General features: G+C 43.2%; 4 protein-coding genes and 1 long non-coding RNA gene across 7 annotated transcripts; 3 read left to right on the top strand and 2 right to left on the bottom strand.

Moving 5' to 3' along the window:
- Positions 1 to 3,179: 3,179 nt before the first annotated feature.
- LOC109737945 (uncharacterized) lies at positions 3,180 to 8,650 on the top strand. Of its 3 annotated transcripts, none has more exons than XR_012203286.1 (3): positions 4,327 to 4,698; positions 5,114 to 5,894; positions 5,943 to 8,650. It is a non-coding gene; the product is annotated as an uncharacterized lncRNA (long non-coding RNA). The 3 variants fall into 3 exon arrangements; XR_012203287.1 differs by having other exon boundaries at positions 4,328 to 4,698; positions 5,114 to 8,153; positions 8,239 to 8,650; XR_012203285.1 differs by having other exon boundaries at positions 3,180 to 4,698; positions 5,114 to 8,650.
- A 5,318-nt stretch (positions 8,651 to 13,968) lies between these two features.
- LOC109749820 (putative lipid-transfer protein DIR1) lies at positions 13,969 to 14,571 on the top strand. Its single transcript, XM_020308759.3, has one exon. It carries the CDS (start codon positions 14,059 to 14,061, stop codon positions 14,374 to 14,376), a length of 318 nt encoding a protein of 105 aa, XP_020164348.1. The 5' UTR covers positions 13,969 to 14,058; the 3' UTR covers positions 14,377 to 14,571.
- A 1,665-nt stretch (positions 14,572 to 16,236) lies between these two features.
- LOC109749817 (uncharacterized) lies at positions 16,237 to 17,924 on the bottom strand. The gene is made up of 3 exons (XM_020308754.4): positions 17,566 to 17,924; positions 16,869 to 16,937; positions 16,237 to 16,749 (listed from the first exon to the last, which is right to left on the bottom strand). The coding sequence occupies exons 1-3, from the start codon at positions 17,737 to 17,739 to the stop codon at positions 16,549 to 16,551; spliced, it is 444 nt and encodes a 147-aa protein (XP_020164343.1). The 5' UTR covers positions 17,740 to 17,924; the 3' UTR covers positions 16,237 to 16,548.
- A 15,574-nt stretch (positions 17,925 to 33,498) lies between these two features.
- On the top strand, positions 33,499 to 35,718 carry LOC109749819 (uncharacterized). The gene is made up of 3 exons (XM_020308758.4): positions 33,499 to 33,660; positions 33,926 to 34,016; positions 35,305 to 35,718. The coding sequence occupies exons 1-3, from the start codon at positions 33,591 to 33,593 to the stop codon at positions 35,441 to 35,443; spliced, it is 300 nt and encodes a 99-aa protein (XP_020164347.1). The 5' UTR covers positions 33,499 to 33,590; the 3' UTR covers positions 35,444 to 35,718.
- Positions 35,719 to 36,544: 826 nt separating this feature from the next.
- Positions 36,545 to 38,141, bottom strand: LOC109749823 (flavonoid O-methyltransferase-like protein Os11g0303600). The gene is made up of 2 exons (XM_020308762.4): positions 37,069 to 38,141; positions 36,545 to 36,870 (listed from the first exon to the last, which is right to left on the bottom strand). The coding sequence occupies exons 1-2, from the start codon at positions 37,873 to 37,875 to the stop codon at positions 36,562 to 36,564; spliced, it is 1,116 nt and encodes a 371-aa protein (XP_020164351.1). The 5' UTR covers positions 37,876 to 38,141; the 3' UTR covers positions 36,545 to 36,561.
- Between the last annotated feature and the right edge of the window lie 25,569 nt (positions 38,142 to 63,710).

Genomic DNA, 63,710 nt, shown 5'->3' with positions numbered 1-63,710 from the left:
TTGTATCTCTGGGGTGCCCCCTGCCCTCGTATATAAAGGAGCAAGGGAGGAGGAGGCCGGCCCTAGGAGGGGGCGCACCAAGTGTGGAGTCCTACTAGGACTCCCTAGTCCTAGTAGGATTCCACCTCCCATATGGAATAGGAAAAGAGGAAGGGAAAAAGAGAAGGAAGGAAGGGGCGCCCCCCCTCCCTAGTCCAATTCGGACCAGACCAAGGGGAGGGGTGCGGCCACCCTTAGGCCCTTTTCCTTCTTTCCCGTATGGCCCAATAAGGCCCAATACGTATTCCCATAACTCTCCGGTACTCCGAAAAATACCCGAATCATTCGGAACCTTTCCGAAGTCCGAATATAGTCGTCCAATATATCGATCTTTACGTCTCGACCATTTCAAGACTCCTCGTCATGTCCCCGATCTCATCCGGAACTCCGAACTCCTTCGGTACATCAACATACATAAACTCATAATAAAATTGTCATCGTAACTTTAAGCGTGCGGACCCTACGGGTTCGAGAACTATGTAGACATGACCGAGACACGTCTCCGGTCAATAACCAATAGCGGGACCTGGATGCCCATATTGGCTCCCACATATTCTACGAAGATCTTTATCGGTCAGACCGCATAACAACATACGTTGTTCCCTTTGTCATCGGTATGTTACTTGCCCGAGATTCGATCGTCGGTATCTCGATACCTAGTTCAATCTCGTTACCGGCAAGTCTCTTTGCTCGTTCCGTAACACATCATCCCACAACTAACTCATTAGTCACAATGCTTGCAAGGCTTATAGTGATGTGCATTACCGAGTGGGCCCAGAGATACCTCTCCGACAATTGGAGTGACAAATCCTAATCTCGAAATACGCCAACCCAACAAGTACCTTTGGAGACACCTGTAGAGCACCTTTATAATCACCCATTTACGTTGTGACGTTTGGTAGCACACAAAGTGTTCCTCCGGTAAACGGGAGTTGCATAATCTCATAGTCATAGGAACATGTATAAGTCATGAAGAAAGCAATAGCAACATACTAAACGATCGAGTGCTAAGCTAACGGAATGGGTCAAGTCAATCACGTCATTCTCCTAATGAGGTGATCTCGTTAATCAAATGACAACTTATGTCTATGGCTAGGAAACATAACCATCTTTGATTAACGAGCTAGTCAAGTAGAGGCATACTAGTGACACTCTGTTTGTCTATATATTCACACATGTATTATGTTTCCGGTTAATACAATTCTAGCATGAATAATAAACATTTATCATGATATAAGGAAATATATAATACTTTATTATTGCCTCTAGGGCATATTTCCTTCAGCCATCAGTGTGTAGGATGAAGCACCGCTCCACCAAAGAATCCATCCTCTGGTCCCTCGATCACGTGTGTACCTCCAAGAATGACGCCCCCAAGGGAGGAACGACACCAGAGCGCCGCCGTCATCCGATCATCCGATCTAGGGTTTCCTCCGGAGGTAGTAGAGAGTGGCCTTGAACTTCTCCACGGCGATGCCTTCAAGAAGGGAACGACGCAGATAGCGCCGCCACCGCCGGCCTTAGCAGAAGCCGAAGGCAAGTTTTCACCTAGATCAGTTTGAAGGGATCCAACTCTCGTGCACGGGCCACCGTCACCACCAGCACCACCAGGCAGACCCTGGAGTACCGGTAGATGAGCGAGCCGCCGGCACCACCGCATCCAGATCGCCGGCCACGCCGGGCCGCCGCCATCCCCCGCGCCATCTGGGTCAGAGACGGAGCCGCCGAGCGCGCACAAGGACCACCGCCGCCTGCACACGCCGGAGCGCCGCCGAGAGCCCAGCGCCCCCCACCGCTTGCCGAAGCCATCTGCCACCCGAGCACTGGCGCCACCATGGAGCCATCAGATCGGGGAGGAAGATGTCGCACGCCACCACCCTCGCGGACCCCGCCGCACGCCCGAGCACCGGCGCCACCGCGGCGCCATCAGATCGGGAGGAGGAGGAGCCCACGCCTCGCCGCCCCGCGCAGATCACGCCGCCGCCAGCGCCGCAGCGCCACCAAGCAGGGGAGCCGAGCGCCGCCGCGAGGGCCGGCCGTCCCGCGCCGCCCAGAAGCCTCGCGAGGGGGGAGGGAGCCCCGCCGCCGCCGACGCACGCGCGGGCTTTGCCCGACGGCGTCCCCTGGCGGCGACGAGGGAGAAGGAAGGCGAGAAAGGGGAGCGGCGGCGGCGAACTAGGGTTCCGCCCGGGCCGCTCGCGGGAGCGGCACGGGGGCACCTCTCAGCGGAACGTGTTGTGGTTGGATCCAGCGTTGTGTGATTGGAAGTGTGATTATCTCATTAAGCTCTTCATAAAAAAGTATGCATGTTATACTGAAAGTGTAAGGATGGCAAGTACTCCCTCCATTTCATATTCTAATGCGTATAGTTTTTTGTCTAGATTCCGAAATGTAGTGCGTACACGCTGCTTTGGACAAAAGTAGCCCTAGGCTGGTTCACAAAACTTGGAAAGCCCCCTCCTCCCGGCCCCCGCGTCGCTCCGTAGGGGCGACTCGGGCGGCGCCCTAATCTCGCGACCGGCAGCTCTCCCTTCCGATCCATTCTCCTCGCCGTCGCCAGAGGGGACCAGCAGCGAAGCCTTCTCGGCCCTCAAGGACGGCGGCGGCGGGGGGGAGGGGGGCGTGCCTCCTTAGCCTCCTCCTCTCCCGCTCCTCCCCTCGTCCCGGGCTCCGTCACCGTCCGCCATCTCCAGCCGCTTCCTGCGGATCTCGCGGGCGGCGCGCCAGATCCGGGCGCCCCAGCGCCTGGCGGCTGTTGGCTTGGGTCTGGGTCACCTCCGGTTGCACACTTTCGCCCTCCCTGTGAAGATTCGGTCTGCTGCTCCGGCGTCCTTCCTGCCGGCGGTGGTCGTCGCGGGGCTGGCTGCGACCGTCCTGGCCCTCCCCCTTTGCGTGACCCTTCGGCTATGGCGCGCTCCTCCATCCCCCAAAGATCTTGTCCGGGTGTGGCGCGGGGAGGATCCCTTGGGCGCCCCGTAGTGTTTGTTGTCACTGCTCCGGCCACTGCAAGGCTGCGGCGATGAGCTGGCCTTATGGCATGTGCGATGCAGGCCGCCGTTGTGATCCTCAAAGGAATGTTGTTGGAGTGGCGGTGGTTAAATTGCAGCTGCTTGGATTGTGGAAAAGCGGCGGCGGTTAAATTGCAGCTGCTTGGATTGTGGAAAAGCGGCGGCGACAACACATGTGTGACTTTGATGGTGGTGCTGCGAGCACCCGGTCTCGAGCTCCGGGGCGAAAGCCTAGGTCAGACCCGAGTGGTCATCCCTGGCAATGGCGATGTTTTTTTTACATCGTGACCTTGTTGGAGGCGTTGTTCGGATACGTTCGGACTGTTTCTTCAGGGTGAAAACTTTGATTCTAGCCTTTTTGGTTGGATCCGGCGACGGCGGCGCTTGAGTGTCGCTTCCTTCTTGAAGGCGTTGTTGTTGAAAATCCTCGTCGTCAATGTGGTGTCAATGGTTTGTGCGGATATGGTCGCAATTCTAGTTTGTCGTTCGCTGATCTGATCGCTTTGGGGCTTTTTTATTTCTTTTTTCCTTTTCACACCTATTCATAGCTTTTGGTCTTATGACTTTGCTAGTCGTTGGTGTGTTTTAGCGTTTGTCTTGGGTTGGCTGTGTGCATCCTAGTTATGCAGAGGCCAGGTGTATGCTCATTATATTGTATCCTCTTAATTCTTCTTTTGAGCCAATAAAATTCACCCTTTGTCGAAAAAAGGCTGGTTCACAGGAACGCAGCAGCAGACACCCACATGCTGTGACAGAGCGAGCAGTCGGAGGGCAATTTCTGTCCAAATGAGAGCGCCACCTCATGCATTGGTATAAACGCTGCATACACAGGCGCATTATAAAGTGGAACGGAGGAAGTACCTAGCATGTTGTCCCATGAATTTAATATCTTATACTGGTATTCTTCGTGTCTAAAAGTTGCATGTTTTCTAGTGAACAAGTAAATGTGGATCACGGCAACTTTTCCGATTGGTCACTCCGTAATTCTGTAATCAACTATCAAGACACTCGTGCGTTTGTGCGGCTAGTTTTCTTTATAGAGTTCGTAATTTCACATCTACTCCCTCCGTCCTATAATATAAGAGCGTTTTTGACACTACTAGTGTCAAAAACGCTGCAATATTATGGGACGGAGAGAGTATGTAGGAGTATGATTAAAGAAACTGTAGTCAATGTTAATTGAACCCATTAACAGTCGAGGAGCGTTCTCTCGCAACAGCCACGTCATCAGGGATACTGTGTGGATGTGAGAAAAAAAAAAGAAGGAAAGTTTGCTCGCCATCCCTTCAATCACGAACCAGACCTCATACCCCTTCCCTTCTGCCTTTCTTGCACGCAGCCTCCGCCGCCTCAGCGTCCGCCCCTCTCTCTCTCGCCGCGTCCGCCTCCAGCACTTCTCCTTCCCTTTCCTCTCTCTAGGCCGAGCTCCGGCCCTGCGTCGCCCCCTCCTCCTTGACCGTCTCGTTCCTTGGAGAAAGAGCACGGGACCGTCGATGAGCCTGAGCCGCCACAAGGATTTCGGGTGGAGGGGATCCGGTGCGGACGCGCACGTCTCGGCCTGTAGCCGGAGCGGCAGGTGTCGGCGGCGGAGATGGTCGACGGGGAGAAGGCCCCACCCCTGATGGGTTGAGGATGATGACTACGACTTCAGGTCAGATGTGAATTACAGGCGTGCCTCGACTTACAATGTCCGGGTAAAAGGGATAACTGTTTGTTACTTTGGTGATTCAAGTATTCGAGAGATCACAATTCCTTTGCAATCTTGAGATTTAGTCTAGCATATACAAGTATTCAGGAAGTGTGGCTAGATGTGTGAGCTAGATTGTGCGGAGTTTGTATATTTTCACAGTGTAGTGCTCTTTTGTGGATAGATGTTTGTCAGAACAGAAAGAAATTGCTCGTCTGATCCTATATTGCCTAAAAAACCACGAACCAGAAGATACAGTGATAGTATTTTTGCTATCTAAATAACATTTATCATTTAATCATGCAAGCATCAGTATGTTGTTATCTCCTGGAATGATATTCTTCTAACACCAGATTTTATTCAACTCTAATGCATACAGGATCTTGACCTTACAAGACCTGCAGCCCCAAGGAATCCTCCAAGACCTCAGTTTGAAACAGCTACAAAGGAGGTTTTAAGGAAAGCCGATTTTAGGGTGAGTAAATCTGCTTGGTAACAAATGTAAACTGGCTACTGTTTTTCTGTAAAATGAAATGGTAGATTTGATAGTACTTTGGCTGCTTGTATACTCTAGAACTGTTAGCCAGTGTAGAGTTCAGGGATACAATGCCTATGGTAAGCCCCAAATGCCCCTTCTTTCGTGATTAAATTGGTGCTAACTTTTCCAAATATCTAGTGAGACTACCCTAAACTTGTGAGGATTCTAGCATTTTCTATTGATGCTTGACCTTGACCAACGCACGACAGAGAACGCGCTGGTATATAGCAAGGGCACTGCCAGCCTAACCCCCGTCGTAGCTGAGGTAAACAATGCCTCCTATCCTTACAGTTGTAGTTTTGATTCGATGAGCACTGGTTTGTGCGGTTCCTGCGGCTAGGGTTTGATTTCAAGATGGAAAGTGTTGATTTCCTGCGAGTGCCATATACATGTATTGTTTATTCGGCATTGAAAGTTAAAGAAAACACTTGTTTGATTGGTTCATTGCAGCTTGACAATTGTTGAGATTTGTTAATTCAGTTAGAAAGCTTTAGTTTGAGTCTGCACCACAATTCCTAACAATTCATTGAAGGTCTTACTTTGTTTTATCCTTTTCGGTTGCTTCATCTTCAGTGAGTTCCAAGATATATTTGATAACTATTAATAGATGTAGATGTTGCAGGTTGCAGATACTAAATTTAGGATTCATTTAGGCCCTGTACAACGGCAGGTGCTTATGCCAGGTGCTTAAGGAAAAAAGACTAGCATTGCATCGCTAATAAACGTGGTCTCGCAATGGGGAGGTGCTAATCAGAGGTGCCTCAGTTGGTTTGACGTAGGCACCGGGTGAAGCACCCGTGACTTTTCGGGAGCGGTTATTTCTTCGAAGCACCGGCTGGCACCGGAAGCAAATGTTTGCTTCTCCCCCCCTTTCTAAGCACCCGTGCAGTCCAATCTTGAAAAAAAAACGGTTTTTTTTCTCTGGCACCTGCCGTTGTACAGGGCCTTAGTATCCAGTGCTTTCATTTCCACACCGGTACTGAATTATTCTATACTAAATTTTGGATTTATTTTTCAGTTACACCATGTATTTGTTTTTTCACTTCCTACCGGTGCTGAACTCTTTTGCTTGGCCATGAGAAGGGCAGTGGGTGAAAATGTTGGCTTAGAAATTTAGAACATCAAAGAAGTGGTCGGGGGTCTGGTCGTGTTAAGTAAACACTGTACAGAGTCAGTCTGGCACTCCTGTACATCAAGAATTAGCTGAACCTTTCAGCAGTAGCACATATCTGTATATGAATTTGTGTTCGCATATGTTGATCCTCTTTTAATATTGTAGGACCTGCCAAATTTAGTTGCAAGTAAAGATGCAGATTTTTCATATATAGATGCTGTTTTTTGTTGCTTGCCACATGTAACAACACATGTTCGTAGCTTCATCATGCTTTTTCTGAGTTTCTTTTCTATCAATTGCTGAACTTATGAAGGAATCCAGTTATATGCTCTGCTCTCAATTGGAAGATAAGATTTCGTATCGAACACACTTAGAGCAATGTCTGATTGCAAGTTTTTTATCAGGAAATTATTAAAGGCTTATCCCAACAACTGGAGATTGTTGGTCCCTTTGCGGTATGCTCTACACAAACACATGCTTTACCTATGTTGGTATCACTTTGGTTGCTATTGAACAACCAATCTTTCAGACTTACCATGCTCGTAGGATTTTTGATTGCGTGACATCAATGAGTATGCTGAGTGGTATGGCCATGCTCATAGGGCACCGAAACTTCAGCTGTTCTTGACTACTATACCCTACAGACTTGTTAATATACCAGCCATTGGTTACACAAATTTTGAAGTTACTCAGTTCTGAAGATCCAGTTTCGGTGTTTGATTACCAACTTGGATTCCTATTGAGATGTTACACTGGAACATCTGCATCTTTACATTACCTTTGGAGCTTGGATTAGATTCCAGTGTAGCCTATGATGTCTTTTACTCCTCTTGTATCATTATGTTTGTTTATTGTGAACTCATAAGAGGCTATATATGGTTTGACGGACGTTCTTGGAGATGAAATAAGAGATGTGCGGCTTGTTGCCAACCCCCGCGTCTATTCAGCACCCTCTTGTTCCTCTAATTAAGGTGAAAATCAATAAAACTTATTAGTCTTCCCAGATCAAAGCAACAAGTGTTTAGACTCAATAGCCCTCACTTGTGAACCATCTGTTTTGTTTTTGTAATATCCTTTTTTTATCCAATAAGAGGTTGTTATTCATGTTATTATTATTTATTCACCTGCATTGGATGGTTATGCAGTAAGACAGTAACATGCTTCTGTGAGCAAACATTGATGTTACCACAGTGCATGTAAATATCATTTCTTTTATTTAAAATTCCACACACCCAATTCATATGAGAGTATCTTGAGAAGATCAGTTCTGCCACTGCTGCTGTTGTAGACAGAATTGGATGAGCTCTTCCTTTAGTTGCTGCTACTTTTAGCCCTCATTTCCTTGAGAACATGTTCAAATAGATAAGAAAATTACGTGGCTATAGAAGGATATATTTCATTCAATAGAACACCAAAGAAAAATAACTTTGAAATCTATATATTTTATTGACTGTGCACCTCTTCCATCTACCAAATAACTTCTGTGAGGTCATCCTGATCAGAAGTTTATACAACTTCCCTTCTTTGAAGCTTCTTTTCATTCCCTTGCTCTCCTCTCTTATATGAATACCTGTTAGGCCGTAATATTACCATGTGCTAAGATTTTTTTCCTCTGTGTTGGATTTGGTTACAAGATCAAGGGATAGAAAAAATGAATATCGGTGTGCTGCACAACAATGGAACCTTTTCTTTTTTTTAGTGTGACTATTCTGTATTTTGTTTGCTTCGTCCAACAACGGCGTTGACTGGACAAGCCAATGAAGGAAGGTAGGTTATCCCTTTGTGTTTACATTCTTATGTCTCTCCAGATGCTCTATTCTCAATCAATTGAATGATTATGTTAGTCCTGCAGTTGTAATCAATCCCCGGGAAAAAAGCAACTAGAGCAATCAATAATGCGGGACTACGTCTGCTTCATGCTCTACAGGGTGTCGGATGGCTGTCCTAAGCAGAGGGTCGGTGTTGTGAACATATAGGCAGGAGGCGCCATGACGCAGGCCTTTAATTTGCACGAGCTGAAGCTGCGAACACCTTCATATCCTGATCATCTGAAAATCTTTCTTAGTTGCTATAGTACTCTATTTCATGAGGTACTTTTAATTTTATCCGAACTTCTATAAATGGTTGGTGGTTGGTTCATTTATCCACCCATTAGGTCCTCTCACATTTTTTTTCTTCTGAATTTTTTTAAAAAGTGTTCGTAGTATGTATGTTGTCCATCTTATTGTTTCTCCCAAATGTTTATTAGAACTCAAGTTGTTTTCGCTTACTGTGTCGTAATCTGGTGTTGGATGGGTTCCATTATTGATTGATTTTCAGCACCGATCTGCAAAGAACCAATTGGTGGCCACATCTGAGTCCTTCGCCGTGGCGTGGACAAGACGCCCTGCCGGAGCAGGGTGTGGATGAGTCGGCGTGGACAAGACGCCCTGCCGGAGCAGGGTGTGGATGAGTCGGTGGCTCCGGTCACGCACACCGGCTGGTACTGCTCTGGCGAGCCACCGCTGCCGTTGCCCGTCTCGATATTGCTTGGCATCTACTTTAGGTGAGGGTGCTGGACGTAGAGAAGGGGAGAAAAAACTGTGGACGCTCTTGCTAGAGCTGTAATTATGCACATCCGAAAAGCAGCTAAGCTGCAGTTTGTCTGTACTGTGCTACAGACGAGATTCATTTGCATTGCCTGTCATGCATTTCTCTTTACTTTTCACATGAAGTAGCAACATAAAACGTTGATCAAAGAGCTCACCGTTGTCATGTGTATGTGCTAACAAGAGGTGAACAAAGTAGTTGAATGGGCGAAGGCAACCTGGCACCGCAGAGTTGCCACTCAGGCAGCGCCACCGGGTGGCGCCCCAACCAACCACTAGTCTTTAGAAAACATGCACGCCTTATAGTATCCAACGGAGTGCCACGGCACTTCTGTGGCTTCTAGAGAAAACTCCAAAATGTAACTATGTATAAGCAAGCATACATATAGAACTGTGGTCCATTCAGAATTTGAAGGTGACCCCGGGAAGCATCTTGCTAGGAACAAGTAAATGGACATGTCCTTTTCTAAAAAAAAAAGGTAAATGGACATGCGCTAGAATATTAGCAGAAAGCGCAGGGCTCTATATTTGCATAATAAAACTACGCCACTAAAGCTAACTACTTGCTAGGTGCTTCTGATTTGGAGGTCTGATGATCCTCGGCAAGGTGCATGCTCTGGAGACCCTATATCTGGTGACCGAGAGGAACTACAGTGTGAATGTTAATTGATGCATGCAAAATTTATAACGGGGGAGCTACTGTTCAAGGAGGGAGACTGACAAACCATGAAAAATGCACATGTGCTCGTATGGCAGTATCGAATTACATGAAAACATCCGTCACATGGACGTTGCACCACACAACGTTCCTATTTAAGTGTGAGAAGAGAGATGGAGTAACGATTCATAAACAAACCATCGTGCGTCGACTAAGGAGTAGAGCTTAGTTGTTGCTAGGTTCGTTTTAGCATACCGCAATATTGAATGTACTCAAGTTTTGCGCTTAATTAGAATTGCTTTTTTAGCGTCGTTGAAATCCACATGCACCCTAGCTAGGATTGGGAACCACCAGGATTTATGACTACACGTGCTTGGCTTGATATGCAAAGTAACCTTGCCAAGATGACCAGGTGAAGATGGATTCCTTTAGGAATTTGCCATTCTAGTGAATTTTATTAACTAGGAACGTATCTAGAATTGAATTGATGTCTTGAAGCGAAGGAGGGCGAAGTGCCACACTTCTTAATGATCCTGCGTGCATCTTGGAGCGAGTCAGATTGGGTGTGCTGTGATTTGCAGATTGCAATTATCGTGTTTGAAGCACAAGAATGTGGCATCATATTTTATGCAAAATTATAGTGGATTATATCGTTTCGAACACAACGGTCACTGCATTCGTCGTGAGAATTAAATTGATTCTAGTGCATTTGAGAATCTACCCTTAACTTCTCTCAGAATTATGAACGTCAACAGGACAAGACTGCAACTCCATTTCTTTTTTGGGTGCAAGATTAACACTTGATTTCATACATTGTGTGAAAAAAAACTGACACTTCTGAATTCATATCGAGGGCTTCCATGTTTCTTATCAATCTAGAAAAGCAGAAACAGGAAACCGGTAGAATTGTGATATAAATTGCTTGGTTGCATTGTAGAAAATATACATTTTTTGCGAGGGGTGGAATTTTTTTAAAATAGAATAATATATATTAATTCCTAAAGGACTAGGTTTACGGCATATATAGTTGTCATAAAAATAGAGGGGAATTCAGTGAGACTAGTGTAATTTTTCTTTGAAATTACATGCGGACTATACCATAAAAAATCATATATAGACCCTACAAACCAACAATCTCTAGAGGAAAAATTCCTACAAAATTCTATGAAATTCTTCTAAACCATTGAGGCCCTTAGAAATATTTTGCTTTATAGTTTGTGATTTTGTATATATATGTATGAATTAGGAGTATTATAAGAGTAATTTGTGGTCAATGTCTATCTTTTGAAAACACACATGTCTTTAGCATTATCCAATGGACTGACACAACACTTCTCAGGCTTTTAAAGTAGCATGTCACTTCGTTCAATTCAAGAAGCATCCTAACAAGGTCTAGTAAATGGATTTGTGCTCGAATGCTGGCAGGAAAGGCTCGAGTCAGCACTGGCACCCGCTGGCTAGGCAATGGGACTATGTGCGCCTGGGGCAGATGTTGGAGGCACTACAGGCCTTGGCGCGTTGACTAGCTTCTCCGGCGCCCCCTTGATGTGACCACTTGGTAGTATTTTTTAATACTTTTCTCCTTTGTTGTTTTGGGCTTGCTTGTGTTGTGGCCCAACAGACTATTTATGTCGATCTGTTTGTTGCTACTTGGTGTGTGGATTGGTTGGTTGCTTTATTTATAAAACGGGGCAAAAGCATGTTTCGAGAGAGAGAAAGGCATGACTCACGATTTGCATACTCAAACACAACATCTACGCCACCATATATAGCTCACTACTTGCTAGGTGGTTTTGATTTGGAGGTCTGATGATCCTCGGCGAGGTGCATGGTCTGAGACCCTCTACAATTGCTCCCACCTCATGATCTCCCCTCTCTAAGATGTGCTCCAGTTTCTCCACCTTCTCTAGCAGCTGCTCAACTTTCACATTCGCGCAACTTAGCTACTTATCGTAAGCCTTCAACGCCATGTACAACTAGAGTTTGAGGTAGAGCGAGAGATTGCCTCGATCTTCGTCATCCCGACGGTTCGGCGCTGCTCCGGCGGCTTCGTAGGGGGGCCGATTGGGAGGAGACGTAGTCAAGTGGCAGTGCTTGATCCCCGGAGCAGCAGCTTCGGTCCTGGCAGTGGCGGCGTCCCCTCCGTCGGGGATGACGGGTCAGGTGGTGGGTCCTTTTGGCAGCGTTGGTGGTAGCGGATCTTGGGATCCCGCTTTCGGGGACATCGTAGGACGCGCGTGGCGGGCGGAGCTTCCTCCGGAGTCGACGACGCTGGATGCGGGATCACGGCGGTTGTTGTCGTTGTATGGTACTCCCTATAGTGCTCGAAATTGGGGCGGCAGCCCCTCTTCATCAACAGCGGCGGACTCCGGGATCGTGTGGGTGATTCGGAGTCTGGATCTCGAGGTGGTGATGGCCTTCTAAGGTTGGTGGCGGTATGGGACGTCCCTTCCATCAATAGATTGGGTTCGATGCGACTCGGCAGGTGACACATGTGCCTCTTTCAGAGTTCTTGGGTGGTGCTTGTCGTCGGCAGGTGAAGCCACTGGTGGATGTGCTACCGGCGGATGCTACGCACGACGTCTCATATGGACATTGGCATGCCTGCTTCCGGCAGGTATTGCACGGTGGCTCTAGCGGAGGTGTCATGTTTAGCCTGTGGCTGTCGGATCGAAGGTGGTGTGACAGTAGCGGGAGGCAAGCGGTATGGGACATCTTTGTCTTTTGTTGTCTCCTCCAGAGGTATCCGGCTATCGAGGTGTCGGTAGACGGATAAGGGCGGATGGTACAGCCGGCTTCAGCGACGAGTTTATGCACTCCGGTGGAAACACAAGATCTCTGATCAGACTATGTCGTCGCGCGCCCGTGTCGTGTCCTTGCTGAAGGTGGTGGATTGAAGCTTGGCTTTGTGGATGAGAATCCGGAGTTCAATCTTGTGGTGGACTCGCCATCATCGGCGCACGTGCGGTGATTCCTTCTTGAAGGCCTAGCTTAGGAGTTGTGTATTTTTTATTTATGTTCTGTCTTGTATCATAGGGATTAGTGGCTATCTGAGGGAGGTACTGTCGCGAGGTATACGGCCTCAGGGTTTGTTTCCTGCTTTATTTCTAGGTCGATGGTGTTCGGCTGCAGGATTTTGCACTATTAATAATATATGACTGCATGTATCGTCCTGATGCAAAGACCGGGGGTTATCCTCATTTCAAAAAAAAGAGGTAAAGCGAGAGTAGGGAGCATAATCAAACACAACATCCACGAGACTACAGCTAGAGTTCAAGGTACAAAGAGTTGGGATAAAAGTTATGAGTTCACTTATACACTAGATGTGATGGTACATCTAGATTATTGTTAGCCTCCTACAATATTCGTCATGGTTTATCTGCTTTATTTCTAGATTATACTGTGATTTACTTCCATATCAAGCAGTTTATAAAAATGAGAGTTCTTAGTCATGTTGTAAAGTTAAAAAAAGCATGTGTACTGGGTAGCGGTGGAGGTGGTCGGCAGCAAAATATCTTATGGGCATAAACAACGGACGCTTTTCATTTAAGCTGGAGTGCCGGTCGACGTCCCGGGCAAATATCCACGCCTTGGAATGTTATCATGCTAAGCGAGACCTGGCTGAGCTCGCCTTCCACCACTGGTGCAATCCGTCATGCGCTACGTGATTTGCTTGTTCGCCTAACAGCGAGTATTTAGCAAAAAACTATCACAATTCGTGAAACCATGCCTACAAACTATCACTTTATAAATTTGTGTCGAAAACTACCATTTTCTTACTAATCCTTGTCTAAAAACTACCAAGTCCGAAAAGAGACCGATTTGACTTTTTTAAGCGCGTTTCTGACTGAGTTGGCCCACACATAAGCGGGCTAAAAAAGCAATCGGGTCCCTAGTTTTTTTTTTAAAAAAGCAATCCAGTGCCTATCGCAATCAACTGGTCAGTTAAACAATTCGATCTTCAAATGATATCATGAGCCATCTTTCTTTTACAAAAAAAAACTTATTTGTTTAGAGGCATAAAAAAAAGAAAATCAATTTATACCATTGCGAACGACTGACCTTTGCGGCGTACTCCTCATGTTGCATTATGGAGATTTTCGCACCAATCTTTCAAAAGAAATCAGTAATGCTTCATTACATATCTCTGTTGCCAACTATGGTAGTCGTTATCGTTCATAGTTGGTTCAAGTGCATTTTCCTTTTTTCCCATCATAAGACGATAGTGCTTCTACATGTGGGCAGCACTTCGCGCGCCTAAGTTCTTGCTTGATGCATAACACACACTTCATGAACATAGCGGCCTGCCACTATAAATAGAGCCACACACCAAACTTTCATCTCACACATTCCCAAAGTAAAATCTAGGTAAGACCAAAATCCCAGCTAGCCATCCACTAGATACAAAATAATAGTACCAGCAGCCATGGCTAAGTCACGAACAATGGTTGCGGCATTGTTACTTGTCATGGCAGTGTCCCTCGCTGCATTAGAGGGTGTTCATGGCGTCTGCGGCATGTCAAATGATGAATTCAAGCTTTGCCAGCCCGCGGCGGCAGTGAATAACCCGACAGACAGTCCATCAGCTGAGTGTTGTGCTGCCCTTGGGAAGGCCAACCTATCATGCATCTGCCGCTACAAGGGCATCGCCGGCATATGGCTGAGAATGTATCACATCGATGCAAACCGCGCCATGGCGCTACCCGGTAAGTGCGGTCTCACCATGCCGAACAACTGCTCTTGATGATCGGATGTACTACCCATAAGCATCTAGCAGGTGTCAATCGCTCTACATAAGCTTCAACACTTATATGGCTAAATAAGTGGAGGAGCACTTGGAAAGGCATTGTGCTACTCGGTCTTATTGTTATAGTATGGTTTGAAAGTGTGATTATCGCATTAAGCTCTTGGTAAAAAATAATGCATGTTATACCGAAAATGTAAGGATGGCAAAATTGCCTTGCATGTTGTTCCATCAATTTAAGATCATATAATGGTGTTGTTCGTGTCAAATAGTTGTGTGTTCTCTAGTGAACAGGTAAATGTTGAACACGGCTGCTTTTCCCGATTGGTCACTCCTAAGTAATTTTATAATCAACTATCAAGATGACCCGTGTGTTTGTGCAGTGTATAGAGTTTGTGATGATGCATCTATGAACGATTAAAGAAACAACGATCAATGTTTATCTTTAGAAACATGTACATATTATATTGTCCAATGGACTGCGACAACACCTCTCTGCCTACTGGAAAAATCTCCAAAACCTTACTATGTATAAGCAGGCATATAGCAATGCAGTTTGTTCAGAATTTCAAGGTGATCCCTGGAAGCATCCTATCAGGAACTAGTAGATGGAAATGTACTAGTAGAATACTAGAAGGAAAGGTAGGACTCCTGATTTGCATAATCAAACACAATGTCTATAGGTGGTTTCAATTTGTAGGTCTGGTAATCCTCGCCCTTGGTGACGTGTGTGTGCTCTAGAGCCACTCTACAATTGCTCCCACCAAACGGAAGGATTTTCTCAAATGTGGTCACCAAGAACTACACTATGAACGTGAATTGATACGAGTAAAACTAATAACATGGGAGCTACTTCGGCAATGATACTCACAACAATACAAAAATGCCCATGTGCTCATATGGCAGCATTGAATTGCATGAAAGCATCCATCACATGGATGTTGCACCACACAATGTTCCTATTTAAGTGTGAGAAGAGAGATGGAGCAATAACCCTAAGAAACCATCGTGCATCGACCAAGGAGTAGAGCCTAGTTGTTGCTAGGTTCATTTCAGCATGCCGCATATTCAACGTACACAAGTTTTTCACTTAGTTATAATTGCTTTTTCACCGTCTTCAAAATCCAACATCCTAGGACTGGGAACCATTGGGATTTGCTTCTGCACGTAGCTCCTTCCTGCGCGAAGTAACCTTGCCAAGATGGCCGGGTGTAGATGGACTTAACTAGCCACATATCTAGCCGAGGAGGCCCAAGTGCCGCACTACTTAAAGCTCCTGGGTCTTGCAGCGAGTAAGACCATCTGGGACTGCGTGCTGTGACGTGAAGGTTGCCATTATCGTGTTTGAATCACAAGAGCGTGGTGCCCCGTTTTATGCAAATTTACTAGTAAACTATCATGTTTCGAACACTGTTGTCATTGCATTCACTGTTAAGGGGAACTGATTCTAGCGTATACGGTATGTTGCCTTTGATTTTCTCACCCTTTTACAAACGTCAACCTGGACAAGACTGCAACACCTTTTCATTTTTTTGATGCGAGATTAACACTTGATTTCGTACAATATGCGGAAGAAAACTGACACCACTGAATTCATATTGAGGGTCTCCTTGTTTCTGAGTACTATTCTAAAAAAACAAAAATAGGAAACAGGTAGAATTGGATGTAAGTTGCTTGGTTGCGCCATAGAAAAAGATATACATTTCTGAAGGACTAGGTGTATTGCGTAGTTGTCATAAAAATAGGGAGAAATTTCCGTGAGATTAGTGTATTTTTTTCTTAATTGCATGCAAACTAAACCATAAAAAATGATACTACATGGTTCTCAATCCTACACACCAACAAGCTCTAGCGGAAAAATTCCTACAAAATGGAATCTTTCAAAATTTCCATGAAATTCTTCTAAATCATTGGCACTTACAAATATTTTCCTGTCTATCTTTAGAAACATGCACGTCTTTAGTACTCCGTATTATCCAACGGACTGCCACAACACTTCTCAGGCTTCTACAGAAATGGACCCTGGAAGCATATAGCATTTCAGTTCGTTCAATTCAGGAAGCATACAAGGAACTAGTAAATGGATTTGTGCAAGAATGCTGGCAGGAAAGGCACGAGTCCTGATTTGGATAATCAAACACAACACCTATGCCACGTCGCCACCACAGCTCACTACTTGCTAGGTGGGTTCGATTTGGAGGTCTGATGATCCTCGGTGAGCTGCATGCTCTGAAGAACCTCTATGATTGAATCCACTGCACGATCTCCCCTCTCTAAGACATGCTCCAGTTTCTCCACCTTCTCTAGCAGCTGCTCAGCTTTCACATTCGCGCAACTCAGCAACTTATCGGAAGTCTTCAACGCCCTGCACAACTAGAGTTTGAGGTACAGCGATTGAGGAGCAAAAACGTTAGTTTACATCCAGCAACGAATTGTAGTAAATAACCACAGGTTACATCCACAGTAAAGAAAAAGGAAGGGAAGAATCACACCTTCAGCATCAGGGAAGGCCACGAAGGGTCATTCTCTTGTAGCGACTTCATCAAATTATCATAGTCTTCCTGATTGATGATGAATGGCCAAATGAATTACATGTAAGTCTTCATCCCAGATAGCTAACAACTAATAGAGTAGCACCCCACATTAAATTGACGAGCAAAACAGCATTTACTGGCCTCTTAGACTCTTTCATCAGAATTAAACACTAAATTCGAAAATGAAGCAAACAACAAACATGAGCCAGAACATCAGCAACTGAGCAATCTGTTAAGCTGGAACTAACCTACCACAAGATACTACCTCCGTTCACGAATATAAGATGTCCTAACTTATTTGTGAATCGGATGTATATAGACATGTTTCAGTGTGTTTGTTCACTCATCTCAGTCCATATTGAATATCCAAAACATCCTATATTTGTGAATGGAGGGAGTAGGGATTATGAACTTAAGTTAGGTGAGACCATCTTAATTAACCCCAATATCCAACATTGCACACTTGTTGTGGCTATGGGCAGCAAGATCCTTCATGTAGAACACAATTGAGTAGTTCATGGCAATTCATGTTAACAGAACAGCCGATGGACACATGGCTCGGACAACAAATTCGAAGGAGCAAGAAACGATATGACGGGAGAATCAATTTGATGCTGGAAAAAATCAGGAACAAGGGGACGAAGGGAGCCCTCACCGCGAAGAGCCGCTGGAGCTCGGAGGGGTCAGCTTCCTCCACCTGATGCGCTGCCAAGGGGGAGGAGGGAACAGACGCGTCGCCTCCGCCGTCGAGGTGGTCGTCGCCTCCTTCGACGGCGAGGTCGCTCAAGAGATCGCTGACAGTGAGCAGTGGGCCTCCGACTCCCCGCATCTCTGTGCTCAAGGTCGCTGAACCGAGAGAAGTCTTGCAGTGGCGGAACCGGGGGAGGCCAGGCGGCGTCGCTGGATCCGAAGGGGGGTGGCTGCGCTGGATCCGGCCGGGAGGGCCGTCGCAGGCGGAGAGAAGGGGAAAAATCGATGGGTACGACTCGCAACACGCTGAGAACGCCCTTGTCGCCTTTTCGGCCCATGCGGCTGGTAAACGATGTGGTCTGAGTTGCCACCAACAGAGAGCTTGTGGGCCGCTCATCACTTTTTGTCGGTTATTACTACTTTTTTTTAGCGCGCTTAACTCCTGGGCCAGGTCGGGTCATATTTTGATTCCCATGAAACTTTCTCCGAAATCACTAATCAAGGAGTACTCATTACAAAGATCACTCCCACCTTCTCAGGTTGCGACAAATGGCGCGTTGCATGTGCGCCTCGTAAAGTTTTCTTTTTTTTCTACATCTATTTATCCAAAATGTTTTATCTCTTAAATCGTGCGTCCAAATCCCGAATCGTTTTCATCATTGGATTCCTCGCGTCGAGATCTTAAAAACTAGATACTATTGATGAACTTTTTTCATGAAAAAACTGGACGAAAAAACTGAACCGGGAACACGGGTTTCTTCTCTTTCCGAAAAAAGCACGCCCATGCCTCTTGCGAAATCACAACCATGCCTCTCGCTGAAGCAAAACCGCACCTCTTGCGGAATAAAAAAAATTAAAAACATGTTTCTTCGTTTCCGAGGCACGGTTGTGCCTCTCGTGAAAGCACAATCATGCCTCTCGCGAAACCAAAATCGTGCGTCTCGCGAAAGAAACACGTTTTTTCCGTTTCCGAGAGGCATGGCCTTGACTCTCCTGAAAGCAAAACCGTGCTTCTCGCGGAAGAAAAAAACAGAAAAACACAATTTTTTTTGTTTCCGAGAGGCACGGCCGCGCCTCTCGCGGAAAGCAAAAAAAACACATTTTTTTCGTTTCCAAGAGGCACAGTCGTGACTCTGACGAAAGTAAAACCGTGCCTCTCACGAAAGCAAAACCGTGACTCTCGTGAAAGAAAAAAATGATTTTTTTTACGAAAAAAATCAATTTTTTTATCCAAAAGCTAAGGAAGACCGGTGGAAAACCGATACGTCGAAAAAAAAAACAATTTTAAAAGCCGAAAACGCGTGCAGAAAAATAAAAAAATCCGGAGCGACTGAGAGCACGCCAAGTGGCGTTGATCATTGTGAGGCTTCCGAAGGAGCGCTCGTCCACTAGTTGCTCCCAGCTTTCTCCAGACTATTTGTGGACTTTGATTAATAAAGTCCGGAAAATAATATAGTTCAACCGGCGGATAACAGCACTGCGTCCACAGAATTTCCTATTTGCCGCACGTTGCGGCAAATTGTCGCGGCAACGCATAGGTAGAGCTCGACATCGAGCGATTAGGGCCGGCCCATTTCATGAGTGCGCACGAACCTTTTAGTTTCTGGTTTTTGGAATGTTCCACGGGCTTCCAGCCGGTTTATTTTCGTTTTTTCCTGTTTCTTTTTCTTTTCTTTTTATGTTATTTCACATTCCTTTTTTATTTTCATTCCAATTTTATTTTCTTTCATTTCGTTTTCTTGTTCAAAAAATGTTTCAAAATTCAAAACATGTTCACCTTTTCCAAATTTTGTTAGCTTTTTCATAAAATGTTCAGTTTTCTAAAATTCAGAAATTCATCAAAGTTCAGAAAATTCAGAAATTCATCAAGGTTCAGAAAGGTTTAAAAAAATCGTGCTTTTAAGAAAATGATCAAAATTCAAAAAAGGTTGTGTTTTCAAATTTTGTTCATAAGTTGAAAAAATGTTCGCACTTTTAAAAATTGTTCATGCACTATTTGTTTTTAAATTTTTCAACATTATTTTGTTTAAAAAAATTTCAGAAATTTCAAAAGCATTCTTGTTCTAAATATAAATCAAAACTCGAAAAAGGTTGTGTTTTCAAAATTTTCTCATAAATACTAAAAATGTTCGGAATGTTTCTGTTCAAAAATTTCACAACTTGTCAAAACATGTTACGGATTTCAAAAAATGTTCCCATTTTAGAAAATTGTTCAAACAGTTTTAAAAAATGTTCATGTTTTCATTTTTTGTGTTTCAAAATATGTTCCCTTTTCAAAAATTGTTCAAAATTTTCAAAACAATGTTCATGTTTTCAAATTTTGGTCGGGAGTTTAGAAATGTTCACGTTTGCACAATTTTCATTTGGAATTTCGAAAAACGTTCCTCTCTTCAGAAAAGGTGTTCATGATTTTGAAAAATGTTTCAGTTTTTTAAAACAATGAGCAAATTTGAACAGTGTTTGTGTTTCACAAAACACTCAGTTTTTTAAAAAAAATTCTTTCAAAATTCCAAAAATAATTCGGATCTGCGCTGCCTATTGGTTCTTAAAGGTTGATGCTGCTGGTTAATCTGAAAATCTCGCTAGCTCGGCTGGTTGCTGCTCGCGGTCGGGAGCACGAGATAGCGGGATCGATTCCCAGCGATGTCAAAAAATTTGGACCTGCAGAGGTTTGCTGGCGTCATGGGCCGGCCCAGTTGGAGACCGCCTGTGCGAAACTACGTCTCTTTGCCGCAGAGAGTGGCATATAGGAGGTCCCTGCATCCACCCACCTTCCTGTCGCACTAAGCGTCCCACGTGGTGCCGCGCATCACACTCCCACATGAAGCAACCAACATCCCATTTCTTCAGAACATGTTCTGTGACCCAATCCTACCCCCTCGCGTCTCTGTCTTCTAGCTCTCCCTCCAGGAGAAGCTCACAATGGCCGCTCAAGGGAGCCAAGTCCATGGCCAACAACTGCCAAACATGGTTATGAAAAGGAGACAAGGGGGACGCCGGTGTTGCGCTTCAGATCCGGTGGCGCGCCACCGCGACTTTTTTGCGCTGCTCGTGGAAGGGCCAGAACCGGTGGCTGACCCTGAGCCGTAGTTGAGGCTCCTTGTCGCAATGGTGATGTGACCTTTTTGTTGCAAAGGTTCTGCAACTAGATCTCAGTTGTAAAGGTTTCCGCAACAAGAAGTTCGTTGCAATGGTGGTGGACGCCGCTCGATAGTTTCAGATCTGAAAGCTCGCGACAGCTGGGGGACGGGTAGCACACCCCAAGTTCGGCCTTACCCCTCATGAAGCTTTGTCCAGATTGTCAAAAAAAGAATGAAGCTTTGTCTATGGTTTGGACCCAGCCGACACCATCATCGGGCGCGTTGGTCAAGCCAGCTAGAAAAAGCGCAACTCAAATTCGCTAGGTACAAAGAACGCCAGGAATTAAGCCAGGAGTGAGTTCGTGCGGTTGTGCCTCCTCACGGAAAAGTTCGTTCGGCCAGATGGACCTCGTGTTCGTTGGGTCCTGACCGTGGCTTGCGTTTGACCTCGCAGCCGCCGTCCAAACGTGCCTTTTTTGCTGAGGAGTTTTGCAGTTTACACCCTGAGGTTGCCGATCTCTATGCCATTTCCCTTCCGAGGCCGCCAAAGTGCTAAAATACGATTTGGTGTTCGTTTCCACTTTCTCCATCCTATTCCTCTCCGGCGACCAGCACAGCTGCCTAACTCAAAACCAAAAGTGACTATTTTGGTTCATTTCCAATTGGAACATGAACCGTTGGATACACTCGACCGACGGTGAGGAGGTGGCAGCCGTTGGATCGCACAGGACTGTAGTACATTGCATCAAAAATAATCCAGAAAAATATGTCATGCATCTAGAAAATCCAAGACGCTCCGAGCGATTGGAGCCCTTGACGACTAAAAATATGATGGCTGCAATGTGCAACAATACCTCTAACTAAGGATGGCCACGATGCGCAACAATACCACTAACTGAGGACCTGCTCCAAATCTCCATCCAACTTCTGTGATCCTAATCTTGCATTAGTGCCTAGAGGACATGTAAGAAACAATGAGCACAATGTTTGAAATATATTGCTCACCCTTCTCTATTAGTTAGGATTTTTGGCGAATCATTTGGTATGTGAATTTAATATATCATCAGAACCAAATGTCTCGAGTTTAATGTAGCGATCCGACCTCAGACAGTCAAATCTCTGTGCATAAGTGTCATCCCTGGATCGGTAATGCTGACACGCACAATACTCGAGGATTTATAACAGAGTTCAATCACACACTTATTACATCGAGTGTCCCAAAGAAAAACTTATTACAATAATATGGCTAAAGGCCATCTAAATAAGATAACTGCGGAAGCATCGAAAATAAATGAGTCCATCAACTCCAACGGCATAGCTGAGCGCATGACAACGGCCTAGCGCACCTTACTCTTCGTCTGAAAACTCTGCAACATAATACGTTGCAGCCTGTGTAGGTCAGCACATGGAATATGCTGACAAGATAACACTATAGAGCAATGAACAAATAACAGCTATCACTACATGCGTATATGGCTGGTGGAGGCTCTATGGTTATCATTTGCGTAAAGCTGGTTTTTCCCTACTACAAAGGAATATATTTTATTTAACTACAAAGTTTGTTGAAAACATTGAGAATGGTAACCCCATCTCAATCCCAAAATAATAATCATTAAACCCAATCAAATTAATTAAGTAAAGTGTTGAGATCAAATCAATAATTCAAGTACCAGATACTCAAGATGTTCATAACCGGGGACACGGCTATTCATGAATAGTTTGTACACTCTGCAGAGGTTTGTACACTTTTCCCCACAAGACTCGATCTCCTCCGTTGTATTTCTCGCACTGCATGATGTTTGAGAAACGGATGACCGAGACACAGTCTTTCCGAAGAGGTCCCCTTAACTGATAGATAGGCCGGTACACCTACAATCCCCTACATCTGCTAGCCCATCATGGAAAGGATTCCCACAACTTACTCAATTATGCCAGAGCCCATAATGGCATGTGGCTGCACACGGAAGTTTCTAGCATGAATATGTTGGGGAACGTAGTAATTTTAAAAAAATTCCTACGCACACGCAAGATCATGGTGATGCATAGCAACGAGAGGGGAGAGTGTTGTCCACGTACCCTCATAGACCGAAAGCGGAAGCGTTAGCACAACGTGGTTGATGTAGTCGTACATCTTCACGATCCGACCGATCAAGTACCGAACGCACGACACCTCCGAGTTCAGCACACGTTCAGCCCGATGACGTCCCTCGAACTCCGATCCAGCCGAGTGTTGAGGGAGAGTTTCGTCAGCACGACGGCGTGGTGACGATGATGATGTTCTACCGACGCAGGGCTTCGCCTAAGCACCACTACGATATTATCGAGGTGGACTATGGTGGAGGGGGGCACCGCACACGGCTAAGAGATCAATGATCAATTGTTGTGTCTTTGGGGTGCCCCCTGCCCCCGTATATAAAGGAGCAAGGGAGGGAGAGGCGGCCGGCCAGGAGAGGGGCGCGCCAGGAGGAGTCCTACTCCCACCGGGAGTAGGACTCCCTTCCTTCCTTGTTGGATTAGGAGAAGGGGGAAAGAGGAGGAGGAGAAGAAAGAAAGGGGGCGCCGCTAGTTCAATCTCGTTACCGGCAAGTCTCTTTACTCGTTCTGTAATACATCATCCCGCAACTAACTCATTAGTTGCAATGCTTGCAAGGCTTAAGTGATGTGCATTACCGAGTGGGCCCAGAGATACCTCTCCGACAATCGGAGTGACAAATCCTAATCTCGAAATACGCCAACCCAACAAGTACCTTCGGAGACACCTGTAGAGCACCTTTATAATCACCCAGTTACATTGTGACGTTTGGTAGCACACAAAGTGTTCCTCCGATAAACGGGAGTTGCATAATCTCATAGTCATAGGAACATGTATAAGTCATGAAGAAAGCAATAGCAGAATACTAAACGATCGTGTGCTAAGCTAACGGAATGGGTCAAGTCAATCACATCATTCTCCTAATGATGTGATCCCGTTAATCAAATGACAACTCATGTCAATGGCTAGGAAACATAACCATCTTTGATCAACGAGCTAGTCAAGTAGAGGCATACTAGTGACACTCTGTTTGTCTATGTATTCACACAAGTATTATGTTTCCAGTTAATACAATTCTAGCATGAATAATAAACATTTATCATGATATAAGGAAATAAATAATAACTTTATTATTGCCTCTAGGGCATATTTACTTCAGTCTCCCACTTGCACTAGAGTCAATAATCTAGATTACACAGTAATGATTCTAACACCCATGGAGCCTTGGTGCTGATCATGTTTTGCTCGTGGAAGAGGCTTAGTCAACGGGTCTGCAACATTCAGATCCGTATGTATCTTGAAAATTTCTATGTCTCCCACCTGGACTAAATCCCGGATGGAATTGAAGCGTCTCTTGATGTGCTTGGTTCTCTTGTGAAATCTGGATTCCTTCGCCAAGGCAATTGCACCAGTATTGTCACAAAAGATTTTCATTGGACCCGATGCACTAGGTATGACACCTAGATCGGATATGAACTCCTTCATTTGGTGCTTCGGAAGCAGCTATGTACTCCGCTTCACACGTAGATCATGCCTCGACGCTTTGTTTAGAACTGCACCAACTGACAGCTCCACCGTTCAATGTAAACACGTATCCGGTTTGCGATTTAGAATCGTCCGGATCAGTGTCAAAGCTTGCATCAACGTAACCATTTACGATAAGCTCTTTGTCACCTCCATAAATGAGAAACATATCCTTAGTCCTTTTCAGGTATTTCAGGATGTTCTTGACCGCTGTCCAGTGATCCACTCCTGGATTACTTTGGTACCTCCCTGCTAAACTTATAGCAAGGGACACATCAGGTCTGGTACACAGCATTGCATACATGATAGAGCCTATGGCTGAAGCATAGGGAACATCTTTCATCTTCTCTCTATCTTCTGCAGTGGTTGGGCATTGAGTCTTACTCAACTTCACACCTTGTAACGCAGGCAAGAACCCTTTCTTTACTTGATCCATTTTGAAATTCTTCAAAACTTTGTCAAGGTATGTGCTTTGTGAAAGTCCAATTAAGCGTCTTGATCTATCTCTATAGATCTTGATGCCCAATATATAAGCAGCTTCACCAAGGTCTTTCATTGAAAAACTCTTATTCAAGTATCCCTTTATGCTATCAAGAAATTCTACATCATTTCCAATCAGCAATATGTCATCCACATATAATATCAGAAATGCTACAGAGCTCCCACTCACTTTCTTGTAAATACAGGCTTCTCCAAAAGTCTGTATAAAACCAAATGCTTTGATCACACTATCAAAGCGTTTATTCCAACTCCGAGAGGCTTGCACCAGTACATAAATGGATCGCTGGAGCTTGCACACTTTGTTAGCTCCCTTTGGATCGACAAAACCTTCCGGTTGCATCATATACAACTCTTCTTCCAGAAATCCATTCAGGAATGCAGTTTTTACATCCATTTGCCAAATTTCATAATCATAAAATGTGACAATTGCTAACATGATTCGGACAGACTTAAGCATCGCTACGGGTGAGAAGGTCTCATCGTAGTCAATCCCTTGAACTTGTCGAAAACCTTTCGCAACAAGTCAAGCTTTATAGACAGTAACATTACCGTCAGCGTCATTCTTCTTCTTGAAGATCCATTTATTCTTAATGGCTTGCCAATCATCGGGCAAGTCAACCAAAGTCCATACTTTGTTCTCATACATGGATCCCATCTCAGATTTCATGGCTTCAAGCCATTTTGCGGAATCTGGGCTCACCATCGCTTCTTCATAGTTCGTAGGTTCGTCATGGTCTAGTAACATAACTTCCAGAACAGGATTACCGTACCACTCTGGTGCGGATCTTACTCTGGTTGACCTACGAGGTTCAGTAACAACTTGATCTAAAGTTTCGTGATCATCATCATTAACTTCCTCACTAATTGGTGTAGGTGTCACAGGAACCGGTTTCTGTGATGAACTACTTTCCAATAAGGGAGCAGGTACAGTTACCTCATCAAGTTCTACTTTCCTCCCACTCACTTCTTTCGAGAGAAACTCCTTCTCTAGAAAGATTCTGAATTTAGCAACAAAAGTCTTGCCTTCGGATCTGTGATAGAAGGTGTACCCAACAGTCTCTTTTGGGTATCCTATGAAAACACATTTTTCCGATTTGGGTTCGAGCTTATCAGGTTAAAGCTTTTTCACATAAGCATCGCAGCCCCAAACTTTAAGAAACGACAACTTTGGTTTCTTGCCAAACCACAGTTCATAAGGCGTCGTCTCAACAGATTTCGATGGTGTCCTATTTAACGTGAATGCAGCCGTCTCTAAAGCATAACCCCAAAACGATTGCGGTAAATCAGTAAGAGACATCATAGATCGCACCATATCTAGTAAAGTACGATTACGACGTTCGGACACACCATTACGCTGTGGTGTTCCGGGTGGCGTGAGTTGCGAAACTATTCCGCATTGTTTCAAATGAAGACCAAACTCGTAACTCAAATATTCTCCTCCACGATGAGATCGTAGAAACTTTATTTTCTTGTTATGATGATTTTCAACTTCACTATGAAATTCTTTGAACTTTTCAAATGTTTCAGACTTATGTTTCATTAAGTAGATATACCCATATCTGCTTAAATCATCTGTGAAGGTGAGAAAATAACGATACCCGCCTCGAGCCTCAATATTCATCGGACCACATACATCTGTATGTATGATTTCCAACAAATCTGTTGCTCGCTCCATAGTTCCGGAGAACGGCGTTTTAGTCATCTTGACCATGAGGCACGGTTCGCAAGTACCAAGTGATTCATAATCAAGTGGTTCCAAAAGTCCATCAGTATGGAGTTTCTTCATGCGCTTTACACTGATATGACCTAAACGGCAGTGCCACAAATAAGTTGCACTATCATTATCAACTCTGCATCTTTTGGCTTCAATATTATGAATATGTGTATCACTACTATCGAGATTCAACAAAAATAGACCACTCTTCAAGGGTGCATGACCATAAAAGATATTACTCATATAAATAGAACAACCATTATTCTCCGATTTAAATGAATAACCGTCTCGCATCAAACAAGATCCAGATATAATGTTCATGCTCAACGCTGGCACCAAATAACAATTATTCAGGTCTAAAACTAATCCCGAAGGTAGATGTAGAGGTAGCGTGCCGACCACGATCACATCGACTTTGGAACCATTTCCCACGCGCATCGTCACCTCATCCTTAGCCAATCTTTGCTTAATCCGTAGTCCCTGTTTCGAGTTACAAATATTAGCAACAGAACCAGTATCAAATACCCAGGTGCTACTGCGAGCATTAGTAAGCTACACATCAATAACATGTATATGACATATACCTTTGTTCACCTTGCCATCCTTCTTATCCGCCAAATACTTGGGGCAGTTCCTCTTCCATTGACCAGTCTGCTTGCAGTAGAAGCACTCAGTCTCAGGCTTAGGTACAGGCTTGGGTTTCTTCTCCTGAGCAGCAACTTGCTTGTTGTTCTTCTTGAAGTTCACCTTCTTCTTCCCTTTGCTCTTTTTCTTGAAACTGGTGGTCTTATTGACCATCAACACTTGATGCTCCTTCTTGATTTCTACCTCCGTAGCTTTTAGCATTGCGAAGAGCTCGGGAATCGTCTTATCCATCCCTTGCATGTTATAGTTCATCACGAAGCTCTTGTAGCTTGGTGGCAGTGATTGAAGAATTCTGTCAATGACGCTATCATCCGGAAGATTAACTCCCAGTTGAATCAAGTGATTGTTATACCCAGACATTTTGAGTATATGCTCACTGACAGAACTATTGTTCTCCATCTTGCAGCTGTAGAACTTATTGGAGACTTCATATCTCTCAATCCGGGCATTTGCTTGAAATATTAACTTCAACTCTAGGAACATCTCATATGCCCCATGACGTTCAAAACGTCGTTGAAGACCCTGTTCTAAGTTGTAAAGCATGGCACACTGAACTATCGAGTAGTCATCAGCTTTGCTCTGCCAGACGTTCATAACATCTGGTGTTGCTCCTGCAGCAGGTCTGGCACCTAGCGGTGCTTCCAGGACATAATTCTTCTGTGCAGCAATGAGGATAATCCTCAAGTTACAGACCCAGTCCGTGTAATTGCTACCATCATCTTTCAACTTTGCTTTCTCAAGGAACGCATTAAAATTCAACGGAACAACAGCACGGGCCATCTATCTATAATCAACATAGACAAGCAAAATACTATCAGGTACTAAGTTCATGATAAATTTAAGTTCAATTAATCATATTACTAAAGAACTCCCACTTAGATAGACATCCCTCTAATCTTCTAAGTGATCACGTGATCCAAATCAACTAAACCATGTCCGATCATCACGTGAGATAGAGTAGTTTCAATGGTGAACATCACTATGTTGATTATATCTACTATATGATTCACGCTCGACCTTTCGGTCTCCATGTTCTGAGGCCATATCTGTTATATGCTAGGCTCGTCAAGTTTAACCTGAGTATTCCGCGTGTGCAACTGTTTTGCACCCGTTGTATTTGAACGTAGAGCCTATCACACCCGATCATCATGTGGTGTCTCAGCACGAAGAACTTTCGCAACGGTGCATACTCAGGGAGAACACTTATACTTTGATAATTTACTGAGGGATCATCTTATAATGCTACCGTCAATCAAAGCAAGATAAGATGCATAAAAGATAAACATCACATGCAATCAATATAAGTGATATGATATGGCCATCATCATCTTGTGCTTGTGTTCTCCATCTCCGAAGCACCGTCATGACCACCATCGTCACCGGCGCGACACCTTGATCTCCATCGTAGCATCGTTGTCGTCTCGCCAATCTTATGCTTCTATGACTATCGCTACCGTTTAGTGATAAAGTAAAGCATTACAGGGCGATTGCATTGCATACAATAAAGCGATAACCATATGGCTCCTGCCAGTTGCCGATAACTCGGTTACAAACATGATCATCTCATACAATAAAATTTAGCATCATGCCTTGACCATATCACATCACAACATCCCTGCAAAAACAAGTTAGACGTCCTCTACTTTGTTGTTGCAAATTTTACGTGGCTGCTACGGGCTTAGCAAGAACCGTTCTTACCTACGCATCAAAACCACAACGATAGTTTGTCAAGTTGGTGCTGTTTTAACCTTCGCAAGGACCGGGCGTAGCCATACTCGGTTCAACTAAAGTTGGAGAAACTGACACCCGCCAACCACCTGTGTGCAAAGCACGTTGGTAGAACCAGTCTCGCGTAAGCGTACGCGTAATGTCGGTCCGGGCCGCTTCATCCAACAATACCGCCGAACCAAAGTATGACATGCTGGTAAGCAGTATGACTTATATCGCCCACAACTCACTTGTGTTCTACTCGTGCATATGACATCTACGCATAAAACCAGGCTCGGATGCCACTGTTGGGGAACGTAGTAATTACAAAATTTTGCCTACGCACACGCAAGATCATGGTGATGCATAGCAACGAGAGGGGAGAGTGTTGTCCACGTACCCTCGTAGACCGAAAGCGGAAGCGTTAGCACAACGCGGTTGATGTAGTCGTACGTCTTCACGATCCGACTGATCAAGTACCGAACGCACGACACCTCCGAGTTCAGCACACGTTCAGCCCGATGACGTCCCTCGAACTCCGATCCAGCCGAGTGTTGAGGGAGAGTTTCGTCAGCACGACGGCGTGGTGACGATGATGATGTTCTACCGACGCAGGGCTTCGCCTAAGCACCGCTACGATATTATCGAGGTGGACTATGGGGAAGGGGGGGCACCGCACACGGCTAAGAGATCAATGATCAATTGTTGTGTCTTTGGGTGCCCCTGCCCCCGTATATAAAGGAGCAAGGGGGGGAGAGGCGGCCGGCCAGGAGAGGGGCGCGCCAGGAGGAGTCCTACTCCAATCGGGAGTAGGACTCCCTCCCTTCCTTGTTGGATTAGGAGAAGGGGGAAAGAGGAGGAGGAGAAGAAGGAAAGGGGGGCGCCGCCCCCCCTCCTTGTCCAATTCAGACTAGAGGGGGAGGGGGCGTGCGGCCTGCCCTGGCCGCCCCTCCTCTTCTCCACTAAGGCCCATGTAGGCCCATTAATCCCCCGGGGGGGCTCCGGTAACCCCCCGGTACTCCGGTATATATCCGATAACCCCCGGAACCATTCCGGTGTCCGAATATAGTCGTCCAATATATCAATCTTCATGTCTCGACCATTTCGAGACTCCTCGTTACGTCCGTGATCACATCCGGGACTCCGAACAACCTTCGGTACATCAAAACATATAAACTCATAATATAACTGTCATCGAAACTTTAAGCGTGCGGACCCTACGGGTTCGAGAACCATGTAGACATGACCGAGACACGTCTCCAGTCAATAACCAATAGCAGAACCTGGATGCTCATATTGGCTCCCACATATTCTACGAAGATCTTTATCGGTCAGACCGCATAACAACATACGCTGTTCCCTTTGTCATCGGTATGTTACTTGCCCGAGATTCGATCGTCGGTATCTCAATACCTAGTTCAATCTCGTTACCGGCAAGTCTCTTTACTCGTTCTGTAATACATCATCCCGCAACTAACTCATTGGTTGCAATGCTTGCAAGGCTTAAGTGATGTGCATTACCGAGTGGGCCCAGAGATACCTCTCCTACAATCAGAGTGACAAATCCTAATCTCGAAATATGCCAACCCAACAAGTACCTTCGGAGACACCTGTAGAGCACCTTTATAATCACCCAGTTACATTGTGACGTTTGGTAGCACACAAAGTGTTCCTCCGGTAAACGGGAGTTGCATAATCTCATAGTCATAGGACATGTATAAGTCATGAAGAAAGCAATAGCAGAATACTAAACGATCGTGTGCTAAGCTAACGGAATGGGTCAAGTCAATCACATCATTCTCCTAATGATGTGATCCCGTTAATCAAATGACAACTCATGTCAATGGCTAGGAAACATAACCATCTTTGATCAACGAGCTAGTCAAGTAGAGGCATACTAGTGACACTTTGTTTGTCTATGTATTCACACAAGTATTATGTTTCCGGTTAATACAATTCTAGCATGAATAATAAACATTTATCATGATATAAGAAAATAAATAATAACTTTATTATTGCCTCTAGGGCATATTTCCTTCAGAATAATCTTATGATCCCTTTGAGCCTGGGTGGCGAACCATAGGATGATCATACGGATGCACCGGGATCTCCTTGGACAACACTGGATTCCCCAGGTGCCCACAAACAGTCCACCCAGATGTGTATTAAAGTAGCCACCTTAAATTATCCCTTATGTCATAGTAAATACTCACAACTGTCATGAATCACTCAAACCAAACCACGTCTACGAGCATAGCATAGCAGTATAAGCATAACGTAGTAACTCCCAGGGTTTGAGTAAAGGACAATAGGTTCTACCTTATCAACTACTCCCTCCGTTCCAAATTACTCGTCGTGGTTTTAGTTCAAATTTGAACTAAAATCACGACGAGTAATTTGGAACAGAGGGAGTACTTCCCAATACTCACATGTTATCAATCCTACTCATGAAATGTTTGAGGGTTGAAACTAATGCATAAAAACTGGGTAATAAAGGGATATGATCAAAGTGTTACTTGCTTTGCTAACGATCTGAAAACCCTAGTGATTCGTAGTAGCAAGCCTCACACTCCGGAAACTGTATCGTGAACAAAAAATAGCATGCATAAGCACTCAAACATAAAATGCAAAGTTACAACCAAGAGAAAAGATCTAAACAGAAAGTACAAGTGAAGAGCTTCGATTTGCAAAAAGAATCAATCGAATCGGAGCTACGAAACTCAAACTGCGATGAAAAAAAGTTCAAATTCAAATCTTCTTGAAACCAAATTTTAGATTATCAAAATCATGTTCAAGTTTTTTTATCTGAACAGAGGGGAACAAGACGAAGATTTTGGCGTTGGTTTCACTAGATTTGGATAAACGAGCAAAAAGTAGCGAGGGTTTAAAGATCAGGGACTAATCTGCGATAAAAAAAATTATGGATAGGTCCCTGGCCAAAAATAAACGGAAAAAGAAAAATCTACGGAACGAACGTTTGCTAACAGAACCTAACGAACGAATCCGTTCGTTAATAGAAACTAACGGGTGAACGTTCGCTAAATAACCTAATAAAATAAATAAACCGATCTAATCTAGAAACCGAACGAAAAAAACGAGAAAACCGGATCGGTTTTATATCGGTTCGGCGGCGGCGGCGGATCGGTCAACGGCGGCGGCGGCGGCGAACTCCGGCGAACTGGCGGCTGCGGCGTTGGCGGGAGGCGGCGGGGCGGCGTGCGGCGGCGGCGTGGTGCGGCGCGTGGCGGCTGGAGGCGGGGCTGCGACGGCGGTGGTGATGAGGAGGAGGGGGCCGGGGCCTCGGCTTTTTAAAGCCTCGGGGGGGGGGGGGGGCTTGGGGAGGGGGCAACGGCGGCGGCGAGTCCGGCTCGGACTCCTCCTGGAGTCCGGTGGCGACACGGCGGGAAGAGGCGGCGGCGGTCAGCTGGGCCAAGGCCCAGCTCGACTGGGCCGGCCCAGGAACATTTTTAAAAAATAATTTTGCCCGAACGAAGAAAATCCAAATAAAAAATCAAGTCCAAAAAATTCCAAAACAATTTTCATCGTCCAAACCTAATATTTGGGACAAGATGAACATTTTTCTGGGCTAAAATGCAATTTTCCCTAATTTCCTCGAATAAAATCTCGAATAAAAAATGCAAATAAAATATATTTTTATTTAAAACTAAATTTTCCAAAATTTCCTCTGTTTTGAAGAAGTCATATCATCTTCTCTCATTATTTTATTTTGAAATTTTTGGAAAAATAATTTCAAATAAAAATCACTTTGATCCAATTTCCAATTTTTGAAAATTCAAAAATGGTTTTAAATGAAAACCTCCAACTCTCTCAAATGGTCGTTGAGTTGCTTAAGGTCTTTAGGATCAAAATGTTCAAATAAAATAAATGAAAAATGCATAGAGCATGAATGCATATGATGACCTAGTGATTAACATCCAAATTGAAAATTGGGATGTTACATTGAAGATCCAGTAAACAGAAACACTATTAACTAAAAGTGCAACCTATATTGAACCCACTCATAAGGACCGGAGCAGACTAGGCACGAGTGTGAGTGTTGAAATATCTTATTCATCCTTATTCATTATTTTTTACTTTTTGATGAAATTGTTAGGTGCATGAAGCAAATACAAAAATGAGGGTTGATAGCCCTATGAGGCAGAAGGACATGCCCCATGCCTCCGAGACATAGGGCAAAAGGACATTGACCGAAGAGGAAAAGAAAAAAACTTGGTTAATCCAACAGTAATCAAAGCAAAAGAATCAGATAAAAACAAGACATGCCTTAATGATAGATACATCCGTATGTAGACAATTAATTTGAAAAGGAGGGGGTGTTTTTTAAAAACAAAGTTAAAATAATTTTTGAGTATGTAATGAAAAAAACACAAAATGGTCATTTTTAAATAAAATGGAACGTGGCATTTTGTCAACCAATAGTACATTTTAAGTAGCAAATATTAGTCACCTATCTATGAAAACATAATGACACTGGAACCAATTTAGACGTGGAGAAGCAGGCGAATTTTGAAAGAGAAAACGTACACCACCCTTTCTTCCGTCCCAAGAAAACGAGCCCGACATGTCACATGTGAAACGGATCCAAACCATGTGCGGGTACTAAACGAATTCCAGATTTTGCCAAGGGCCAAACAAGCAAAGAGGCCCTCCTATATAAAGCAGAGGCCGACGAAACTCCCAAATTATATCGAGAAAACAGAGAGGGAGAAAAAGCGAGCGCCTAATAAACTTCGAACGCGAACAGCGGAACAGAGGCGGCGAAGCAAATGGCGGAGGCCCCGAGCAAGATCGAATCCATGCGGAAGTGGGTGGTCGATCACAAGCTCCGAGCCGTAGGTAATCTCCTCGAAATTTCTCCCCTGGATTTGTTTTCCCCGGGCCGGATCTGGATATTTCGAGTTTGGTTCCTTCTAATACCGATGTTTCGATTGTCGGTCGAATCCCCGCGGCGATTATTCCAAGTTTTACCGCATCTGATTTGATCTCGCGATTCTGTGTCAATATATTCGTTCGCTGGCTCTACCAGGGGACTCCTTGATTTCCCCCCGATTCAGGCCTATGTATTCTAATCTATGGCATCGTTCTTTTCCGGCGGGGGCAGGTTGCCTGTGGCTTAGCGGGATCTCCAGCTCCATCGCGTTCAACTGGTCGCGGCCCAACATGAAGACCAGCGTCAAGCTCATCCACGCAAGGTTTGCGCATTTGTCATTTATTATTTACGTTTCACCCCATTCTTTTTATGCTCCTTTTGATTTGAGATTGGTAGTTTCAGTCTCTTTTGTGTGAGAATTACCGCCTATCTTGATTTTCATCATGACCAATTTGCCTTTGTTACTAAAATAATTTGGTGAATGGTTGTGCTTGTACGGCACAAACTGTATACTTAAGTTAGGTGGCCTCTTATTTCTAGTTTTGCTAAGGCTAAAAGAGGATCATGTCGTTGCTTGTTTTTGCAAGTTTTTAGGTTTCAAATATATCTCTGTCATTTGTGCATCAGTATTTGGGCGGTAGTATCACAACCAATTTCATCTGAAGAAATGGTGTTTGTTTCAAAATTCGACAATTCTTTCCCCATGTGATTCCCCCTGTTGCTGCCAAGTATTTTGTGTTATATTTGTAGCCCCATCTTGCCGCATGCCTTTGGTTGCAGCCTAATCTCCCTTGGTAGTGTATTGGTAGTTGATACGTGATCACATATGTATGGGCTTCACGTTATATAGGAGTTTCTTTTGGCTGACAGCGAGCTCTGCTTCGACGTGTCCTACACTGCCACTATTGCAGGGTAGGCAACATTATATAGAACATATTGAAATACAGGTCGCTGTCAGCCACCAATCGAGCCTTCGCTTCTGGATCAGCCTAACATTGTAAACATTTTCTTGTAAGCCTCTCATGTTAGGATGACCATAAGCAAAGGCTCAATTGGTGGCTGACATCGAGCTCTGTTTCGACGTATCCTATACTGTCACAACTAGAGTAGGCAACATTATAGAACATATCATGATACGGATCGTGTCAGCTACTAATTGAGCCTTTGCTTCTGGATCAGCCTAACATTGTAAACATTTTTTCGTAAACCCTCATGTTAGGGTGACCATAAGGGAAGACTCAATTGGTGGCTGACAGCGAGCTCTGTTTTGATATGTCCTATACTGTCACTACTGCAGAGTAGGCAACATTATAGAACATATCGAAATACAGGTTGCTGTCAGCCACCAATTGAGCCTTTGCTTCTGGATCAGCCTAACATCTTTAGTATTGCAAGTGACTTTCCCTAGGACCCACGTTAGTAGATGATGTTTGTCTGCAGGTTGTAATTAGGTTTGACTAGGTTTCCCTTGCAACTATATAGACACTGGTTGTGCTTAAAACTCTACATGGGCTAGATTCCAGAGGACTGTATGTATGAATCTGATTTGCACAATGCCATAATTCAAGAAGTTGCAATCATATCATCTAAAACTCTGTTTGACCTTGCAGGTTGCACGCGCAAGCTCTAACGATCGCTGCCTTAGGTAGTTGTGCATTAGTAGAGTACTATGACCAGAACTACGGCTCTTCAGGACCAAAGGTGGACAAATATACAAGGCATTACATGTCACACTCGCATAAAGATTAATTATCTGCATGGTCGGTGCTGGATCCTGGATTAGTTTTAGGTTCTTTCCTGGGCTCCATCAAAGGGGGCTCCCAGGATTGTTCCTTCAAGTCTTCTTTATTGCGAAACGAAATGATACTTGCCAGGTCCTTTCCTGAGCAATGAGGGTGTTATACACAATTGCATATATGATCTGCATAACGTGAATGTAAGATTCATTCTGTAACATTATTTTGTACTCTTTATGATGTTGCACTGGATATAACAACAGTGTTCTGATGTTGCACTGGATTACCTGAGCCGTGCCTCTTTCTTTCTCTGCGAAATTGCTAATGAGCAATGAAAGGCAGTTTTGTGTCTAATGAAGGGACCAAATTTATAGGGAAGAGTACCAACACCAAATAAGCACCTACTAATTTTGTGTCCCAAAATTTGACAACAAAGAAAAAAAACTAGAAAGTAATATTACAAAGATCACAACCTAATGTTTCGAACACTGGAGGCATCCAGAACTTAAAATGTGGTTGCATCAGTCAACTGAAAACCGGAGTTGCTCGTGATGCACATTGAACAATCCAACAGAGAAATAATAAAAGCAGAGTTGTTGGCTATGTATCCACCTGGAGTGACCGTACATGGCCAGAAACAAAGGTACATGAGAGAGGCTCAAATGACCAAGAAGATGAAGACCATGATGACAAAAATGGATATGGTGATGGAGAAAGTGCAATGGTGACTAAAACAAACTATTATATGCATTTTTAACTTAAAAAACTTCCGTAGTCTTATGGTCCTACCTTTCAAGGTCCTAACAATTGTAGCCGAGATCCAAAGGGTCAATAGCTAGGACAATCAAGTTCCTCAAGCACCAGTGTAGCATTGATATTGTTGTTGAAATATATTGTCCGTTCTTTTGAATGAAGTACATAAATCTATTAATTATTACATATCCCTTTCGAATTCGGACTTTTGAGTGAAGTACATAAATTTAATAATTATTACATATCCCTATTGAGTTTGGATCTTTTGAATGAAATACATAAATTTAACAATTATTACGTATCCCCGTGGAAGCGGAAAGTATAAAATGGATAGTACTGCAATATATATATGAGGGAAAAGGACTATACATGGATAAGCTATGGGTAGAGCTCGATGATGGATCGCATTCCTAGGATAGGCTGTATTTTGTAATGACTAAATCCTGCTTCCATGAATATCTTTTGCCAGTTCAGTTCCTCGCGTTCTTTGCTCATGAACAGCATCATCATTTGCATATCCATCAAGACTTGGGCTTCAAGTACTTGCTGTGAGTGTGTGGGAGATCCAACAACAGCATCGATGATTACCACCTTCCCTGCCCCTGCTTTCGCTCCTTGGGCAATGGCCTCTCTGCATTTTGTCAGGATCTTCACACAATCCTCGTCGCTCCAGTTGTGAAGCACACACTGCCAATCCCACAAGTCAAAAACTATCACTAAAAGACTAAGCAATACATCTATACGTCAATATATTTTTTCTTTTTGTCGGATGCACCCGTTTATTCTTGTTAACCGCTCACTTGTTTTGTGAGGAATTGGTATAAGTGTGAACAGGAAGTGTGTCTTTCTTAACTACTGTCAATAAATTTTAAAAATAAATTATACCTTAAGCAGAACTGCATCAGCTGGTGGAACGTATTCCATCATGTCGCCGGCAGCAAACTCAACCGACTCGTGTGCTGAGACGCCTTGTATAACATGTGGGAGGTCCAGCACCGAACACCTGACATGCGGGAAGGCCTTGGCGATGGCCGTCGCCATGGTGCCGTTCCCGCCGCCGACGTCGACCAGCGACGTCACGCCCGTGAACACCTCGCCGCACTCGCGGACGACGAGCTCCGCCATAAACTGGCTGTCAGACCCCATCGCCTCATTCACCAGCGCGTTGAACTCCATGTCATGGCCAGCTGCGCCGTAGGGGCTCTCGCCGTGCGCCATGGCGAACGCCGGCTCACCCTCGCCGTCGCCGTCCCTCTGGAACCACTGGGGCAGCCGGAGAGAGGCCTCCAGAAACAACGGCGAGGTGCCCATGAGCATGCACGGGGACAGGCACGCGCCGCTGCCGCTGACGAGGAGGCGCGACACCGGGCTGAGGCCGTACCGGACGCTCGGCGCGGTGCCGGCAGCGCCCTCGCCGGCGGCGGGAGGAGCATCCACATCCACGGCCACGGCCGTGAAGATCCCTTCCACGGCTAGCATCTTCATGAGCCGAGACAGGTATGGCCGTTTGCTACAAGGGAGGGCGAGGGTGGATAGCAGGTCGGGCAAAGAGGCGGCGCCGCCGCAGCGGTGGAGAGCGTCGGGGATTCCAAGCTTCACCGCGCTGTGCAACGCCATGGACTTGAGGTAGCCTAAGGAGTGGCGCACCAGCTCTGCCTCAGCTTGCAGAAGCTCCGCTCTTGAGGTGGCCATTTTGGCCCTGCTTTCTTCTGCTATTATGATCTTACTTCGAGTTTGAGTAATACTGGTGTGGTCTGAGAATCAAATCTCAGCTAGGGATGATTTATAGTTCCGATACCAGCAACGGTGCACGTGTTACGAGGAGAGGGTCTGGTACCATGCCATGTTTAATGTCTTCGAATCAAAATAAAACACGGTATCCGCTCATAAGGGCATCTCCAACGCCGACCCTCAGACCGTCTAGATCCATTTTGTCATCAAACATGATACTCCGCAAACCGGAGGCAATTTGTGGGGAGAGGAGGGCTTTGCCGTAGTCCGGACCACCGCCACGTAGGACTCCAACACCCCAGGCCCACTCAAATCCCGATCCATTTTTCTTCCAATCCGCCCCTGCTTTCCCCTTGCTTTGCATATGCACCTTCCTCGTCTGACGTTGCCGCCCAGGCATCATAGGACGTCCACAACCCCACCAATGCGCGTGCGCTCCTTGGACTACGCCACCGTCCACCCAGGACCCCCCCGCAGCCAGGTACCCTCCACCCCTCCGCCAACGATGTCCATGGCGGACTCCACGCCCGGCAGGTGTTCGGTCAAATTCCATTGAGCTTTTTTTGTCAAACTTCTTGTTTTCTAGAGTAAAGCACGATGACGAGGTACTCGGTGATCGACGATGAGTTGTCGCGTGATGTGTGGTCGGCCGTATCTGCGGACTTTGTAGGCAGGAACTCTAGGGGCTCGATCTTTTGGCAGCACGTGCATGCTTCCTTTCATGCGTGAAAGAACTTCACGATGATGAGGTACTCAATGATTGAGGATGAATTGTCCTATTTTTAATAATTATTTTTTAGTGTTGCGGTCTTAGAAAAAAATATAGGGACAGGCAGTTAAGGAACAGGGTTGGATGGTCGACTCCCCATCTGTGTCCGCAGACTGGCACAGACCAATTCGCAGATGAACAATGCGTTTGTTTTGGGGGTCGACATTGGAGATGCCCTAAATATGCCAAAAGTTTTCAGTCAGAACTAGCAGAGCGATCTGCGCGTCTGCACAGATTTTGCCACCTTCCTTTGTGTAGAAATTTGGTCATTATCTTTTATGTGAATAAATTTGTATCGAATGTGATATACGGTGACAATTATGAATCTTATGTCATTGTAGATTCTCCTCATTTTAAACATTTAAAATGTTTTTGGCTCAAATTGTTGGTCCGATTCCTGCGCCGCCTCCTCTGCCTCCTTCTCCAGGCTTGCCGCGGTCTCGGCAGCTAAAAAGGAAGCATGACCGCCTCCCGCCGCTATAAACATAAAACAGACCACCTAAGTGCAATTCAGAGGAGTCAAGACTCAGATGAGGCAACATCAAGATCACCCTGCAACCTGTCCCCTTGGCACTGCAATATCGCGATCTATGACTCCAACTCCGCGACCTTCCCTCACGATTGCAGTTCGCCTCGAACGAGACCTAGTCATCACAACATTTCCTTCTGAGGGACCAAGCCCGGCAAGCACAGCGGCACGGTACTCGGCATCGGGGGCTACTACCACCATATGTACTAAGGTATCATACCTTGAAACCGGGCTCCGTAGCCCGCCCAACCTCCTTTCGCCCCCACTAGTGCAGAACCGGGCATTAGCACCGGTTCGTAAGGCCCTTCAATGCCGGTTCTGTAACCGGCACTAAAGGGTGGGGACTAAAGGTCCCCCCTTTAGTACCGGTTCAGCACGAACCACCACTAAAGGGCCACCACGTGGCACGAGCTAGTGCCGGGGGCGGGAAGAGCTTTAGTACCGGTTGGTAACACTAAGCGGTACTAAAGGTTTGGGGGTTTTGGTTTTATTATTTATTTTTCCTTTAATTTCGTGTTTTCCATTTAATTTAGAGATTGTTTTTACATTATAATGAGTTATTAAATCACTAGGTGAAAGTACCGCGGATTAGTTTTAAGTGGATGGATCCTAAGTGATCAAGTAATATGGATATGGATTATCCATATTACTTGATCACTTAGCTATAGGATCCATCCAGTTGAACTAATCCGCGGTTTCTTTCATAAATGATGTAATAACTCATCATCATCATCATCATCATCATCATCATCATATTAATATAAAAATTCTTGCATATTATCATCACCAACAACACTAACTAATAATCATCATAGTCGTCATTACCACTATTTAATCATCATAGTCATTACCGCTATCTAATCACCACCAACACTAGCTTAAAGAAAAACATTCACTTGTACCAGAATCAAAGATATCATCGAGTTCAACATGGTCATGAGATTATAAGCGTTCATAAGACCACAAAAGCAAATCACTTTGAGATTAAGTTCAGGACGAAGAACACGGACATGAGAGGACAAGTACTAAGAGCATGAACTAGCTAATCACTCCTGCTGCTCTCTCTTAGGTAAAATAGCATATAACATGTGTAGCTCTCCTGATTCATCATATTAGAGCATGCATATGAACCTGTCTCCTAATCGTGGGCTGCGCTTCTCATTGCTGCCCCCTAGTATTTCTCTGCGATCCTTCACAATTTTGCTCCAGTCTTTCACTATTAAGCATTCCTCGGTTTTAAAAATCCTGAATGCACTCATGTGCACTGTAGGATGTCTTGGTCGTAAGCTAACCATTGACATGCAACCTTTAGTCTCGATCCACTGAGGCACAACTATCATCGGGAGTCCCTGTTGAAGAACATCGTATAGTAACATACTTAGCAATGAAGTTTAGCTTAAAAAAATGTATGCAAAAGATGCACTAAGGATAAATAGTAAAAATCTTACCATCTTTCCTAAGTAGATGTGACCGTAGTTCAATACGAACACTATTGGTCGCACGTTTTGAGTACTAAGATTTTCAAGTTCAGGAAAATAATTGCTCTTGACATCATCAAGATCCTCAAGCCATGAAACATAATGACGTAATTATCTCCTCGCAGTTTAGTTCAGCCCCGGGACAGTGGACGGTCCTGTCTACCAAGCACCGAACATGTTTGCTTGAATGGAAATAAGCTGTCAATAGAAATTAGTTGTCAACTATTTTTGAATAAACAATATCGAGCACTATAAGAAATATGTCAACTAGTGACCTTCTGTCAGTGACCCTGAAAGAAGAATTGGTCATAGATCTACGACCATTTGAGACCAATTGGTCAAAAGCTGCTTGGGGGGCTCCAAACCCTCAACTATATCGACCATTTTGGCCATAAAGGTCGTAATTTCAATACACGAAATGGTCATAAAGCAGACAACACTGATCCGCTGCCTTATTTCTAGCTGATCATGACCAATATAGATGGTCATAACCTTGTAAATTATGGTGGATTGCTATGACTAGGCGCCACCTCATCAGTTTTGCCTATGTGTCATGTCCATGTGTCAATTTTTGCCCTAGGTTGTGAAGCAACCTATATTTCTGTCATTCCCAAAATTCCTAAAAAATTGGGCATTCTTTACTATCCAAATCATTGCCTCATGACAATATTCAACTCCATTTGCCTGGTAAATCTTCCTCGGCAAATTTCCAAAGTTTTTCTTCAACTCGAACTATTGTGAAGGAAGTACTAGCTAGGTATATCCTAATCAGCTGAATTTTTGCCACATCTTCTATATTCCCAAAACATAGCTCTCCACAAAATTTAAGCCCCATCTAACAATACATGTGAGTGTGGCTTCAACATTCATATTTCTGTCCAGTGTGGTACGTTGCATAGCAAGTGACACCTAGGCTCCTCCATTTGAGCTGTAAATTTTCCAAGATAGTATCCTTAGTAGATGATCATCCTTAGCCAAAACTCAGGCCCATTGGCCATGTGCATTTCCCGCACCACTAATCAAACACTTGGGTGCTAATTCATGTTTGAGCATTGTTCGGTCTCCTCGTGAGATTCTTCTATTGTTATTTTCTTCCAAGCATCTACCTGGGGAGTGCCAAACCTACTAGACATGCCTAGGCTTCCCAGAACGCATGGCAACGCCACGGTCACGCGGTGACCACGCGGCGGGCATGCGAGTCTACGCGCTTTGGAGTTGGGGCCCTGGGCCACCGTCCAAACCTCAACGTATCACCACCAAACCATGTATTTATGCTTAAATAGAAACTTATGTACCTAGAAATGATTTTTGGAAAAAGTAAAGAGCAAACTATAAGGCAGCTGCAGTTCAAATTTGACGGAATTGGCGGAAATTTGTCTTTTTCACCAGAGGTGGATAAATTTACACCCAACCATTTTGTCAATTATGCATTAAACATGGCCTAGTATTTTATAAAATTGGTTTGGTCTATTTTTGCAACAATTATTTGGTAGTTCCTTCACAAAAAAACCTCATTTCGGCACTCCAAAAATGGAAAATGAATTTTCCGTGCAAAGAAAAGGAAAACTCCCTTAGGCAACATTGTTTGGAATTCCAAGATGCACTCTTGTGCACAATATGAGATCATTTGAACAAACTATGCCATGAATGTGGCCATAAGATTGATCATTTGGCTTGAAAGCCATGAATCTTCACGCATGATAGCTCATTTCTGAGAACACTTTTTTAAAATAATTGCCGTATTACAAGTTTATTATTTTTTCTGGAAACTTGGTCACATATGATGACATAATGCGAAGGTTTTCCAATTTTTTAATTTTTTTTTGAATTTTTTATGCCCGTTTAAAAATGCGGTCAAAACGGCGGGCTTGACCGTTCCTAGCTAGTTGTTGAATCTTGGAAACCTTTTGATGTTTCTATGATTAAATAGATAGTTATGTACCTAGAAATGATTTTTGGAAAAAATAAAGAGCAAACTATGAGGCAGCTACAGTCCAAATTTGACCCGCTTCCTACTGAATCGGCGGAAATTTGTCTTTTTCACCAGAGGTGGATCAAGGCTTTTGACACCCAATCATTGTGTCAATTGTGCATTAAACATGGCCTAGTATTTTATAAAATTGATTTGGTCCATTTTTACAAAATTTATTTGGTAGTTCCTTCACAAAAAAACCTCATTTCGGGCACTCGAAAAATGGAAAATGAATTTTCCATGCAAAGAAAATGAAAACTCCCTTAGGCAACATTGTTTGGAATTCCAAGATGCACCCTTGTGCACAATATGAGATCATTTGAACAAACTATGCCATGAATGTGGTCATAAGATTGATCATTTGGCTTGAAAGCCATGAATCTTCACGCATGATAACTCATTTCTGAGAACACTTTTTTTAAAATAATTGCCGTGTTACAAGTTTATTATTTTTCCTGGAAACTTGGTCACATATGATGACACAATGCGAAGGTTTTCCAATTTTTTTATTTTTGTTTTGAATTTTTTATGCCCGTTTCAAAATGCGGTCAAAACGGCGGGAATGACCGTTCCTAGCTAGTTGTTGAATCTTGGAAACCTTTTGATGTTTCTCTGATTAAATAGATAGTTATGTACCTAGAAATGATTCTTGGAAAAAATAAAGAGCAAACTATGAGGCAGCTACAGTTGAAATTTGACCCGCTTCCTACTGAATTGGCGAAAATTTGTCTTTTTCACCAGAGGTGGATCAAGGCTTTTGACACCCAACCATTGTGTCAGTTGTGCATTAAACATGGCCTAGTATTTTATAAAATTGATTTGGTCCATTTTTACAACATTTATTTGGTAGTTCCTTCAGAAACAAACCTCATTTCGGGCACTCGAAAAATGGAAAATGAATTTTCCGTGCAAAGAAAATGAAAACTCCCTTAGGCAACATTGTTTGCCATTCCAAAATGCACCCTTGTGCACAATATGAGATCATTTGAACAAAATATGCCATGAATGTGACCATACGATTGATCATTTGGCTTGAAAGCCATTGATCTCCACACATGATAGCTCGTTTCTGAGAACACTTTTTTAAAAGCATTGCCGTATTACAAGTTTATTATTTTTCCTGGTAACTTGGTCACATATAATGACACAATGCGAAGGTTTTCCAATTTTTTGAATTTTTTGAATTTTTTATGCCCGTTTCAAAATGGGGTCAAAACGGCGGGCATGACCGTTCCTACATAGTGGTTGAATGTTGGAATTTTTTTGTGTTTCTATGATCAAATAGATACTTATGTACCTAGAAATGATTTTTGGAAAAAATAAAGAGCAAACTATGAGGCAGCTACAATACAAATTTTACCCGCTTTCTGCTGAATCGGCGGAAATTTGTCTTTTTCATGAGAGGTGCATCGAAACTTTTGACACCTAACCATTTGGTCAATTGTGCATTATATATGGCCTAGTACTTTAGAAAATTGATTTGATACAATTTTGCAACAAATATATGGTAAGTCCCTCCTTCTCCGCCGCCGCCACCCACGCCGGCGATTCCGACGGCTTCCGGAGTCTGCCGACGACGCCAAGCTCGATCCGATCGCGGGAGCGCCGCACCCACCAGATTAGGAGGAGCTGAGGGATCCCAGCCAAGGAGGAGCACGCGGTTTGCGCTGATTGGCCGATCTCTGCTTGTTCCAGCGTGCGTGCGGATCCATGGAATCGGCATCGGAGAGGACGAGTGCTTTGCTTTTTACTGGAATTGTTGTTATCTTGCGTGCTCCATGGCCGGTGAGATTTGGATCCTGTAGCTTGAGGATCGGCCCGCTGAAACTGCTAGTGACTGCTGCTTGGTTCAGGATGTTACGGCGATTCCCTAGGACATATATTCGCCGCAGAGTGAGTTGATGTGCGAGAGTGCTTTGTTATGGCTGATTTTATATTATCTTGCGTAATCATGCCATAGCTCTTTGTAGAACTTGAGAAACTGTGGACATAATTAGTAGCCAGCTGTTGGATTCGACCAGCAAAGCCAGGCATCGAGGAATTGCCCGAGCTTCAACACTTGTGCATTCCTGCATTAACCATTGGCTGGGTGATATGCTGCTACCTCATGGAAATCGTGTCACATGTTCGTGGTTTGTGTAGTAGGCTCAGGCTGCGCTTAATTATGTTGGCCAAGCATGCATGATTTCAACTACTCCTTCTGTAAAGAAATCAACGAACCTGAGTGTCGTATACTCTAGAGAAGCAAATGCCACTCTTGCATTGTGTGTTTGTGATGTCTTGCATGCCTTCAGCTGTTCTGACGCTTATTTGTGTTACTTGAGTCATGTATGAAATGTACTGAGATTATCCCTTTCCTTGAACAGGTAAGGAAAGTTGACATGATTGACGTGTGACAATCCCACGGTCCGAGAAAGTAAAGGATGAGATCGTCCTTGATGGCAACAACATCGAGCTCGTCTCTCGCTCTGCTGCCCTTATCAACCAGGTTAGCCCTTGCCTAGGTGCTTCTCACACTGAAAACTTGCATCATAAGTTGCCTCGATTTCACCTGTGAAGTCTATCTCTATATGACATAGTATGTTTCACAACGCCATATTTTTTCTGTATTATCGATGAACCTTTTAGCTGTCATGTAGGCGTTGTAGCATACCTTGCAGTGATGGTATTTTCCACTCTATCATGTTTAGTTTAGATTAGATGGACAAGTGCATAGCCTAACCTAACCTGGAAAACGATCTATAGAACCATGCTCTGCTTCAAGTCAGTTCGAATTTGAATGGTTCATCGTGTGTAGGTGTGATCTGAATTCTGAATGGGTCTTTTGGCAGGTACTGGCGGAGGCCGGGAGCGCCAAGGCGGTGGTGTTCGACGAGATCGACCTTAGTGCTTGCTGCTGACATGTGGAGGAGAAAGCCACATGAATCACCATCTCAACGGTCCGGCCTTAGTGCTTGTTGCTGACATTTTGCTGCTATTGTTCTGCTAGACATGTTGCACTACCTGAGCTTGTGTACTAGAAGCAGGCACCCAAATTTTCTTTCTGATTGCTAGAAAGTAATGTTACACTTCTATTTGTAGACGACAACGACAATGTCTTGCTCTGGTTGCTGTTATTCAGTTTATATTCGAGTGTGCATGATTTTATCTATAGCTGGCACTCTCAGATACCGCTGACTGCTTTCTGTTGCTAGTATAGTTCAAGCTTCTTTGACATGTATTTCATTAGGATGTGAACAATCTACTACATGCTCACAAAGCTATTGACTTAAATTTTTTGTTTCTTTGCTGTCAATGTTTGCCAAGCTATTTAAACGATGATGACAAACTGAAATCATGAATAGTCATATAGAAACTTGAACAACCATCTTGTTTAATTTGGTGATGTTCCTCCATGCTAAGAGCTAATCTGCTGCATTGTTATTCAACTTTCATTGACAGTTTTAGTTTCGCTGAAATCATGTTTTCTTTTCTATGCTTATGTCTGTGGACGAACACTACTAGCTCCAGAAGGACCGACATTACCATCATGTACGCCATCGAGGTAATTCACCAATCCATCATCAACTATGCTTTGCTCTCCTTAGTTTTGCTCTTTGCTGTAAAGCACAAAGAAAATAGAAGCTATGTAGATGATTTGATCTGAAGAGGGTCAAAGAGGATGTGACAACATGTTTACTGCCTTATTATATTCTGCTTGAGTTGACACTATTTATGTCCAAACCTGGGTTTATACTCTTTGCTTGTCGTCATCACTCGTCGGTTGGGCTGTTTACTTAATGTATTTGTTGTCCGATTTGCTCCATCATATTTCCTGATGTATTTCTACATATATATGTTGGTTGTAATCTGCTTGAACGATCCAAGTACTTGATATTCCATTCTGTTCTTGTAGGTGAATGGAGCTTGTGTTGTTGGTAGAACTCCATTGATGACTTCTTATTATGTTGAAGAGCATGTTCCGTGGTATCCAAGAGTAGCTAGCTTTACACTGGCAGAGCGTTTTATTTTTCGATCGCAATATTTGTGATTGTGTGGAATATTGTATGGTTATCTACGTGAAGTTTGAAGTTCCTGGGCATGCAATATTTGACGGTTAAACTGGTTGTTGTGATGTGAACGAGTGTATGGAGTTTCACATGCTCAGTTCTGTACAGAATATATTGTAATAAACCTATTTTGGTTGTTATTTGAAGATTTTCATATGCTTCTCTCTTCTTTCTGTTTGATATATATTGCTTAAAAAGTGATGTGGATCCACTGCCAGGAAAAATCTGACAATTGGGACCCATCTAAAAACTGGAGATGACAAAAAAAACCGGAAATTAAAATGAAAAGGACCACAAAAGGCCATGCCCTAGAAAATAAAAATGCCAAATTGTTGGGCCGGGCCCATGTAGCCAGAGAAAATTAAAATAAAAAATATACAGTAAAAAGGCTGTATTAGTGGGCTCGGCCCATATAAACACCGAATTGGACCGGGCTGATTCTTATCCACGTCAGCTTGCCACGCTGGATCCTACGTGTCCTGGGGAGGCTGCTAGTGACCAAAAATTTGGTTGGAGAACCAACGATCTTTTACATATCACAAAGAAGGTCGTGAATTTTAGTTTACGACCGTCAGCTTTTGACCATCTGTTTTTGGTCACAAAAAGGTCGCAAATGAAAAACTATGACCTTTCAGCGACCAATAGTGATGGTCGCAAGTTGACATATTTCTTGTAGTGCGAAGACATAAATATGGTTGAGAAACTCACATAATGGTAGAACTGGAGGCGTCTCCACATCGACCCAAATGTCTCTATTACCTTCAATATCATCTTCTGGATGAATATCAAAGGTGATAACCATATCAGGCTCAAATGCATAAGCCTTGCATAGTGCTTGCCAAGTTTTGCATTCAAAATAGGTGTAGGTGTCTGCATTGTATAATTTGACGTCGAAAGTATAACCATGCTCGGTCCTCAAGTAAACTCTCTTTACCTCTATAGTTTTCTTAGGACTGAAACCTATCTTATCCAAGACAAAAATTCTTGCATGGCAGGGGATACGCTAGTAGAATAGTAAAAGATTAAAATTATAAGTTGAAGCAAATGAAGTATAAGTCATGCTTAATTACGAAAAAAGACTTGTCGTTGTGACTTACTGTATCCACTTCGAAGGTCTCATCCAACTTGATGCTGAAGCGCCTACCATCAACTAGAGAATTTATGTCGCACAGACCGCGCTCGTCTTCGCAGTATTCGCACATACTGAAATCTTTTTCGTCGTCAGACATTTCCTATGTTCATAGTTGAAACATTAATTGATAAACACTTACTAGTTCTATTAATTCAACTAGTTCTATTAATTCAACTAATTCAACTAAGCACTTACTAAAATAAATTAGTTCTATTAATTTTCTTACTAAAAATAAAGTAGCTAGTTCTATATAGTAAACTTTTAATTAGATGATCAAATCTCATATACCTAAATTTAATATATCTAATTCATCTAACATTAATATATCTAATTCATCTATAACCAAAATTATAAAAAACTAACTCATCTAACATTAATATCTAGCTAATTCATCTAACATTTGACATCAATATCTAACATTTCTATCTAATTCATCTAACATTTGACATTAATATCTAACATTTCTATATATATATATATAATCATCTAACATTTGACATTAATCTAACATTTATATAAACTATAAGTACAAGAAACTAAAAAAGAAAAAACAGAAAATAATTAAGAAAAATCTGTCTCTGTGTGTGTGAGGGCCGGCCGGCGCGGCGCGCAGTGGGCGGTCTTACAGCGGGGTGACGGCCGGCGATGCGAGGCGACGGGGGCGGCGACGGGCTGGGGCGGCGACGGGGACGGGCCGGGGCGGCGACGTACGGGGACGGGCGCGTGCTACGGGGGCGGGGACGGGGACGGCGACGACGACGGCGATGAGGACGGGGACGGGGACGGACGCGCGCGACGGGGGCGGCCACGGGGACGGGCGAGCGCGGCGGCGACATGGACGGGCGCGATGACGAAGCAGATGAAGAAGAAACTAACTGCAATTTCCGTAAGTACTATATATATAGGAGGGGCCTTTAGTACCGGTTGGAGCTACCAACCGGTACTAAAGATCTGCTTTTGCCAGGCCAAGCGGCGGGAAGCGCAGGCCTTTAGTACCGGTTGGTGGCTCCAACCGGAACTAAAGACCCCCCTTTAGTACCGGTTGGAGCCACCAACGGGTACTAAAGGTGGTTCTCTGCCACCCGCGGTGCACAAAGTTCAGTCCCACCTCGCTAGCCGAAGAGCGTCTGCACTGGTTTATAAGCCCCAGTGTAGTAGCTCTCTCGAGTTCCTCTCTATAGCAGGCTTCTGGGCCTAACTTTGCCCGCTGCCCTGTGGGCCCGCTGGGCCTCACGGGCCTGCATCCTGGCCCAAGGCCAAGCAGGTCCACTGGACATCGCGCAAAGTTGTATTTTTATGTAATTTTTTTCTTTTCCGCTTTATTTATTTTCTTATATTTATTTCTGAGTTGTTTTTTTGCTGTATTTAGAGTTTCTTTCTGAATATTTTTGCTTTAGATACAAAAAATTACAAACTTTATTTTAGCGCGAGTAGTTTTCAAATTTGAATAGTATAAAAAAAAATTTAAAAAATGAAATTTGATCATCATTTCACCCAAATTTGGGTGAAATTTGAATAGTTAAAAAAATTGCACGCAAAGAACTACAAATGCTATGTGGGTGAAATGATGATACCATGCCAAGTTTCAACCTCTTTAGAGTTCATTTGTAGTGCTTTTCAATTTCAGGTTCATTTAGCTCAAAACAAATCAGTAAATGCATGAAAATAGCAAATGAAGGCAGAAAGGGTTGAAAGTTAATGATGTGGCTTTGAATGGTGCATAATAAACGCACAAAAAGTATGGAGTTGTAATAAGTTAAAAAATGAAATGCCTTTGTAACAGATGAGTTTTCGTCCGAAACCGTGATACTTTGAAAGAGATTGTCCAGTTTGTACACGAAGTGCATCCAGTTTTTGCCGTAACCCTCTCTACTTTTTTGCACATGCTATGTGGGTGAAATGATGATACCATGCCAAGTTTCAACCTCTTCAGGGTTCATTTGTAGTGCTTTTCAATTTCAGGGTCATTTTGCTCAAAACAAATCAGTAAATGCATGAAAAATAGCAAATGAAGGCAGAAAGGGTTGAAAGTTGATGACCTGGCTTTGAATGGTCCATAGTGAACGCACAAAAATTTGGAGTAGTAATAAGTTAAAAAAAATGAAATCCTTTGTAACAGATGAGTTTTCGTCCGAAACCCTGATACTTTGAAAGAGATTCTCCAGTTAGTACACGAAGTGCATCGAGTTTTTGCCGTAACCCTCCCTACTTTTTTGCACATGCTATGTGGGTGAAATGATGATACCATGCCAAGTTTCAACCTTTTCAGAGTTCATTTGTAGTGCTTTTCAATTTCAGGGTCATTTAGCTCAAAACAAATCAGTAAATGCATGAAAAATAGCAAATGAAGGCAGAAAGGGTTGAAAGTTGATGACCTGGCTTTGAATGGTGCATAATGAACGCACAAAAAGTCTGGAGTTGTAATAAGTTTAAAAAATGAAATGCCTTTGTAACAAATGAGTTTTCGTCCGAAACCCTAATACTTCGAAAGAGATTGTTCAGTTTGTACACGAAGTGCATCTAGTTTTTTCCGTAACCTTCTCTATTGTTTTGCACATGCTATGTGGGTGAAATGATGATACCATGCCAAGTTTCAACCTCTTCAGAGTTCATTTGTAGTGATTTTCAATTTCAGGGTCATTTAGCTCAAAACAAATGGTAAATGCATGAAAAATAGCAAATGAAGGCAGAAAGGGTTGAAAGTTGATGACGTGGCTTTGAATGGTGCATAATGAACGCACAAAAAGTCTTGAGTTGTAATAATTTAAAAAAATGAAATGCCTTTGCAAGAGATGAGTTTTCGTCCGAAACCCTGATACTTCGAAAGAGATTGTCCAGTTTGTACACGAAGTGCATCCAGTTTTTTTCGTAACCCTCTCTACTTTTTTGCACATGCTATGTGGGTGAAATGATGATACCATGCCAAGTTTCAACCTTTTCAGAGTTCATTTGTAGTGCTTTTCAATTTCAGGGTCATTTAGCTCAAAACAAATCAGTAAATGCATGAAAAATAGCAAATGAAGGCAGAAAGGGTTGAAAGTTGATGACGCGGCTTTGAATGGTGCATAATGAACACACAAAAAGTCTGGAGTTATAATAAGTTAAAAAATGAAATGCCTTTGTAACAGATGAGTTTTCTTCTGAAACCCTGATACTCCGAAAGAGATTGTGTAAACATGTAAAAATATACATAAAAAGTACATTGATGAGTAGCGCCTTTCAGCCAAAACGCGCTACTGCTATGTGTAAACATGTAAAAATATACATCAAAAATACATTGATCATCAATTATCTTTTTGTGTACAATCTGAATTGTCAATATGAGTCCTCACCGGTTTAAAAACCGGAGAAGACTCATATTGCGGCCACAAATTCTACACATAGAGTTCAATGAAGACCAAGTGGTTGTGATAGTTTGAGAGTAACATATTTAAGATGGTAAAGACCCTGTTAGCGGAGCGAGGTGGGACTAAAAAACCATTGCACCAACTAAAAAACTCTAGTATCGGTTCGTGCCACGAACCGGTACTAAAGGGGCTCGTACAGCAAAAAGCCTGACAACAGCCTGCCACAACCTCACTAGTACCGGTTCGTGGCACGAACCGGTACTAAAGGTTCTCCACGAATCGGTACTAATGATCGCCGCCCGCCTAGCCGTTGGAACCGGCACTAATGGTCACATTAGTGCCGGTTCAACTACAAACCGGGACTATGTGCTTCACATTAGACCCTTTTTCTACTAGTGCCCCCCCACAGGCATCCCAACGCCTCGTCCGCAGTATGCAAGGGTGCCGTGACCACCTGCAGGACCTCAGACCCGAATCCACTGGACAAGAAGGAACATACCCTTGCCATCGCACTGGACGATGAGGCCGCCGAGCGGTCTGCCCGCCAACGGAGACCTTTACGATCGCCGCCGTGGCGGCCACACTTACTAGAGGAAAGTCCGACGCACTCGGGTCGGGTGAGGAGGCCGGGACTTGGGAGGTCACTGATACGTCTCCAATGTATCTATAATTTTTTATTGTTCCATGCTATTATATTATGCATCTTGGATGTTTTATATGCATTAATATGCTATTTTATATGATTTTTGGGACTAACCTATTAACCTAGAGCCCAGTGCCAGTTTCTGTTTTTTCCTTGTTTTTGAGTTTTACAGAAAAGGAATACCAAACGGAGTCCAATTGACGTACCAATTTTTGATGATTTTTTATGGACCAAAATAAGCCCCCTGAGTAAAATAGTTGAGGCAGAAGAGTCCCGAGCCATCCACGAGGGTGGAGGGCGCGCCCTACCCCCTGGACGCGCCCCTGCCTCGTGGATGACTTGGAGACCCCCCTGACGTGAGACCGACGCCAAAAATTCCTATAAATACAAAAAACCCCGAAAACAAACCTAGATCGGGAGTTCCGCCGCCGCAAGTCTCTGTAGCCACCAAAAACCAATCGGGACCTTGTTCCGGCACCCTGCCGGAGGGGGGAATCATCACCGGTGGCCATCTTCATCACCCTGACGATCTCCATGACGAAGAGGGAGTAGTTCACCCTCGGGGCTGAGGGTATGTACTACTAGCTCTGTGTTTGATCTCTCTCTCTCTCTCGTGTTCTTGATGTGGCACAATCTTGATGTAACGCGAGCTTTGCTACTATAGTTGGATCTTATGATGTTTCTCCCCCTCTATCTCCTTGTGATGAATTGAGTTTTCCCTTTGAAGTTATCTTATCGGATTGAGTCTTTAAGGATTTGAGAACACTTGATGTATGTCTTGCATGGGATACCTATGGTGACAATGGGGTATTCTATTGATTCACTTGATGTATGTTTTGGTGATCAACTTGCGGGTTCCGTGACCTTGGGAGTCTATGCATAGGGCTTGGCACACCTTTTCGTCTTGAGTCTCCGGTAGAAACTTTGGGGCACTCTTTGAAGTTCTTTGTGTTGGTTGAATAGATGAATCTGAGATTGTGTGATGCATATCGTATAATTATACCTGCGGATACTTGAGGTGACATTGGAGTATCTAGGTGACATTAGGGTTTTGGTTGATTTGTTTCTTAAGGTGTTATTTTACTACCAACTCTAGGGCTGTTTGTGACACTTATAGGAATAGCCCAATGGATTGATTAGAAAGAATAACTTTGAGGTGGCTTCGTAGCCTACAATAATCTCTTCGTTTGTTCTCTGCTATTAGTGACTTTGGAGTGACTCTTTGTTGCATGTTGAGGGATAGTTATATGATCTAATTATGTTATCCTTGTTGAGAGAACTTGCACTAGTGAAAGTATGATCCCTAGGCCTTGTTTTGAAGCATTGCAATACCGTTTGTGCTCACTTTTATCATTAGTTACCTTGATGTTTTTATATTTTCAGATTACAAAAACCTATATCTACCATCCATATTGCACTTGCATCACCATCTCTTCTCCGAACTAGTGCACCTATACAATTTACCATTGTATTGGGTGTGTTGGGGACACAAGAGACTCTTTGTTATTTGGTTGCAGGGTTGTTTGAGAGAGACCATCTTCATCCTACGCCTCCCACGGATTGATAAACCTTAGGTCATCCACTTGAGGGAAATTTGCTACTGTCCTACAAACCTCTGCACTTGGAGGCCCAACAACGTCTACAAGAAGAAGGTTGTGTTGTAGACATCAAGCTCTTTTCTGGCGTCGTTGCCGGGGAGGTTAGTGCTTGAAGGTATATCTTTAGATCTTACAATCGAATCTTTTAGTTTCTTGTTTCATTACTAGTTTGTTTATAAAACAAAACTACAAAAAGAAAATGGAATTGAGGGTGCCTCATATGCTGCATCTTTTTAACGTCTTTCGTGAAAATAAGGATTCCGATAATTGTGCCAAAGTGTTAGAAGAAGAATGCAATAAAATGTTTGGCATACAATCTTTGAATGATGAGCATGATTGCAATGTTGTTAGTATGAACTCTTTGAATATCCGTAGTACTTAATGATGATTGCACTAGTCATGATGAAAATGTCTCTTATAAGCATGTCAATTTTTGTGGAGTGCATAGAGTTTGCAAGTACACACCAAATAGGGAAGATAGATTTTGCAAGAGGCATAAGTATTTAGAAACTAAATGGTTGCACGAGAGGCTAGATGCTTGTGCTGAAAATTTGAAATTTCTTTGCCATCCTTGTGAACTTTGCAATGAACGTGATCATTTAAATCTCCAATGCAAATTGTTTCATGATCGTATCGTGTCCAAAAATTGTGATGACTTGATTTCCCTTGCGCATCATAATGAACTTAGTTTGCTTGTGGGTTATGAAGAAATGAAACGTATAACTAAGGATATTCCAGAATTTTTCCTTGATAAAGTTCTTGATTTTGATCTAGAGGAAATTTATATGTATTGTGTGGTGAATTGCATTGAAAATCCTATATCTACCATCCATATTGCACTTGTATCACCATCTCTTCGCCGAACTAGTGCACCTACACAATTTACCATTGTATTGGGTGTGTTGGGGACACAAGAGACTCTTTGTTATTTGGTTGCAGGGCTGTTTGAGAGAGACCATCTTCATCCTACGCCTCCCACGGGTTGATAAACCTTAGGTCATCCACTTGAGGGAAATTTGCTACTGTCCTACAAACCTCTGCACTTGGAGGCCCAACAACGTCTACAATAAGAAGGTTGTGTAGTAGACGTCAGTCACCAGGTCCACACCACCCTCGCTGACGTCCCTGCCTCAGAGTCAGTTGCTGCCTTTTCGGCGGGAGTTCCTACCATAAATAGCCCACATAAAGACATTCCCGTGTGGGGCATTACTAAGACGGCGCCCAAGCCCAAAAACTATACTTACCCCAAGGCCAGATCTCTGCTTCAGGGGAAGGGACCCACACAGATGGCTGCGCCGTTGGGACCGCCAACAGAGGCACAGTCGTGACAGGCTCGACGAAAAACAGTCCTACGAGGCTGTAGGGGACGGTCCCGAAAGTAAACTCGAGGGGTCAGCAATAAGGCCAACAAATGACTGAAGCTATCTCATAAGTCACGAGGATGACTTACTGGGCGACCAGCGGCACATGCCTCATTCGCACCGCGTTGCATTAATTAGGGGAATCTGCAAACCAGGGGACCTCACCGAGCTCCCACGAAGTTCGTAAGAGCAGCTCCAACGGGCGACCCAAACGGACGCATGCTTTGACCGCTTTTCGTCCGTTTGGGCTGGCCAGGCGGACGTGCGCGTCCGCATTCTCAAATGAGTCGGCTTGACCGCCCAACGGGAGGCGGACCCATATGTGCCGGCGTGAAAAAAAACAGCTCACAGAAATAAACATAATTAAACATAAGTGGCCGGTCAACCACCGGCCAAAGTCCACATAAAGCTAATTAAACAATAATTAAAACATAAAAAAGACTGCGTCGCCCCGCACGCTGCCCTAGACGTCGTCGGCCTTGCCCTTGCCCTTGACGTCGATGTCGCCATCGCCATCGCCGCCTGGTCCGCGGAACCGCCGGCACCGCCAGTGCCATCGCGCTTGGTGCACCGGGATGTGCAGGCGCCGACAACCTGGGCGAAAACGCACGGGCGCCGGAGGAGGAGGGGGAGGAGGAGCACGGGAGGACGAGGCGCCGGGGATTGATGACCCAAAAGTATATGGGATCAATTGTAGCTCTTTTCGATAAGTAAGAGTGTCGAACCCAACGAGGAGCAGAAGGAAATGACAAGTGGTTTTCAGCAAGGTAAAGTCTGCAAGTGCTGAAATAGTAAGTAACAGAGTAGTTTGGTAGCAAGATAATTTGTAACGAGCAAGTAACGATAATAGTAGCAAAAGTGCAGCAAGGTAGCTCAATACTTTTGAGGCAAAGGGCAGGCCAAAATAGTCTCTTATGATAAGCAAAGCGTTCTTGAGGGTACACGGGAATTTCATCTAGTCACTTTCACCATGTTGGTTTGATTTGTGTTCGGTACTTTGATAATTTGATATGTGGGTGGACCGGTGCTTAGGTGTTGTTCTTACTTGAACAAACCTCCTACTTATGATTAACCCTCCCGCAAGCATCCGCAACTACGAGAAAAGTATTAAGAATAAATTCTAACCATAACATTAAACTTTTGGATCCAATCGGTCCCTTACGAAATAGCGCATAAACTGGGGTTTAAGCTTCTGTCACTCTCGCAACCCATCATCTAATTGCTACTCCACAATGCATTCCCTTAGGCCCAAATATGGTGTAGTGTCATGTAGTTGACGTTCACATGACACCACTAAGGGAATCACAACATACATACTATCAAAATATCGAACACATATCAAATTCACATGATTTCTTCCGTGACCTCAAGAACAAAAGTAACTACTCACAAATGATAATCATGCTCAAGATCAGAGGGGTATTAAATAGCATATTGGATCTGAACATATAATCTTCCACCAAATAAACCATATAGTAATCAACTACAAGATGTAATCAACACTACTAGTCACCCACAAGCACCAATCTATAGTTCTGGTAACTAGATTGAACACAAGAGATGAACTAGTGTTTGAGATCAGATGGTGCTGTTGAAGATGTTGATGGAGATTGCCCTCCCCATGATGGGAGAGTTGTTGGTGATGATGAGGACGATGATTTCCCCCTCCGGGAGGGAAGTTCCCTTTGCGAAATCGCTACGCCGGAGGGCAAAAGTGCTCCTGCCCAAGTTCCGCCTCGAGACGGCGGCGCTCCGTCCCGAAAGTCCTCTCCTCATTTTTTCTAGGTTAAAATGACTTACATACCAGAAGATGGGCACCGGATGTGGGCCTGGGTGAGCACAACCCACCAGGGCGCGCCTGGGCTCCCTGGCGCGCCCACATGGGTTGTGCCCATCTGGTGGGCCCCCTTTGGTACTTATTTGCTCCAATATTCTTCATATATTCCAGAAAAATTCTCCGTGAAGTTTCAAATTGTTTGGAGTTGTGCAGAATAGGTGGCCCGACGTAGCTTTTCCAGGTCCACATTTCCAGCTGCCGGAATTCTCCCTCTCTGTGTATACCTTGCATATTATGAGAGAAAAGGCATTAGAATTACTCCAAAAAGCATTATTATGGATAAAAACATCATAAATAATAGTAGGAAAACATGATGCAAAATGGACGTATCAACTCCCCCAAGCTTAGACCTCGCTTGTCCTCAAGCGAAAACCGAAATCGAAAAACATGTCCACATGCTTAGAGAAAGAGGTGTCGATAAAAACAAAATACGGACATAGAAGCATCATGTTGATTATTATAAAAATAACAAATTTAAACATAAGACTCTTATCATAGAACTTTTATCATAGACTTCTCATGAACAAGTGAAAATTCATCACACTATTGAAGTATAAAGCAAAAGCTCTATTAGAAACTAACAAACTATGTTCTCAGTCAACTTTGCAACTACAATTCATCATCTTTTCAGGAAGGGTCACGTATCGGAGCCTTTAGGAAAGTCCACATACTCAACCATCGTATAGTCTTCCATGATTGCTAACACTCACCGCGTACACATGAGCAAAACGTTTCAACCGGACACATAGAAAGATAGGGGCTTGTAGTTTCGCCTCCCATCGTATTCACCTCAAGGGTGATGTCAACAATAATAACTCATGCTATCTATATTCAATTAGACATATGTTCCTAGATCTTTCCTCACCACATGATGCTTGCCAAAGGAGAAAAATAAAAAGGAATAGAGAGAAAACTTTTGACTCTTTGCATAAAAGTAAAAGATAGGTCCTTCGCAGAGGGAAGCAGAGGTTGCCATGCGTTTATTTGTTTGTATGCTCAACCCCTTAGTGCAACAGAACATCACGTTGTATTGCCCCTTGTGATAGCAACCTTTAGTATGCAGTCTGTCGCTTTTATTCTTTTTTTTTGACAGAAAGACCGTAAGGGAACCCCCTACAGTATAATTGGTGCAACAAACCCAAATTGCAAGTACCGTGCCTTGAACCTGGGTGGGTGGGAAGGCATCAACCCCTTCCCACCACTAGGCTATGCCTTAGTCTGCTGTCGCTTTTATTCTTCACCATCACAAGTTCGTACAACGCTCAATCTTCTCTTACACTAAATGATCTCACACTTTTAGAAGCAATTTTTATTGCCTTTTGGCACCGATGACAACTTACTTGAGGGATCTTGCTCAATCCCTAGGTAGGTATGGTGGACTCTTGAAAATAAGATTTGGGTTTAAGGGTTTTTGGATGCACAAGTAGTATCTCTACTTAGAGCGGAATTTTTGGCTAGCAAAGATAGGGGGGCAAGCACCACATGTTAAAGCATCCATGACAATATGACTTCTATGTGAATATAAACAAACATAAACCATTAGGTTGTCTTCCTTGTCCAACGTCAACAATTTTGGCATATAATATTCTGATGAGGGCTCACAATCACAAAAGATTTCTAGGATAGTATATTTATATGTGAATCTTCTCTTCCCTTATTATTTCTTTCATGAGTTGCATCATTGACTAATGCTATGCATGTCAATCTCTGACAAAATTTTCTACTTATACTTTTCCTTATGTGGTGTCATCACCTACCATAAGATTAGCATATGATCTTTTTCATTTATTTCCTTTCTTTTTATTTATTTTCTTTCTTTTGATTGCAACATGAAAGTAAAGAAAGCAAAAAACTCAAACTAACTTTATTATATATCTCGCACACGATTACAAGGATAGATCACTAAGAAAACTCTCGAAAATAAAGGATCGAACTAAACTTTTATTCATCTAAAGCAAAAGATCAAACTAAAATAAGTAAAAGCAAAAGATAGTGGGGATGATACGATACCGGGGCACCTCCCCCAAGCTTGGCGGAAGCCAAGGTGAGTGCCCATACCCGATACTCAATTCTCTTTTGGTGATGAAGAAGATGGTGGTGGTGGTGATGTTGTAGAAGGTTTGCCCTTCTTCCTTAGCTTACGCTTGAGGATGGAATTTTCCTCCTTCAATTCATCGACCTCCTGCTCGAGCTCCAATACCCTCTTACATAATCCTACTTGCATTCCTACAAAAGGCGAAAAGGTATAAATTGAACCTTAGGCCTCTTGGCTTTATTGGGGAGGCTTGACTTCTTGAATTCCACATGAATGTCCCCAGGTTGAGGTAGCGGAGGTTTGTCCTCATCTGAGCTCGTCTCATGCTTCTCCCTAGGATGATAGTCTTCCTCTTCCTCCGTGGTCTAGCCATAGTGCTCCACATCCCCATAGAACTTGGGGTTTGTGATGAAATCAGCAACATAGCTCTCACCCTCGGAGTCTTGGGATGACATATTTTCAGATCTGTCAGGAGAACAGCAAGGAAAAGAAAACAAAAGATTTCTCCACGATACGGTGATCAATAGGTTCGGGGGGTATATAAAGATTTTTTTATCTTGGGAAACAAGCAAACAGAAGAAAAAGGGAGTCCGGAAGGTACCCTAGGTGGGCCTAACCCACATGGGTGCGCCTGGCCTGGTGTCTTATGCCCACCAGGGTACGCTTCCTGGAAGTTTCTTATTTTCATATTTTTCTAAATATTCCAAAACTAACAAAAATTATTTTTGCGGATTTTTCGGAGTCTGTTTACTTACCATATCACGTACCTCCTTATTTTCACGATTCTAGAGTGTTCCAGAAGGACTCTTTTATGTGTTCTTCCGGTGTCAAAGTTTGGATAATATTACTTTCAGCATTAATGGGCGTACCTGAGATATAATGTTTTATTCGTTGCCCGTTAACAACCTTCGGGTTAGTACCTTCGACATTATTTATTTTGATGGCTCCAGACCGATAAACCTCCTCGATTACATAGGGGCCTTCCCATTTTGAGAGGAGTTTTCCTGCAAAGAATCTGAAACGAGAGTTGTACAAAAGAACATATTCTCCTATTTTAAACTCACGCTTTTGGATTCTTTTATCATGCCATCTTTTAACCTTTTCTTTAAACAACTTAGCATTTTCATAAGCTTGGGTTCTCCATTCATCTAAAGAGCTAATATCAAATAACCTCTTTTCACCAGCAAGTTTGAAATCATAGTTGAGCTCTTTGATTGCCCAATATGCTTTATGTTCTAACTCTAGAGGCAAATGACAAGCTTTTCCATAAACCATTTTATAAGGAGACATACCCATAGGATTTTTGTATGCTCTTCTGTAAGCCCAAAGTGCATTATCTAATTTCTTAGACCAATTCTTCCTGGACCTATTGACAGTCTTTTGCAAAATTAACTTTATTTCTCTATTGCTAAGTTCAACTTGACCACTAGACTGAGGATGATAAGGTGGTGCAATTCTATGGTTAACGTCATACTTGGCAAGCATTTTATGGAAAACACTATGAATAAAGTGTGAACCACCAGTCATTAAATATCTAGGGACTCCAAATCTTGGGAAAATAACTTCCTTAAGGATTTTAATAGAGGTGTTGTGATCAGCACTACTGGTTGGAATAGCTTCTACCCATTTAGTAACATAATCAACAGCAACCAGAATATGTGTATACCCATTAGAGGAAGGAAAAGGTCCCATGTAATCAAATCCTCAAACATCAAATGGTTCAACAACAAGTGAATAATTCATAGGCATTTCTTGACGCTTACAGATATCACCTATTCTTTGGCATTCATCACAAGATAAGACGAACTTACGGGCAACCTTGAAGAGAGTAGCCCAATAAAATCCAGATTGCAATACCTTGTGAGCAGTTCTATCTCCAGCATGATGTCCTCCATAAGCTTTAGAGTGACATTTCCGTAGGATTTGTCCCTGTTCATGCTCAGGTACACAATCTCTAATAATACCATCTACTCCTTCTTTATAAAGATGTGGGTCATCCCAAAAGTAATGTCTTAAATCATAAAAGATTCTTTTTCTTTTGTTGGTATGTAAAGCTAGGTGGTAAATATTTAGCAACAATGTAATTAGCATAGTCAGCATACCAAGGAGTATTATGAGCAACATTTATTGCAGCTAAATGCTCATCAGGAAAACTATCATCAATAGGTAGTGGGTCATCAGGCACATTTTCAAGCCTCGACAAGTTATCAGCTACGGGGTTCTCAGCTCCTTTTCTATCAGTGATATGTAAATTAAATTCTTGTAGCAAGAGAACCCATCGAATAAGTCTAGGTTTAGCATCTTTCTTTTCCATAAGATATTTAATAGCAGCATGATCGGTGTGAACAATTACTTTCGAATCAACAATGTAAGATCTAAATTTATCACAAGCAAACACCACTGCTAAGAATTCTTTTTCAGTAGTAGCATAGTTTCGTTGGGCATTGTCTAGAGTTTTACTAGCATAATGAATAACATTCAGTTTCTTATCAACTCTTTGTCCTAGAACAACACCAACATCATAATCACTAGCATCACACATAATTTCAAAAGGCAAGTTCCAATCAGGTGGTTGAACAATAGGTGCAGAAATTAAGGCTTTCTTGAGTGTTTCAAAGACTTCTAAACAATTATCATCAAAAACAAAAGGAACATCCTTTTGCAAAAGATTCGTAAGAGGCCTAGAAATTTTGGTAAAGTCTTTGAAAAATCTCCTATAGAAACCAGCATGACCTAAGAAACCACGAATACCTTTGATATCTTTAGGACATGGCATTTTCTCAATTGCATCAACCTTAGATTTGTCCACTTCAATACCTGTTTCAGAAAATTTATGGCCCAAGACAATACCTTCATTAACCATAAAGTGGCACTTCTCCCAATTCAAGACAAGATTTGTTTGTTCACATCTCTGCAAAACTTGATCAAGATTGCTTAAGCAATCATCAAAAGAAGTTCCATAAACGAAAAAATCATCCATGAAAACCTCAACAATCTTTTCACAAAAAATCAGAGAATATAGCAGTCATACATCTTTCAAAGGTAGCGGGTGCATTGCATAAACCGAAAGGCATATGTCTATAAGCATAAGTTCCGAAGGGACAAGTAAAAGTGGTCTTTTCTTGGTCAGGTTGAGAAACAGGTATTTGTGAAAAACCAGAATATCCATCAAGGAAGCAAAAATGTGTGTGCTTAGATAATCTTTCTAGCATTTGATCAATAAAAGGCAGAGGGTAATGATCTTTTCTAGTTGCTTTGTTTAATTTTCTAAAATCAATTACCATTATATAGCCTGTAACAATTCTTTGTGGAATAAGTTCATTCTTATCATTAGGAACGACAGTTATACCTCCTTTCTTAAGGACACAATGAACACGACTTACCCATCTACTATCAGCTATAGGATAGATTATTCCTGCTTCCAGAAGTTTTAAGATTTCTGTTCTTACCACTTCCTTCATTTTGGGATTTAAACGACGTTGGTGATCAACAACGGGTTTAGCATCAGGTTCCATATTAATTTTGTGCTGACATAGCTAGAGTGATCTAATGCCCTTTAAATCATCAAGAGTATATCCAATAGCAGCTCGGTGCTTCCTTAGAACTTTCAATAATCTTTCTTCTTCATGTTCTGAAAGGTTAGCACTAATAATAACAGGATATATCTTCTTTTCATCAAGATAAGCATATTTCAAAGTGTCTGGCAATTGTTTTAATTCAAACACAGGAACACCTTTAGGTGGAGGAGGACCTCCTAGAGTTTCTATAGGCAAATTGTGTTTAGGCAGAGGACGTTGTTCAAAGAAAATCTTATCTGTTTCATTTCTTTCATGCATATGTAAATCATTTTCATGGTCTAGCAAATATCGTTCTAGTGGATCAGTAGGAGGCACAACAATAGAAGCAAGACCTATTATTTCATCCTCACTAGGCAATTCTTTTTCATGAAGCTTTCTACTAAACTTGGAAAAATTAAACTCATGAGACTCATCACCAAAACTAACACCGGCAGTTTGTTTCTCACAGTCTATCCTAGCATTAACGGTGTTCAAGAAAGGTCTACCAAAGATAATGGGACAAAAGTCATCTTGTGGGGAACCAAGAACAAGAAAATCAGTAGGGTATTTTATTTTCCCACACAAGACTTCAACATCTCTAACAATCTCAATTGGTGATATGGCATCTCTATTAGCAAGTTTAATAGTAACATCTATGTCTTCTATCTCTGCGGGTGCTATGTCATTCATAATTTCTTGATATAAGGAATAAGGAATAGCACTCACGCTAGCACCTATGTCACATAAACCATGATAACAGTGATCTCCTATTTTAACTGAGACAACGGGCATGCCAACAACAGGTCTATGTTTATCCTTTTTATCAGGTTTGGCAATTCTAGCAGCTTCTTCGCAGAAGTAAAAACATGCCCATCTACATTTTCTTCCAAGAGACCATAGCAATACTAGGTTCTACTTTAATTTGTTCATCAGGTTTAGGTGTTCTAATATAACTTTTGTTGACCACAGTTGAAACTTTAGCATGTTCCTTTATCCTAACAGGGAAAGGTGGTTTCGCAATGTAAGCAGTAGGAACAACTGGATGAACATTGCAAAGTATAGTTTCTTCTTTAACTGGTACCGGTTCTCTAATTTCTTCTTTAATAGGTGGGTGATATTTAAACCACTTCTCTTTAGGGAGATCAACATGAGTAGCAAATGATTCACAAAAAGAGGCTACTATCTCAGATTCAAGTCCATATTTAGTGCTAAACTTTTGAAAAGCATCGGTATCCATAAAAGATTTAACACAATCATACTTAAGTTTAATACATGACTCTTTACCTTTCTCGAGTTCCCAATCTTCAGAGTTGCGTTTAATTCTTTCCAAAAGATCCCATCGGAATTCAATAGTCTTCTTCATAAAGGAACCAGTACAAGAAGTATCGAGCATGGATTGATCATCACGAGAAAGCCGAGCATAAAAATTCTGGATAATAATTTCTCTTGAGAGCTCATGATTGGGGCATGAATATAACATTGACTTAAG

Source organism: Aegilops tauschii, chromosome 2, assembly GCF_002575655.3.
Source record: "Aegilops tauschii subsp. strangulata cultivar AL8/78 chromosome 2, Aet v6.0, whole genome shotgun sequence".
Lineage (NCBI taxonomy): Eukaryota > Viridiplantae > Streptophyta > Magnoliopsida > Poales > Poaceae > Aegilops > Aegilops tauschii.
The sequence above is the reverse complement of the archived record's forward strand: the minus strand, read 5'-3'. Positions and strand labels throughout refer to the sequence as shown.

Bases quoted from the DNA above. Each gene is read 5' to 3' on its own strand.
- LOC109749820 (XM_020308759.3), top strand. From the start codon at position 14,059: ATGGCTAAGTCACGAACAATGGTTGCGGCATTGTTACTTGTCATGGCA.
- LOC109749817 (XM_020308754.4), bottom strand. From the start codon at position 17,739: ATGCGGGGAGTCGGAGGCCCACTGCTCACTGTCAGCGATCTCTTGAGC. The intron at 16,938-17,565 runs GTGAGGGCTCCC...ATCATCAATCAG, and splicing joins AGCTCCAGCGGCTCTTCGCG to GAAGACTATGATAATTTGAT. The intron at 16,750-16,868 runs GTGTGATTCTTC...CTCAAACTCTAG, and splicing joins GGCCTTCCCTGATGCTGAAG to TTGTGCAGGGCGTTGAAGAC.
- LOC109749819 (XM_020308758.4), top strand. From the start codon at position 33,591: ATGGCGGAGGCCCCGAGCAAGATCGAATCCATGCGGAAGTGGGTGGTC. The intron at 33,661-33,925 runs GTAATCTCCTCG...CGGCGGGGGCAG, and splicing joins TCACAAGCTCCGAGCCGTAG to GTTGCCTGTGGCTTAGCGGG. The intron at 34,017-35,304 runs GTTTGCGCATTT...TTGACCTTGCAG, and splicing joins GTCAAGCTCATCCACGCAAG to GTTGCACGCGCAAGCTCTAA.
- LOC109749823 (XM_020308762.4), bottom strand. From the start codon at position 37,875: ATGGCCACCTCAAGAGCGGAGCTTCTGCAAGCTGAGGCAGAGCTGGTG. The intron at 36,871-37,068 runs GTATAATTTATT...TGGGATTGGCAG, and splicing joins CTGATGCAGTTCTGCTTAAG to TGTGTGCTTCACAACTGGAG.